This window comes from Corythoichthys intestinalis, chromosome 13 (assembly GCF_030265065.1).
Source record: "Corythoichthys intestinalis isolate RoL2023-P3 chromosome 13, ASM3026506v1, whole genome shotgun sequence".
In the NCBI taxonomy this organism is placed as follows: Eukaryota; Metazoa; Chordata; class Actinopteri; order Syngnathiformes; family Syngnathidae; genus Corythoichthys; species Corythoichthys intestinalis.
In genome coordinates, this window is record NC_080407.1 from 25370299 (window position 1) to 25425813 (window position 55515).

Here is a 55515-nt window from a genome sequence, read left to right on the forward strand (position 1 = left end):
TTATTTTTTGGTGGGCCACCTCAAGGTTTTAAGTGACCCCATTTGGCCACCCCTATATAGAATTTCTGGAGGCGCCACTGATTTGGAATTGGCAGTATAGCGCTACTCCAAAACCTTGTGGTCGTTTCATGATTTTCTTGCCTGTGAGTGAATGAGGGCAGGTGTGTTCAATTTACGTCTTTCGCTCCCCCTCCACCCACTTTCCCTCAGCCCTCCATGTGACGTCATAGCAAGTGCTCAGGGCAAGTGAGCGAGGGCAACTCAGACAGTGATTGGAATGCAGCCCTTATGTTCAGTTTATAGGTCACTGCCACTGACGGCCATAGACAGCCAATCTGTTTGAAGTGGGAGGGATGGCAGCGAATGAACAAAGACTGCTACCCTCCCACTTTAAACAGATCGGACGTCTACTTGTAATAGTCATTGAAATGTGGTTTGATTGTTGATTTTGGGGTATTTAAGAGTCACTTGCTACTGATGTTGGCTCACTTTCTGTACATTTAGGGTCATTTCATATTGATTTTGTCACTTTTTGTAAATTCACTGGATTTTCGGGTGACTTCCTATTGATTTCGGGAGCATATCAATAACCTTTTCTTTTGGGCTACAAAGTATAGTGATATATCATCTTTTCGATTTGTTGTCACCAGTGTTATTATAACGGTGTTACAATATAACGGCGTTACTAACGGCGTTATTTTTTTCAGTAGTGGGTAATCTAATTAATTACTTTGCTCATCTTGGCAACGCCGTTACCGTTACTGAGGACGGAAAGGCATGCTTTACCATATTGGTCAAAAGGTCTGAGGGATACGGACTCACCGAGACGACAGAGCAGAGCAGGAGTAGGGAGGATGCAAGAAAGTTGTGACGCCGAGCAAACGCGATGCTAGGTAGCTCCAATAATACATGTTGTAGCCGATAGCCTACGAACTACGCCCGCATGTTATGGTAGATATGGTAGACTTGGTAGCAGGGGTCGCGTTAACCGGATATTTTCCGTCGTTGACCGTTTTTTTAAAACGGTGACGGAAAAAACTGAAGTCCGTCCGTCATTTTGACAGGTTGCAATTCACACCCCAGACCACAGGGTGGCGAGTTAGCATATTAATTAGCTATTGTCTCTCTTAATGCATGACGTCGTTGGCTATTCTGTCAGAATATTGTAGCGTCACCGGGGTCTGGCGGCAGCACCGTGATTGACACATCAACGCGTGGTTCTTATTGGTGCACCCGGTGTGCCAGTGCGTGATCCAATTGGTGGACTAGATTGCCGCCTGTGTATAGACAAGTTTTCGAGGAACCGGTTTACTTCCTTATGTCTTCCTTCCCCTTCCGTTTCCGTCTGTTTACCATTGAAGTCAATGGCGGTGGAATCGAAGTTGGAAGGTCTTTATACAAGATCCAGGGAATGTTATTTTGATGTAGGCGGGTGGAGAACCAAGCCAAGGCCTCCATGCTTCGTACCATGTCGATTTCCAAACCATGGGTGCTCGTACTCGTCATACAGGAGCGAGGGAAGGAGATGTACAAAACTGACAGCTCCTGCAGTCATGCCCCCGCTGTTATGGAAGGTAATGTGCTCTAAAAATACGAAACCTAAATCTGGCGCATGAAGCAACTTGTTGCCTTTGCTATTGATATTACGATGATGATTGTAATTACGAAGTTTAATTGTTTTTACAACAACTAGCTTCTGCTACTGCTGCTATCCGCCTGTTGCTAATCGTGTTTGAATGCACCGCATAAATCCAAGTGTTACAAGTTTTTATTCGTTTGTTTACAGCTGGGAAACGCTGTTATACAAGGGAAGACAACTTGACTTGTACGTTGATGGACATATATCGAACATATATCGTTTGCGTTCCACAATGATGACAGCTCGACTCCTGGGAGAGGCCGAGAGAGAGGCAGGAATTGTGACTGTGGTTCGCCGAGATCGCCATGATCCAACTACGAACTTGTGAACGGCAGCATCTTTAAATATATGCTATTGGAGCTGGAATTACCGAGGACGGGAAAAAAACACATCTAAATGCCGCCGAGGGCCTCCGTGATGTCGCTATTTGTTCACGAGGCTCCGGAGCTCTGCGGTCTGATATCACATTCTCGTATGCTATTTCTGCAATACTTTTATAAATGTGATTTATTGACCTGTTTTGGAGTGCACCAATCGTTTTTAAAAAAAAAAAAAAAGAAATGGAATCATGTCTAAATGTTTTATTGCGATCAATGCCTGCAATAAAAAAAAAGAATGACATACTATTTGTATTAACATCATATGTACATAACCTTGTAGCATTTCCTTGTAACAAAACAATCCATGTCAGCCCTTCTGCAGTCGGCAAATGTAATATAACTTGTAATTTCACCACATTTTGGTCACTAATGGCCGTAGTATCAATCCATTCCTCACGTTAACACAGGCTGACCGTTGTTAATAATTTTGTCCACGAAAGATCAACGAAGTGACACGAACTGCTATCCAATCTCATCTACGTGTCATCTAGGTTGTGCTGAATCAATTTTTGAAGATTCCATGGGTTGCTCTGGCTTGATTTCGTAGTTTTATCGTCGTCAATACACTGCTAATACACTGCTACTCAACCGGACCGGAAGTGCGTAGCAGACATTTTCCAAGACGGCGGCGCCCATATTTCGCTCAGGAAACTTGTCTATAGACCCCAATCACATGACGTCACAACTCCGCCCCCTGACTGGAGCAGCCATATTCTGTCAGCTCTTTGTGTTTACACATTACCGATACGTACATGCCTCCTATTACAAAATTAAAAATGAATGAAAACTCAATACTATTGAATATGTCATCATTATCATTTTAAAAATTTCAGTGACTGGTAAAACTAGATTATGACCGGACTTTTATGACCCTGTCAGTCAAAATGACAGACAACGAAAATGTCTAGCGCAACCTCTGCTTGGTAGATATCACATATACTGTACATAGATATAACTAGATGCAAAATGACAGACATGGCACTAAATGAGTTAGTAGACAGCCGCCATCTTAAAGCAGTAGACTTTTTAAGACAGCTCTGTTGTAGAGAACCTTCCTAGCGAACCTAAGTAACTTTTTATCTAAAATACTTCTAAAACGGCAAAATCTTGACTTGAATCTATCGTTAAATGATGAAACAGTTTTAAAACTTTCATATGTCAAAAGTAGAGAGAAGGGAACTAATGCAATGTGGCCAATTTTTTTTTTTTTTTGGGAGGAAAAAAAAAAAGTAATTATCACCAATTACTTTGCCAAGTAACTAATTACTCTTACATTCAGGTAATTGAGTTACTAACGCAATCACTTTTTGGGAGAAGTAATTTGTAACTATAATTAATTACTTTTTTTCAGTAAGATTAACAACACTGGTTGTCACGCCCTAATGTAGATGTGTGTTTAAAAAAAACATTGTTCTTAACTGTCCATCAGTTGCAGCTCACATGGTACATTCCATTTCTATTCATAGCCCGTTTGCTAATATAAAAACATGCAGTTCGTGCAGCTAAGAGGCAAGAGTTGAGTATAGCGCCTCCCATGTTTTCATATCCCCAAGTACCTTCATTTGGCCAAAAGATAACAGCATTGTTTCATGTATTATTGCCAGACTGATGCTATGATTTGTTATGCTGTGCTGACGTCAGTGATTGCATACCAAACCACACAAAATCAAAATAATATTAAAACACTTCCCCCCTGTGGCACATACACTAACAAGAATGGGTATTGTTAGTATATTTTATATATAGTATATTTTTCCTGGTTGGATGTTGGAAAACTCCGGCTTCCCACCTTCCAGGAACGCAGCAAAAAGAGTGGCTGTTTTTTCCCCTTTGTTCTCTTTCGTCTCTGACCTCCTCTAGCTTAGTAACTTAACCAAAGTCACTTCTTTATTCTAGCCTAGCTGGCCGACCGATAACATCGACCCGCCGTCAAGCATTCAGAAACCAAGCGAGTAAAATTTCACCGGCTGCAGTAAAAGAGGAGCCCCCGTGTCACCAACACTCGACTGTGTGGAAAATAATGCACGCAAAGGTTGTTCTTCACAGACCAGAAGGTTGGTTGGTTCACTTTCGATGTTACGTATAGGCTACTGCATGTGCATGACAGACAAAAAGACGACAAATCCTAGTGATGAGAATTCATTTTTACTGTTAAAAGTAGTGGTGTCAAGACATTAACATTTTTATTCACACTTAATCGCATTTTTCATAGTTAATGGGCCGTGGGGTCAGGTCTACGCAGGGGAAAGAGGGGGCAGTGCTCCCTCAAATAAATGTCTTGCCCCCCTCAAATCAAAATTTTAGACGTTGAGAAAGCACATTTTTAATACTCACAAAATTAATATATTACAAATTGACAGATTCATCAGCACTCAATATACAATCACTCCATATACAAAATCACATGGCTCTTAATATGGTGTTCTATGCACGTAATAGACCCTACTCACATGACGTCACAACTCCGCCCCCCTGACTTGTGCTGGCATATTGTCCGTCAACTCATCGTTTCTACCTATTACTGCTACATACAGTACATTCCTCCAATTACTGCGTGTTTTTCTGCATGTCTAAGGAATCACTGCCTAGTAAACGAACCCAAAAACCTTCCAGACAATTGTTAACATTGATTCATCAAAATGGTGAAGGCATGTGTGGCGGTTGGTTGCAGTAACAGAGAAGATAAACTGTCATATTAGTAGTTACTGTGTGCCCATTGTTAAAAGGGCAAAACTGTCTCTAAAGCAGCACGGTTTGTTTATCTCGGTCCATGATGCGTTTGTGTCAACAGCCGTCAGCGGCGAAAACATCAATAGTCGGGATGCCAACACGATCGCAGACATCATCAGACGGAGACTACGAAGCTCGTCGCCACGGTCGCGCAGCAAGAAGGTGAGCGCAACAACAGGTGTTGTCCCCCCTGATGGTAGCGCCCACACGGAAACGACTTTCTTGTACCGTGAATATGTATTATTTTACTCTGCTTAAACTAATAAATCTTGTACTGTGTATATGTATTATTTTACTCTGCATGAACTAATAAATGTCATTCCTGTGTGATTGTCATTGGGATATGGTCGTGAAAACCTGTAGACTAATATATTTCTGTTCAAAGATGGTTATGTGGCCCAGTCCACGATTTGTTCCTAAAATAAAGTACTAATATTTTGTGTAATTTAATTATTTATTTAAAACTTATTTTACAGTCGTAAATCCATTACTGTAATGTGTCCGTGAAAACATTTGATGTTTTCACTTCAATAAAGCGTTCTAACTAAGCGCTCCCGTCAGGGCGGAAATCAAGTTTCATTTTACAATCGTGACAATGGTGACGCTCAGCTGCCCAAATGTCGGTTTATAATCGGGCCGGTGCCGATTTTGGGTACCCAACGCCTCATCGTGACATCAACTGTAGTATGACAGAAGGTTTTTGCACGGGACGGGACCAGAATTTGGGCATCAAATATGGATCTGGAGACTAGATCGACCGAAGCTTTATAATAATGGCTTAGCTAAATAATGGCTTTTATGCAACTCATTCAATGAGTTTACAGCGTCTGAAAGCACCCGGGCTTCCATAATTTGCAAGTGAATCCACCTTTAGAAACTACGATCATTGACAATACGGACACACAATGACGGACAATATGGCGGCACAAAACAGCGATCACGTGATTGTGTGACGTTGGTGATTAGGGTCGATATCACATAAAATCAGGATAAAATATCAAAAGTACATTTAAATATAGTGGACTGAATAAAAACAAGGTATAAATTATGAATAAAAATAAACAAGGGCGGTGAGGTGCAAGCACTTTGAAGTTCGAAGCAGAGATGAGATTTTCATCGGCGGGGACTGGTACAGGAGTGCTTGAAGCTGCGACTCTATTTTAGGTTTTCCCCATCCAAAAACATCCGTTTCCATCCAAATTTCTATGTCATTCCACACAAGGCGTGCACGATGGCCGTATAGACGCATGCCGGATAGTTTACGTACGAGGCTACTACAAAGTTCTATTTCAACTACTGTGCGTGTTGGAGCTCTGGTATTGGAAATAAAAGTGCAAATCCCCACAGCTAGACGGCGCAATGACACACAAACACATTTGAAAACTAAAAGGTCCAATAATCCTCGGTTTAACACCCCCTTTTTACAACACTAAAATAAATTTGAACACAGATAACCAACAGCGCTCTACACGGTGGAAGCTCAACAGCAACAACAAATAATATTAAAGCTAAAATAAAATCATCCTACTTATTTGAAGACGCCAAAGATAAATTTCCTTTCTGGACTCCGGCCTAAATCTGCAGCTAACTTTTGTCACTGGGCACTATTACAGAACTATCATCATAATCATCTTCATTTTCGACCTTCAATTGAATTTTAGAAAATGTCACTGTTTACGCCTCCTCTGTCAACAGTGAACTTTTCCATTTCAATAGCGCCTTATTCAAAGTGCCTCTTGTAGCAAGCAAGGTGTCAGGTGGTGACCATGTTATTAACAAACAAAAACATTTTCAACATGAATTTAGTCTCTAAGGTTAAATATACAAACTTGTGCGTTTATGTATTATGGTGATTATTCATTTTTTAACAAAAATGATACACCAAAACTTTTTTCTCCCGAACACCCTTTATGAGGCCCTCATACTCTTTTGTAACATGTCTCTGTCAATCACGAGTAGGAATGTAATAGAATTTTTAGAAATGAAATATACATTAATCCCATTGCAGAAATCTAATTTGTGAGCCAGTATTTCTTTTATTATTATTTTGCAACATTGAACAATATATCCTAATTTTCCATATTTATTTAATGATATTAATTACGTATGATTTTGAATTTTTGGAATTTGGGGTCTGTCGTTTCAAATAATAAATGAGAGACTTCAATCAGGTGAGGTTTTGGCAATAGGGTGGATGGACATCATACAACAATTGGACAAAGCAAGGTACCAAAAGTGCCAATCCCCAACAGGATTAAAGAAAGCTCAACGGAATACAATCGTCCGGCATGCAAAATCTCATTAAGCCAGCACGGATGACAGGCAAAACAGTCAATAGCAACTGCTTCCCACACCAATACACACGTGTCTCTTTATCCTATTCTTCCGCGCGAATCTTCGACCACAAACAGAGCAGGAAAAAGGTTTTTCACCAGTGTGGATTCTTCCGTGAGTTTTTAAGATTGTTTGATGTGCGAATCCTTGACCACAAATGGAGCAGGAAAAAGGTTTTTCGCCAGTGTGGGTTCTTGTGTGTTGTTGTAAGTAATCCTTCCGAGTGAATCGTTGATCACAAACTGAGCAGGAAAAAGGTTTTTCGCCAGTGTGGGTTCTTGTGTGTTGTTGTAAGTAATCCTTCCGAGTGAATCGTTGATCACAAACTGAGCAGGGATAAGGTTTTTCTCCAGTGTGGATTCTTGTGTGTTGTTTTAAGCATCGCTTCCGAGCAAATCTTTGACCACAAACTGAGCAGGGAAAAGGTTTTTCTCCAGTGTGGATTCTTGTGTGTTGTATTAAGCATTGCTTCTGAGCAAATCTTTGATCACAAACTGAGCAGGAAAAAGGTTTTTCGCCAGTGTGGGTTCTTGTGTGTTGTTTTAAGTGTAGCTTCCGTGCAAATCTTTGATCACAAACTAAGCAGGTAAAAGGTTTTTCGCCAGTGTGGATTCTTGTGTGTTGTTTTAAGCATTGCTTCGAGGCAAATCTTTGATCACAAACTGAGCAGGAAAAGGGTTTTTCTCCAGTGTGGGTTCTTGTGTGAATTATTAGTTTTCTTTTTGAAGAGAATCCTTTTCCACAAACTGAGCAGGAAAAAGTTTTTTCGCCAGCGTGGGTTCTTGTGTGTTGTTTTAAGAGTGCCTTCCGAGCAAATCTTTGATCACTAACTGAGTAGGAAAAAGGTTTTTCGCCAGTGTGGGTTCTTATGTGAATTATTAGTTCTCTCTTTGAAGAGAATCCTTTTCCACAAACTGAGCAGGAAAAAGGTTTTTCGCCAGTGTGGATTCTTTCATGAGTTTGTAAGGTTGTTTTATGTGCGAATCCTTGACCACAAACGGAGCAGGAAAAAGGTTTTTCGCCAGTGTGGATCCTCATATGCCTACGACAACTTTGCTTAGTAGCAAAGGTTTTCCCACACTGAGAGCATTTGCAGGGTTTGTCGTCACCGTGAGATGTCTTATAACCATCATCATTGTAAGGTAAGTGTGACTTGGCGCCATCTCTGTCTGATGGAGCAATGTCTGCTTGCAATCCTTCTGTTGAACTGCTGCTACTCTCCTCGCTTGGAGGCTCCGCCCCTCTGCTGGCCTCACTCGGACCATCTTCACTCTTCAAGGGCTCACCAGTCAACCTGGTGATATGCACCTCGTTTACCTCCTCTTTACCATATGGCAGCTCCTCCTCCTCCTTTTTGATTGGAAGGTGCTCTTCTCTCTCCATCTGTTGACAGGGCTCAGGCTCCTCCTCCTCTTTGATTTGGGGGAGCTCCACATCCTCTTTAATGCCAGTAGATTCTGGCTCAGCATCAAGATATTTTCTGAATCCTGAAAGACACAAAAAAAACACCGATATATTTATTGACCACCACCGTGTCATCGGCCAGTCTTTTTTTTGTGCAAAACTTGGAGAAAATGAGTACAGTGACCGAAAATTCGGCGCCGAAAACTATCGGCTAAAAATGGCTAAAGGTGCAATTACGGTTGAAATGTTTTGAAGACCAAAAGTTTACCATTGAATCGTGTGAAGAACCTTAGTCCTATTGTGATGATATCATCAAAAAACAGCGAGAAGCAACATGCTAACTGACGCCATCTTGCAAAAAGGGCTGGCTCATAGCCAGCATGTCCGCAGTTTGGAAGTACTTTCAGGTATCAAAGTGTTGTTTTCGTCAACGATGAGGACAACAAACATTTTTTTCACAACGATGACATCACGATGACGAGCTGAAAACGTCTTTGATGACTTTAACGTGACGAAAAGATCACAAATTTACATCTGACGAGACGACAACATGAAACTGTGCCATCGTACCCGTCATATGTTCACAATGCGTGACATTTGATAGTTGTGCACGTTGTTTTTTGTTGTTGTTGTTTTTTAAATCACGCAGCACGCCCTTTAACCTGTATTTGGATTGTCTAATAATGCATAGTGTAAAGACGTGTTGCTGTTCCCCATAGGTTTGAAAATAACAGCAAATCTTAATTGACCTACTGTATTGAAGGTTGTACTTTGGATTATCATAACAGTCTGTAACGGAGCCCATTTTTTTCCATTGATTGACAGTTAACTCGTTCACTTGCATTGACGGTAAGAGACGTCCAAACGTTTGACTCTTTTCATCCTTCTGCTGTGAAGTTGTCAGTTTGTAGGTTGGCAGCGGATATTAACATTCTTTGCCAGCTCTCCCACATTTAATGAATTTGATGTCTAGCTCCATCAATGGCAGCCAATGAGTTTATATAAAACACTCAACAGGCCAGTTACAGACTCTTTACATTATTTTCGTTAAATTCTGCTTTTTTCACTCTTCATAAAGCACAGAATTTAGTTTCTTGAACTCATTTGAGTCAACGTTTATTGCTAACTCGGCAACTTGGACCATAACAAACTTTACACAACACAAACTTCCTGTGTCTGTCAACTATATCTGTCCCTTGGGAAACTCAAACCCAAATAACAATAGTTCCTTCCTCTTGTTACAGTCCACAGCTCTCTCCGTTTTCCGACTTCAGTCCCCACTTTTATTTTACGGTATGAATCCATGGAAGAAATATTTATTCATCATGATGAAACGAGCAAGTTATACAGCAGCCTTTAAAAGAAAAGTCACATCTGTTTTGTTTTCTCCTGGATTCTGGTAAGTTGGAGAAGTTACCATCATTACCATACATATTGTCAGTTTACGGTCATGTTTTGAACTACCAATGTGCTATTCTTGTGCTGTGTTTCACCAGTCAGTAAAATGACATTTTTTATATCTGTCCACGAGCTCTGTTTTCTTGTATTCTTCTATTTATTGGTGCTAAAATTAGGGTGCGCGTTATAAACGGGTACAATAATTTCCCCTAGATTTTACAAGTAAATTAGGGTGCACGTTGTAAACGGGTACAATAATTTTCCCTAGATTTTACAAGTAAATTTGGGGCGCGCGTTATACACGGGTGCGCCTTATGTTCGGTAAATTACGGTAATACTGAATGTTTCAATTGGAATTGTAAATGCATCCCTCTCCTCCCATCCAGATCCCTGAGGTCAAAATGCCTAAAGACAACAAGAAGAACAACAGGATACAGTCCTCTAATATTGCCACAGTGTCCAAATACAAGCCAGACTCGTTGGAGAGAGAGACAGAAGCATAAACACCGACAAGAACTACATTGAACGCCTGCACTAAATATAAATTTGTTGGTGCTATCGTTAGCTAGTTGTATTTCCGGTTGACACCATGTTGGGGGCATGATGACCAAGGCTAGGGCTGGAGGCGGTGGCTCGCCTCGAAACGGACCGTCAGCTCAATCCCCACATCCACTATGAGCTTTTTAACCGCAGCAACTTTAAGATATGCTATTGGAGCTAGAATTACCGAGAACAGTGGAATAAAGTCCGTCTGGATGCTGCCAAAGGTCTCCGTGATGTCGGGTGAAAGTTTAGAATATATGTTATGTTTTGTTTTGTTATGTTATATGTTAGTTTTGTGTTGTTTTAATGTTGTAATGTAATGACATTTACTGACTATTATTGTTGCTGTTCTTGTAGAATTGTTGTGTATATATTGAGAATTATTACTGATGAGCCAACTCTGTTGTTCTAGTTGGTTGTCTATTGGTTTAGTTGTTTTTGTCTTCTTGTTTTTCTTTCCTTTCTCTTCATTGTGTGGACTTAAATGTCAAAGGGCAGGAATATCCCACAAAATAAGACTGCTGGACGATGAGATCAGGGGTAGGATTCAATTAGTTTTTCTTCTTCCCGCTCCCATTTGAGCGCAAAGAATTATTCTGAGTTACATTGTATTTCTGTTTCTTTGTGCATGCTTGAAATACAAAGCTTCAGCATCATCATCAAAAGGATATTTCGATTCTTGATGAGAGCATATCGATAACCTTTTGGGCTACATAGTATCCCAATATATCGGCTTTTTGTTGTATTTTCACTAGAAGTGGGGTTCTTTGGGCTTTTTACTAACGCCAACGAGTCTGTCATTTCGCATCTAGTTCTCTATACATGTGCTAATGCCGCCGGGTCTGTCATTTCACATCTAGTTCTATAAACATGTGATATCTACTGTAGCATTATGTGGGCGTAGTTTGTAGCAACGTGGGTGAAGTGTGTGGCAACTGGGCGCTGTTTGTAGCAGCTGTCGACGTTTTTTTATCTAGCAGCTTGAGTTGTGGTGGATGTTAACTCTCGTTCCATTCCTTGTTGCGTCCCGAAGACCGTGCTGACTATGTTTTAGTTCCGTTTTACTTAGCATATTTAAATAATCGGAATACGGATGTTTGTAAATCGTTCTCGAATCTTCAGCGGCAGAATCGTGTACATATATTTTAAGAATCAGAAATTTCACACACCTTTGTCACACCCCTATGAGTAAATGTTCCACTTGATTTGGTGTGGTTGGGGTGACCAGATGTTTGCCGTCAGTGTGACTGACACAGCGTTACGCACTTGTTTGTGCAACTCAGTGTGTCTGTTGTACACTTGTAATTGCGCGTAATAAATATAACTCATGTAATTACTTCAAACAAAGCAAATTTGTTAACATAGAAAGAAATCTTTCAACCTGCAAACAATAGTCAAATCGATGCCGTAGCTCAAATCTTACGTCGGTTCACTAGTCCATTGCACAGCTACTAAGAAAGAAAATTCACTATATTAGACTGAAAGACACTTTTGTACTGATGAGAAGGTATCATATTTGATTTCTACCTCATCTAAAGAAAAAAATAATACTTGGGATGACCTTTAATGTGAACGGACTCGTCCTCCTTGATGCATGGCGACTCTTCCTCCTCCCCCTTGACGCATCCAGACTCCTGGTGCTCAAGGCGATGGGCATGGCTGACATATAGATCTGAAAGACCACAAACAAATCTTATTTCTTCATTTGCAAACTTGTTCAAACTTGATGAACTCAAACCTCGTCAATTGAGTTTGATGAGCCAATGACAGATAGTTATTTTATGCAGTTACAAGGGGAACGAGAGTGCAAGAATGAAATAAATGTTAAAATAAATGAAAAAATATTGAAATGCAAATTGAAATGAATGAATAAATGTTAAAACAAATGACTAATCTGATTAGTGATTTGTGTATGTCATCCTCTAGTGGTTGGCCGCCATTACAGGGGTGTTTGCAGACCTAAACCACTCGGACGTCAGTTAATGAAGTCACCGTCACGTCTTGCAGATGAGATGGTTGTTTTTTCTAGATTCAGAAGATACATTCTAATTAATCATTTCTAATTTGTATAATTGAACATGACGTCTATCTGAACATATTTAGCTCATTATTTATGCACTATTTGCCGGAAGTTGTCCGAAATAGCACATGAAATACAAATACCCTTTTCCTGCTCAGTTTATAGCGTGTCTTTAACCCGAATCTTCGCGTGCTAGCAAAGCATTTGTTCGTTGCTGACGTCACTGGTTATAATTTCAGACGAGTATTTTGGGAGGATAAAAGTTGTCAACGTATGAGGGTCCATTGACTCATTCACTCCCAGCAGTTTTCACCAGAGCAAGGCCGTTCGCTCCCAGCCATTTTACTGAATTTTGACTGATTTTGCAAGGCCCACAGAAAATTCTGTTCTATTGCGATATAAACATGGAACCCACCAACAGAAAGATTACTCTCTTCTTTCAGCAGAAAAAAGTAAGTTCATATCTTTTTCCATTCTTTAGAAATCAGCGTTAGAAAATGGCTTAGTTTGAGCAATTTTCCAATTTCTGATGAAAAAACTGAGAAAATTAGCTTTTTGTAAACGCATTAGAGATGTCCCGATCCGATATTTGGATCGGATCGGACGCCGATATGGGCAAAAAATGCGCATTGGTATCGGATCGGCGGACAGGGAAAAATTCCGATCCAGACTTCCGATGCAGTTTTTTTTTTTTTTAAAGTCCGGTCTGCGTTTTCCAATGCACCGACTTCCATAATCCATTCCAGTTTTTGCTTCAGTTTCCCTAAAATCCGGTCCGCATTTTACGGCACACCTTCAACACACTACATTACCGTCTTCCAATTTACCGAGAGACTTTATCGGTAAAAATGTCAGCTGTGTGGGATCATTTCACCTTAACGGACGACAAAGAGGCAGAGTGCAACACATGCCACAATAGCGTCAAGCGTGGTGGTAAAGCTGTAAGAAGTTTTAATACAACCAATCTAATCAAGCATTTAGCGAAATACCACCACAAACAATATAAGGAGTATGTTAAGAAAACCAAAGACAAAAAGAAAGGTCCTACGCAACTAACACTGGCAGAAACTTGCTATGCGTGACAAACTGGCACTTGACAGTCCCAAAGCCCAGGGAATAACGAGTCATTGCCGAAGAATTCATTCTGGATGACGAGCCATTATCTCTCGTGAGCAAAGACGCACCATCCAACACTTAGAACCACGGTACAACATGCCCAGCAGTCATTACATTCTTGAGCGATTCGGCAGTGGAAGATTCGAGAACGATTCACAAACATCCAAATTCCAATTATTGAAATATGTCAAGTAAAGCGGAACTAATACACAGCGCGGTCTTCGGGACGCAACGAGAAATGGACCGCATTGCGTCCCAAGAGTAAACATCATGCTTGTCACATAGACCCGGGTAATGCCAATGCTCAACTCACGGCTTTAGCTCAACTCATGCCGCTGGATAAAAAACACAAGAATACCTGACTGCTGCTGACATCCGCTACAAACTATGTCAACATCGTTTTACTGTAGATAATAGATATCATATGTATATAGAACTCGATGCAAAACGACAGATTCGACTGCGTTAGCAACATTGAAGTATGGAAAACTAGATGCGTTATAAACGGCCGCCATCTTAAAGCAGGGGACTTCCCTTGTAGGCTGTTGTGAACCTTTGAAGCAAACCAAATTAACTTTTTATCTAAAATACTCCTAAATCGGCAAAATCTTGACTTGAATCTATCTTCAAAACACTTTTAAAACTTTCACATGTCGAAAGTAGACAGAAGGGAAATTATGGAATAACGGGAGCAATTTTAACAACTTTAACAGTTGATTCGCAAAATTAAATGAATGTAGTTTAAAGCTGCTGATACAGAATGGGGACTTGAGTATTTTATTTACAGTTTTAAAATGTTAACTTGATACTGAAATAGTCGTTTATTAAACCTGAGGGGCTTTAATACAATTTTTGTAACGAATGGATGAAACATTAAAACATCTAATTTCTTGGGGGGGGGTTTGTGGGATTTTCCACTGAGGTTGTTTGTGTGTTTTGCTTTTTTAAGACAGTTGACAATATTATTTGCACATTTTACTCACTGACTATGCCAATTCTCTTTGTTATTTATAATGTTTTGTGTGTGTCACTGAATAAACAGTTCATTGTCTTGTTCCCAACTGTTGTGTGTTATTCAAACTGACCTAATTCAGCTGGCTAGTTGTTATCAAGAGTACTAAAACTCTTTTCAACATGAGTCTGACAACTAAGTGAGGAGGCTAAATAACTTTAAACTTTAACAAATGCTCAGATAGGCCGGTATCGGTATCGGCCAGTATCGATATCGGACCGGAATTGCAAAACAATATCGGTATCGGATCGGAAGTACAAAAACCTGGATCGGGACATCCCTAAAATGCGTACATTTCAAACATAACTTTGACTTTAACACAGCTATTTTTTGCATTAGTTACATCCCAAACATCTGAATAATGTTTTCCTTTTAAAACATATCATAAAGAAAGAGACAAATAGAGCTTTTGATATCAAAGCAACAACTTGTTTACCCATTACTACTGAGCGATTACGCTGGTGTCGTTGTCGCCGCGTCAGCCGTGTAAACTTTTCCCTCATCTTTGTCTCACAAAGACAGATCATTTTTGAGTCTCTGCGGGGTCTGCTTGACGAGCCCGCTGCACAGTGGTCCCAGTTTTTTTGCTCGGTCGTCCAGCGCCTCACATTCCAGGCGTCCTCGCGGTTGTTTTGTTTTGCTCGGTCGTCCACCGCCTGGCATCATGCCACCAGCGCTTCGACCGTGCTGTCCGGCCTTTCATTGCTGTTGAATCGGGTTGCGGGTCCTACAAAATGCGCTACTGCCCTCCAGTGGCCAATTTTATTGCGTTAAAATGGGTTTGGAGCTTTGTTTTTTGTTTCTCAGATAAAGCGGAAGCTATAGAGGCTTCTTGTAAAAAAAAAAAAAAGGCAAAAGACATAAATACGTTTTTGGGACAATGAAGCATTTAAAAATAGAACGTATTTATACGTTTTTGGGAGCAAATGAGTTCACAGAAGGACTATTATTGTTGTGGTGATATAGTACGACAAGAGTATTAGGGCCAAATAGAAAAAAAAAAAAAAAAAAAAAGAACGACTAGATTGCAGTCGTAGTATTTCTACCATCAAAAAAAGTCGTGTTATTATGTAAGGGTAATGTAGCTGTAAGCCGCTACTCACTTAGCAGAGAGCTATGACGAAGCATTAGTATAAATCCGTCTTGATTATAATTTGATTTAGATGAGGCAAAATATTAGAGATTTCCTTATTTGTAAAACTGATTCTAAACTACAAGATACTTTCGACTTTTATTCCCCTACGATTAATTCGACATTTTTTATGGTTCTTATTGGGAAAAAAATTAATGTTGTAAATTAAAAAAAATTATAATTTGTCATGAAATGAAACAATTTTGCCGCGGCACAACCTGGTGGGGCTGTCCGCCTCCGATGCAGCCCACCACTACCACCACAGCTTCAAAAAGTCTTAGGGGAAACACTGCAATGTAAACGGTAACGTTAGCTGCTCTTGAATGTGTGCTGCTGGCGGCGACGTCTTTGGACAGCTTTTTTACGAGAGCCAGAAGAGGAGCCTACAAGAGAGTCCATTCTGCATAGTATGTGGCTAAAAGCTAGCAAACGAGGCAACAAAATTGAATGCATTGAGAGCATGATACCTCATGGCATCATGCCTGTGACCAAGTCAAGTTTTAGAAAAGGCCGCTGCGTTTAAAAAAAAAAAAAAAAAAAAAAAAAAAAAAAAAGGTTGATTCTGCGCATGTAGAGCTACATTTTCCCTGAACTTACTGTTCGTTTTCAGCCCCTTCGTGTTTATTTTAAATTTACCGTCATTTTCTGCCACGCTTTGCCGGTGTTGTACCGAAATCTGTAATCCGTCAGAAACTGTGATGAAGGAGAGCGACGTTTCCAACAGCAAGGCCGACAGCAACGACGAAGAGGAATCGAAGAGGACCACTTACGCTAACGGCGTGAACTGTCATTTGCTACGTAAACGAGGCTCGCTACAAGTTACTGAGGCTTGTTTTCCCTTTCACGGACCACGGTATAAACGTCATGACATTGGATCATGACCTCGTTATTAAGAAAATGTCTGCTTTAAAAAATTTGGATGTTTCATGTGAATTTTTGACATTGTGAAATAGTTCGCTGTAATAAATTGCTATTATTCTTTGATGAGGTTACTGTGTCCCATTAAATGAATTACATTTAATATCGACGTGAAAATGTGCGCTTTTCTAAATTAGGTACTGTATTGTATTTGTGATATTATGGAATTATCTGACTTACACTTTTATTCTTTTAACTTATGACTCTTCCTTACACACACATCCATTCACAATTTTAAATGTATAAGAGCATTGACATAAATGTATATGCCGTGGTCAGTGATTGATCTCACTGTATTTTCCTTATGTTCTTGCCCAAGTCACCGCTAAGGCTCTTTGCTGATTTTCTGACCCCACCCCATACTACATCTCCTCTCAATTAGACCCCCTGAAATTTGGGTTAATCGGTGTTCGCAAGGGTCAATGTTACGGCGCCACCTACAGTTGGGGATGATCACCATTTCTGACAACCACATCTGCACCTATCGGAATATGTGATGATGAAATGTACAGACTCTGAGGGTCCAGCGAGAGCACACAGTTTCACAACGTCAAAAGTCATACAATAAATATAATTCATTGAATGGGATATTTACACAATTACTTCGTCAGAAAGAATAACAATAATAATAGCAATTTATTGGAGCTCACTATTTCACAATACCAAAAGTAACTAATCAAGCAGAAATTTTCAAAATGTCAAAAATTCATAATTTATATGATTTTTTGAAGCAGACATTTTCTTAATGACAACGTCATGATAGTTTATTCCGTGAAAGGGAAAATAAGCCTCGGCAACTTGTAGAGAGCGTATAGCCTCATTTACGTAGCGAATGGCAGTTTACGCCGTTAGCGTAAGTGGCCTTCTTCAGTTCCTCGTCGTTGCTGTCGGCAGCATCGCCCTCCTTCGTCACAGATTCTGACGGATCGCAGATTTGAGATGAGTCTGGCTGCAGCCCGCCTCGTTCAGTACCCTGCGCCGCTCGTCTCAGTGCCGATCCCGCAGACAGGAAATGACGCAATACTTCAGCTCTCAGGCACCTCAGACCGGAAATGTAGTCACCCTTGCGACGAAAACAACTTACGTCATTTCAACGCTCGCGAAGAAAACACGGTAAGTGCCCGCACTGAAAAAAAGTTTTAAAAGCGTGCTAATGCATTTTCAAAAATATTAAATAAACTAAATAACACTTGCAAAGGAAACATTAAGTGTTGATCCAGAAGATAAATTGAAAAAAACTGTACTAATATACAACTTTGTTCGACTTTTATTATTGTGTACCTACTGATACATCAGGCAGCGAATTGGCGAATGCTGCTTGTTTTTTTTTTTTTTTTTTTTTTTACATTTTATTGACAATGAACAGTCTCCCTTGTGTAGTTTTCATTGTATTGCCGTCTTATTTTTCATTATGTACTTTTTTGCTATTCCCAGTAGGAGTGGGAACCTCAGGGCATCTCACGATACGATACGATTCACGATACAAGGCTCACGATAACGTTATCTCACGATATCACGATACAGCAATTATCGATGTATTGGTCAGAAATTGGATACATGATATTCTACGATACAACTGTTGAAACGAAAAATTAAAAAAAAAAAATTCAGAATAGAAAAAATACTGTTTAAGTCATTTATTAAACAGTGACACCTTTTTCTGTGCAACATTGCTGTAACATATAAACCTACTGCAAATTGTGCACATGCAAATATAGAGGAAACAAACCACAACCACGGATATCTCTTGGAGAGATCATGATGAATGGCTCCCTTAATAGCTTTAAAGTTTTAAATCTTTAAAAAAATAAAAAATAACAGTGCTATAGGTGTCAGTCAGCAGTTGAGCTTAGAGTGGGGCAATGATAAAATTGGTGGGTCTTTTCTTCCTATATGACCTTTGTTGCCGAAATCGTTGGTTTGAGGACTTCCACTATCTGCTTCAGCATTTGAGATGTCAGACTTGGTCAGTCACAGTCTTCCTCACCTTAAAAAAAACAAAATAAAACATAAAATATTAGCTACTTCATAGCTTTTAAGTTGAAATCCTGATTTTTTTTTGTGTTAGAAGTATTGACGTAAAAAAATATGAATTGAATGTACAGAATTTAAAAATGCAATAATTACCTATTTTTAATATGTAAGCTACATAAATTATCATGCACATCACTTTACATATCTTGGAACCTATTCAAACCATTTTTATAGCTTATTGTATCAAAATGGCAGTAATAACAGTTTGTGTAGTAAACTAGATGGAAAGTGGTTCTCAAATATTATCAAATAAATCGGTAAATTCATGTGGGCTTGTTCGATATTCATTTTCATCCAGTTTAGGGTCCTGGTTAATTTTATATCATTCAACACCAAATGTCATCAAAAAAATACATGTAAATTAAAAATCAATTACATTGCAAAACTTTACCTCAAGTGATGAAAGCAAAGCAGTGAAGAAAACGGTGTTCACTTCGTCACCAGCTCCCAGTGAAACTTATTTTTGTTAGACAATTCTTGCATACAGCAAAGTCCTTCTTCACCTTATTTCCTTTCTTGTTGGTGTAAATTCTAAAGTGTGTCCCCATGTGTGATTTGTAGCAATATTTTTCTAATTTTTTCCTCCACGAAGCTTTTTTGTTTTTTCAACCCACTTGGGGCTTCCTCTCTTCTTCTCTAGACGACTTGTGCGCACTTTACCTTCACCGCCACTCCCGAGCGCCCCTAGTGGACCGCCAAGGAATTGCTCAACAAACATTGAGCAGTTTACAGCATCCATAGTCCATTGTATGGCCAATATGTTAAATAAAAGTATCGATACTTGGCGGGAGCATATCGATAACCGATCGGGTTGCAAAATATCGCGATATATCGCTGTATCGAGATATTGTCACACTCTTAATTCCCAGTTTGCGGTTTTTATTGTTTCATGGTGTTGTTTTGGCGTCATTTGTTTTGTCTGGTCTCGTCTTTCATATGTTTGCAAATGAAGAAAATCAATTTTTTTAAAAAGTAAAAAATGAAATTAAAAATAAACTGAAATAGCTAGAAAAGCTTTTTCTGTAAATCTGTCATTTTATTATTATTATTTTTGCATTATGTAGATGCATCTTTCAATTCTTGCAAGAGGTGAACAAATAGCAGCTGACCAGCAAAAACTGCTGTTCACTCTACCACTGCCCGCTGTGTCCTTCATTAAAGGCAACTAAATTGAGCAAGCTTAAGAAACACTTGGAAGTACACATCCAAAATTCCATTTCGTTTGAAGGTGAGTTTGTATGTTGTTTTTAAGCCTCCTGGCGTGTATGTTGCATGGTTTACCTACATAATCATTTTACCCATTTGATTTATTCTCAGATAAAACGATATGCAGATGCAATCTGGAATGCAGGAAGTCAGGACATTTCCATTGCCCTTTCTGTCCGAAGACTGTACTAAAAAAAGTGACATGGCCAAACACTTGGTGGCTTGTCAAGAGAGAAGTCTGAATACATCTGCCTTGGCTCCTGGGACCATGATGAATCCACTCCCATCTACCCTAGTTGCACTGACATCCTCACCCCTAAAGACGGTATCCCCCTTTCCAGTCATCAGCAAGAGCCCTTCCCATAGTGATGACCACACATACTGTGCAATGTCAACAATTGCCCTGGAGGATAAGCATATGCTGCTGGACAATAAGAAAGTCAAATGTCCCCACTGCAGCCTTGTCGGCTTCAAGAAGAACATTCAAAAACACATCCAAAGAAAACACGAAAAAGAATCGAAGGATATTACATTCCAGGATCATTTGAATAGTGCCTGTGTGGACCCAGACAACGCAATTTTTGTTGTGCAAAAGTCGAGGCATGGTTTCTCTGTACCGGTTCATGTACAAAATAAGACCTTCGGACATCAACACAAAGTGGAGTGTGAGTTGGAAGAGTGCAGACAATATCACTTCTTGGCAGTAAGAAGTGGGCTACCATTTAAACACTGAGCACATCCGCTCGTTACAGTACTGTACTCAGACAGTGAAGGAAGAAAGACTTTTGGCAAATGTTTTGGAGGAAATGGTGGCACTTCAATTTTTTGGGGCGGCAAAAAAGCCTCATGCCTTAAAAGACAACATGTTGCACAGATGAGTCATATACCTCTCTGTGCACAAGTAGATTTTAAGCTGACAACAAAGCATTTGTGCTTCTCCATATATGAGCCAGTTCTGAGTCATTACACCCGTCTTGGAAGGTTAATCATTACATACAATGTGTCTGAGAATACATGGCATTTCCCTTGTGCCAAACCAAGGCGTTCGTGTTTACACAAAAATATCAGCAAATGGCATTTATTCCAAACAAATCGTGACCTGTTTATAACCCAGCCTCCTAGTCCAACCACACTCCATCAGAAGCATGACAGTACTTATCCACCGTTGAATGAAAACTTAATTACATTTACACTCACAAAAAGGTTCCAGATGACCTACCTGGTGAGCGCTTTTGCAGCCAAAGGCCACTACTGACTACATGGCAGAATTGCATCCAGCAGAGACAATTTGCACTGTCTGTCCAGACGCTGTTCAGCTTAGAGGTTAGATTTTGTGCCCGAACCCGACCCGACCCGAATCGGGTCGGGCCCACATTTTAAGCATTCACGTTCGGGTCAGTTCGGGTCGGGCCGCCATGCCGGACTAATAAATTATAAAAAAAAAAAAAAAAAAAAATGGAGAGCAGGCTCTCTGTATTGCGCTTCTGCTTGTGCGTGTGCACGAACGCCGTGGCGCCGGCCGCTTTTTATTCTTGTCCTCCCGCTCTACCGTTTGCGCACGGCCGATGCGCCGCCCTCATTTTCATTTCCTTGTCAGAGAGGCGCGTCCATGTGAGAACAATATCCCACACACTCAGAAATATGTTTAACAAACTTTCCCAGCGTTATTTCGTTGTGTGAATGCTTTGATAATTCTCAAAAAAATATGTAGATTATTTAAACATTAAGAAAACTTGCGTTTTTTTCTGCCAACTCGAAGAAATGAAAATAAATTGCTGCTGCTGCATTTTTTCCGCGTCACTCAAAAAAAAAAAAAAAAAAAAAAAAATGGAGAGCAGGCTCTCTGTATAGACCCTACTCACCTACGTCACAAAATGGGCGTGTCGCTGTTTCCGGCCGCCATACTGTATCTCTTTTTCAGACCTATTCTCATTGTTTTCAATTAGTCGAGCAAGTTATAGAGCAATTCATGGAAGCCCAGGTGTTATCTGACGCTGTAAACTCATTGGATCCGTTGCATAAAAGGCGTTACGTGGAAAAGCTTCAGTTTATCCATTCGCCAGATCCGTATTTGATGCCTAAATCGATGTTTTTCGACCCGCTGGCTTCGCCTGACATCTGATACCCACACAAAATCAGCCTATTCTCACGAAAGTTTGAAAAACTTTAAGAGCTTGGAGGCTTATAAATGCTACGTTGCTGGTTAGGTGAAACACGTCCTCGTACACGAAAATTCGGCAGGAATCTTGTGCTCGGAAGGTGAGTTACGAAATTTTCAATTCAAAATCTTTTGTTCTTGCTAACATCCACTGTCAAGTCTAATATATTTCATGTCATTTGTCAATGGAGCTAGGGCTTTTAATGTTTATATGGTTTAGCGATAGCACTAACTACATACATACGTGTATGTTGTCGGCGATTAGCCTAGCAATGATCTTAATTGTGGTTGTCAGCCCAAAACCCTCTAAATATATATTAAATGCATCTTACCAGATATAAAATGACTACTACATAATCTTTGGTAGTCGTTTGGAGCCCAGTTTTCTCGTCGAATTGCAGCAGTCAATCGCGGCCTCCTCTTCGGATCTCTCGGAATACGGTAAAAATTCAAGTCTCTCCGTCTATCTTCTCTGTTTTTGCAACCGACCGCCACACACGACTTCACCATTTTGAGTATTAATGTTGACGAGCAGTAAAACATGCAATAATAGGAAGAATTTACGAAGCGCTAATGCATTTCTATGGCGAGTATGCGGACATCATGGCGCGGGGGCGTGGCTGTGACGTCACGTGAGTAGGGTCTATTGCGCTTTTGCTCGTGCGTGTGCACGAACGCCGTGGCACCGGCCGCTTTTTATTCTTGTCCTCTCGCTCTACCGTTTGCGCACGGCCGAGGCGCCGCCCTCATTTTCTTTTCATTTCCTTGTCAGAGAGGCGCGTCCATGTGAGAACAATATCCCACACACCCAGAAATATGTTTAACAAACTTTCCCAGCGTTATTTCGTTGTGTGAATGCTTTGATAATTCTCAAAAAAATATGTAGATTATTTAAACATTAAGAAAACTTGCGGTTTTTTCTGCCAACTCGAAGAAATGAAAATAAATTGCTGCTGCTGCGTTTTTTCCGTGTCACTCAAAAAAAAAAAAAAAAAAAAAAAAAAATATCGGGTTTTTCGGGCTCGGGCCTGCAAATCTAGTTAAGTGATCGAGCTCGGGCCGGGTCGGGCCTCAATACCAGTGGGCCGTGTCGGGTTGGGCTGGATTTTTTAGGCCCGAACTAGGCTCTAGTTCAGCTACATAAATCCACAAGAATTACTGGAAAAGCTAAGACAGTCACCATGAATGGTGTGATTGGAAGTAAGTTATTATTTCATTTTTAAAAAGTATTTCGGATAGATTCCTCCATTTAATTTTTTCTTCTTCTCTGTACTAGATGTTTCGACCTATTTCAGGAGATGTCCACAGTGCCAAATGGTTTACAGATATCAAGAATGGAAGGATGGTCTACACAATTTTAATGATCATCTGGTACTGTGCCTTGAACTTTGTGTGTACCTAAGACACAACCTGCAGGTATTCAGTGATTTATTTATTTATTTATTTTGGTGTTAGGGGGGAAAAGATTTTTTGTTGTTGATGTTTTTGCAATGTATTAATATTGTATTTTTTCCCCCTGTAGTATCAAAGGTGATACATTCACTGGAAAGTCTTAGGAAAGAAAAATTTCCTGCCCCAGACACCATCTGCCATGCTTACTCCCACTTTGAGGCACTGACAAACCACGATTATTCTTTTTTGTGTGTCTGCTGTGGATACTACCCACCAGCAGTGGTAATGGACCTCCACAAAAAGGGAGTTTTTAATTTACCCGGTACTAAGCACTGATTGCGTATTTTTAAGTGGAGATGCATGTCAACAACAGTATGCAATAAACAATCTGTGTATTTATTTAAATAAGTGAGTGACATCAAGGAAGCTTCTGAAGACTTTACTGGTGAAGTCGACATTGAACATTTCTGGGATAATGTTCAACTGGAAATGATTTCTCACAGATTTTCCCCAAGTATTTGAATTTCTTTTAATTCATATTTCACATGACCCCTTTTAGTAAACTCATTTTTTCATTCTAATAAACTCTAAATACTTTATTTGGTTTGTTTTCAGCTCATGCAAAAAAAAAACCTTTGGTGTTAAACCAAATTTTGAGTATTGGGCCCCATGGATTGGAAAGAATACGTGAAAGTCAGAGGTTGTGCTTAACACGGAGTAAGAAAAACTGTCAGCTTTGAAATTCTCAGCAGAAACTGAAGTCAGCATGGTGTCAGAGGATCGTCTTGGTGATGAGCTAATGAAACAGAAGGTAAATTTACATGCATTTTTGTTGAATTTGTGTTTTCTCTTTTTCTGGAGAAAAATGTGAATACAGTGCCTGTGTTGACAAAGGCTGTTGCTGAATTTATTTCTATTTGTGAAAGGTTTCAACTGTGCGCAAACTTTGCAAGGCCTGCAATCTAGATTGTAGGGGATCACGGATGGATCTTATCATTAGGCTACGAGAAGAAATGAAGACAAGACATTCATATGATAAAATATTCCAAAATATATGAGGTGTATCTGGTAAGGATTGTACATAAAGACAGTAACACATTGAGCCTAAGTATGCACATGTTCTAATTGTTGTTTTATTTTTTTTTCAAGGTGGATGGTCAGTGATCCTCTGTCCTAATGCTGTGGTTTACAGCCTTACATTTAACTTGAGGACAGAGTCTCAGAGGGATTTTGCAGACCTCCTTTTATCTTCGAAACATCTTCCAAACGTCTCCGTCTATGATTTTGCACGAGGCTTGACAACGCATGCCAACCTCTATTTGCCAAACACCGAAGGCAGACTGGCTGCATCACTTAGTGACACCATCAGTAAAGCACAGCAAAAAAAACTCAATCTCTCTACCATGTTTGACAGAAAAGTCCCAAACTCCCCCAAAACATGGACATCCTCTGACTGGCTCCTCAGACCACTATGTGTTATATGACAAATTTCATGAGACCAATACAAAAGATCCACAGGAAATCCCAAGAAGGATCGAACTGGTTCCTGAACTTCAGAGTTCATTGAATAGCCAAGTGGGTGAGCAGCTTTTTGCAAGCATGCAAACAATTATTTTCTCAACAACATGGCACAGTCGACACACATTTTTTAATGAGAAACATTATTCATCACCGAAATAAGACTACAAATGCCAGACTTTTGGAAAAACAATTACAGAGAGGACTTTACTCCCATCATCTGAGTGATATTACCCTGAATGATTTTGGACAAGCTGTGTTTGGTAAAATAAAATCTTCGTTCTATCTTTTTTTACATCCTTTCTCCTTCTTCCTTTGATCATGTTTTTTTTTTACCAATATTATTGAAATGAAGTGCTATTGTTTTTCATGTATTTATATTTCATTTTATTTTTTACAAGCTCCAAGACCTCAATCACATTCAGAAGAACTTAAATCACAACCCCCAAATGATAGTCGTCCCCTACAGATACAGGGGTGCAACACAGATACCAGTGGAAGTAAGAAGTATAATCAGTACTTTCAATTTTTGACTGTGCTGAACACTTTTTTTTTTTATAGACAATGAACAATGTGGAACCCACTGTGCGGTCATTACAAATTTTGAGAGCATAAGACCATGCCGAGCTTCATGGGCAGTTAAAACTCATCCTGCTCAAGAACGGCTGGTATGTTTTTTTGTCTGAGACAAGTGTTGTGCTCACTAGAAATTTGGATTGGCTCATAAATGTTTATTTTGTCTTGCTTTCATTAACAATCAATATTGTTGTCAGCTTGCGTACATCTTGGACATTGAGAGGCCAGAAATGGAGTTGATAGTCCAAACAAAAAAAGCCCGTCTGACACGTTCTGACTAGGGATGTCCTGATCCAGGTTTTTGCACTTCCGATCCGATACCGATATTGTTTTGCACTTCCGATCCGATACCGATACTGGCCAATACCGATTCCGGCCTCTTTGAGCATGTATTAAAGTTTAAAGTTATTTATCCTCCTTACTTAGTTGTCAGACTTATGATGAAAAGGGTTTTAGTAGTCTTGATAACAACTTGCCAGCTGAATTAGGTGAGTTTGAATAACACAATGGTTGGTAACAAGAAACTGACCTGTTTATTAAATGATAAACACAAAACATTATGAATAACAAACAGAAATGACATTTTCAGATAGTAAAACATGCAAATAATATTGTAAACCGTCTTAAAAAGCAAAACACACAAACAACTTCAAACTATTAACTATTACACACTCCCTTTGATTTGCTTGCCCAGCCCGAAAAAACCCGAAATTGTATGTTTTATTTGTAGGCACGAGCCCGAAAAAAAAAAAAAAAAAAAAATGTTTTATTTGTGAGGACTCAGGAGCGATGCGTGATTACGTTTTGTGTGATCACGTTTGGTGACGCCGGTGCGTATATGCATAATGATAACAAATTATGGCCTGTCTTTTGTAACAAATTCTCCCAGTTAAACAAGACTGTAAGATGGATATTCAATAAACATTTATTTTATGTTTGCATGTGTGTTCTAACAGGTGGATAGTGGATTTGACATTTCTTTTAATCTCCTCGAGTTGGCAGTTGGCAAAAACCAAGTTATCGCAATGCTTAAATACTTAATACTAAATACTTATGATTATAAATGCATTTATTCAGCGAAATAACGCTGGAAACGTTTGTTAAATACATTTCTCGCATGAGACCAAAGCGCCACATTCGTTTACATTCAGTGAAGCCGACACAGGTTTCCGTATCTTCAACAATCAATTAGAATCCTTTCCATATCCCACTCCCAACGCAGTTGTTTGCTTTTCAATTCTTCTGTCTTTAGTTTTTCACTCCTATAGTTGCCTCATATCGAAAAAGAAATACCAGGATGCTCGCGGAGGGGAAGATTAAAAAGAGAATGGGGCCACTGCGTTCCCGTGCGCAGGCATGCACAGTGCCTTCTGTTTTATCCAAATCATTTTATTTAACATCCATACATCGTTTTAGTATAAATATATGAATATATATTTTTTGAAAAAAGTCTGCCCGATGCGTCTAAATCCCACTTTACTCATGAGAGAAATTTGTTCGTCATCCAGAATGATTCCTTCGGCAGTGACCTGTTATTCCCTGGGTTTTGGGACTGTCAATGGCAGTTTGTCACGCATAGCAAAAGTTTCTGCCAGTGTTCGTTGCATAGGACCTTTCTTTTTGTCTTCAGTTTTCTTCTTTTCACTTGCACTCTGCCTCTTCGTCTTTGTCGTCCTTTAAAGTGAAATAATCCCACACAGCTGACATTTTTACCGATGAAGTCTCTCGGTAATGACGGTAATGTAGTGTGTTGAAGGTGTGCCGTAAAATGCGGACCGGATTTTAGGGAAACCGAAGCAAAAACTGGAATGGATTATGTAAGTCGGTGCGCTGGAAAACCCGGACCGGACTTTCAAAAATAACTGGATCGGAATTTTTCCGTGTCGGCCGATCCGATACCGATACGCATTTTTTTGCCCATATCGGCGTCCGATCCGATCCAGATATCGGATCAGGACTTCTCTGGTTCTGACTTTTGGCCCCTTGGATTGAAAAATGGAAAAATGGGAAATGGAATCAACTGAGTTTTTTTTTCTTTTTTTTTTTCTTTAAAGAACATCATCTCACCGCTACAATTAAGTGAAAGCTAACTTTTTAGGTTTTTTCTTTTTTTTTTTTCTCTTTTTTTTTTTTTTGCAAATAGGAAATGCATGTTTGGAACTTGTCCAACAAATAGCTCATTCAAAGGTACGATAAAGTATTTTTGGAGTCGAAAGGCATTATTTTAACTGTACAGCATGTGTGTATGCATGTAAGGGCGCAGAGAGGTGTGTGCGTATGTTTGTATGTATATATCGTATGTCAGTGTGTAATATATTATGTATTTCTCAGGGAAAGGACATATTTGTGGCTGACCTCTATGTTGTCGCGACATGGCGTAAGCCTATAGAATGTGACCCACTCATGCATTTGCCTGTAAGGATGAGTAGTAACAACTACAACTTGGGGCTTTGGTTCATTTTCTAAGTACAGTCAAGTCATAACAAATTAAATAATCCAAATTCCTATTATTTGTGACAAACATTGGTGTGGGGGGAAAAAAAGATCCAATATATAAAACAGTATCAGAAGATGAAAGTGCTTTCTCACTCGGCTCTGTCAGTATTTCATTGTGATAGGTTTCCATGGTTTCTTTTAATATTTCCTTCCAATAGATTGACGCAAAAACAGAGATGCTGTCATTGTTCCCATTTGGCAACCTGGACACTTCATGTTATCTGTAAGTAAGCATGATCATCTGTAAGCATCACAACTATTTACATAAATTGACAAGGCTAATCCATTTACTTTTGGGAACGGTTAGACCATCACTGTCTTCTTGCCCATTTCCCAACAAACGCCTCTTTTTGTTACTTACATTCTGCATCTGCATTTTGACGGCTGTCTTTAAAAATCCTGCTTCCTATTATAGTTTTTTTTTTAAGTAGTGTCATGCATGATAATTCTGCTTTCTTAGATTGTGCTTACTTTTATTTGAAACTTGATGTGAAAATGCTTTGTTGTGTCTTGTCTTTTCACACTGTTTTAATGTCCTCCACATGAACTATATAGGTTTTGAAGCCATTACAGAGAGACATAGTCTTTCTCGACTCCAAATGTACATACACAAAATTAGGATTTGGTGATCACGAGATGAGGGAGCTTTTGAGGTCACTGAGAAAATTCAATATCCGTTCTTATCTGCATGGCATTTCCATGACATTCCGGAAAAGCTTGGTTTGGTTTTTCTTAGAGGGTATTCCTGTGTTTCAGTCTTTTTGTGGTGTCCCTTCATTTAAAACAGAATTGCGTTCCAAATGATTCCTACAGTAATGTGAAGCAGAATTTATAAAACGGCACTATAAAAAGCCTACTGAAATGGAGAATGTTTGGTTTGCATGAGTCATTTGACTGTTTGGTTTGCTGTGTTTGCATGAAAAATGTTTAATTGTTTAACTACTGTATTTAATATGGAGCTTTATTTTCAAATGCAGAAACCTTTGCCAGTCTATTAACGCAGGGACGTGGACAGAGATAACTGGAACAGATATAGACCCTACTCACCTACGTCACAAAATGGGCGTGTCGCTGTTTCCGGCCGCCATACTGTACCTCTTTTTCAGACCTATTCTCATTGTTTTCAATTAGTCGAGCAAGTTATAGAGCAATTCATGGAAGCCCCGGTGTTATCTGACGCTGTAAACTTATTGGATCCGTTGCATAAAAGGCGTTACGTGGAAAAGCTTCAGTTTATCCATTCGCCAGATCCGTATTTGATGCCTAAATCGATGTTTTTCGACCCGCTGGCTTCGCCTGACATCTGATACCCACACAAAATCAGCCTATTCTCACGAAAGTTTGAAAAACTTTTAAGAGCTTGGAGGCTTATAAATGCTACGTTGCTGGTTAGGTGAAACAGGTCCTCGTACACGAAAATTCGGCAGGAATCTTGTGCTCGGAAGGTGAGTTACGAAATTTTCAATTCAAAATCTTTTGTTCTTGCTAACATCCACTGTCAAGTCTAATGTATTTCATGTCATTTGTCAATGGAGCTAGGGCTTTTAATGTTTATACGGTTTAGCGATAGCACTAACTACATACATACGTGTATGTTGTCGGCGATTAGCCTAGCAATGATCTTAATTGTGGTTGTCAGCCCAAAACCCTCTAAATATATATTAAATGCATCTTACCAGATATAAAATGACTACAACATAATCTTTGGTAGTCGTTTGGAGCCCCGTTTTCTCGTCGAATTGCAGCAGTCAATCGCGGCCTCCTCTTTGTGTCTCTCGGAATACGGTAAAAATTCAAGTCTCTCCGTCTATCTTCTCTGTTTTTGCAACCGACCGCCACACACGACTTCACCATTTTGAGTATTAATGTTGACGAGCAGTAAAACGTGCAATAATAGGAAGAATTTACGAAGCGCTAATGCATTTCTATGGCGAGTATGCGGACATCATGGCGCGGGGGCGTGGCTGTGACGTCACGTGAGTAGGGTCTATACAGGTATTTGTAAAAGTTTCCTTATTTATTGTATCAAAACTTCAAGGAGGTGACTCAGCTAAATTCTTTCGTTAGGGTTTTCCGGAACAGCCATATGGGAATGACTGTGGCATCTTCATGTTGATGGAAGGTGAGTTTAATTGCCTAATTAATGTCTTGTGTGATATTTATTCATTTATCCTTTTGTAGTATGCTTTGTACGGTGTTCTGGACGCTCCCTTTGATTTTAACATCGTAAGTGAAGTTCACCGAATCATTATCTGGTCTTTGCCTTTTTGGCAAAGCCAGATAATGTTATTACAATTGTGCTACACAATCTCTTTGTGGTTATTCTGTATTAACACGTTTTTCATTTTTGTAAGACTGATATGCCAACTCTGAGGAAGTGGTGGTGGATATTGTTGGTGGAAAATTTTGAATTTGGGTGGTAAGTCTTTGAAACTGAAATTGAATTGAAATGACATTAACACAGCACCTTCTTTGTTGGAAATTTTGGAATACTGTACTTAATTCTGTTGTTTTTTTTCACGTATGTGAGCCACGGGAAAGTGTTTGCCCATTGGACAAATGAGGCAAAAGCCCTCCTGCAGGGTGAAGTGCCACCAGTCTTCAGGTTGAAGAAAAGGAAATATGATACCATCGCTGAGGGGGTACAAGACAAAGAGATGTGGACCAGAGAAACGATCTGATATATCTTCAATAAGACAATGAAAAAATAAAAGTATAGCACATTACAACAATGTTGTCATTTCTGATGATGAATGAATGAATGTTTGAAATAAAGCACCATTACTTGGAGCAGTTGAAGTAGTTGCACACTCATTAATGGTTTGAAATGGCAAAAGGTAAAACAAGAAAAGATTTTTTTTTTTTTTTGCTAGATGAAATTGTTGTTATTAAGCTATATTAACGTGTCCCTTTTTTAAAATGCAAATACTTTACATATAACATCAATTCCTAATATTTATTCACTATCGAAGTAAATTTGACGATTGACTAACTACAGCACACACTGTGCGGGATCACCCTCTCGGATTACGGGCGATTTTTCAGTACGAATAAACCTTGATTGCATTAAAGTGTATTTTAATTTTGATGTGCCTGTGTGCTTGACAGTGATTGCGCACGCCTAAAGAGTTAATCTCACGTTTTTCACTAAATCAATTGATGGAGTACGTAAATAAAATATTATTTCAATCATAATTAATGAGTGATGCCAGTTAAAAAAAAAACGTGTGAAAAGTAAAGTAGCCATTACGTTTAAATGGACACAAGTGGCTGTTCCGGTCTTGCGGACCCCGAGTGCGGCTTTATGATGTCATTTCCGGTCTGAGAGCTGCGATATTGCATCATTTCCTGTCTGCAGGTTCGGCACTGAGATGAGCGGTGTAGGTTCACTATCCTAATCCCCTCACTATCCACTCGCGGGGGCCTGCGCTTGTCAGTGACGTTCCTTAATTCTCGCTATATGAAAGTACAAAATACAGTGGTACCTCTACATACGAATTTAATTCGTTCCAGGACCTTGTTTGTAAGTCGAAATGGTCGTATGTCGAGCAGGATTTTCCCATAGGAATACATTATAATTCCATTAATTCGTTCCAAAGCCTAAAAACATACACTAAATTCTTAATAGATACTGCTGGCACTGTTACAAATGGCAATTAAACATAGAAAAACAAATAAGTTATAAATAAATAATTCAGAATAATATAATAATAAGAAGAATAATTAATAATTATTCCTGTAAATAATGTAACGAATCGGATTCTAATATGGCGGACACTTTTTACTGTCCCTGAACACACCGCGAAGCTGACGTCTCAGTGAGATAGGTCGGTGCGGTAGAGATAATACTTTCGTTTTCTTGAGAGCAGTCAACTGCTTAAGACAATGGGCGTTTTGTGTTGGATAAGTTCTTAAATAAATGATAAAAACGTGACGAAGCTGGCGATTTCCTTGGCAATGTTACCACAATAATAATTGTCACCTTAACTTATAAATAGTGGTGAACGGTGGTCGGAAGAGGACCATGGAGCTGTATTGTTGAGCCAGTTCAGAGACGCGCACCCCAAGCTCATATTTTTCTATAACTTGCATCTTCATTTCAATGGTAAGCATCACTTTTTTCCTTGTTTCTCCAACTGTATCAACTTATTTTGAAAACTGTGTTGATTTCTCACACAAGAAAATCCACCGTGCATTCGTTTGCAGTGCTGTCATGTCGTCGTATTTCGAGCAACTCGTCGGATGTAGAAACAAATGGCGGCTCAAATTTTACGTCGGATGTCGAAAAGATTGTGTGTCGAAGTGATCGTATGTAGAGGTACCACTGTATACAACTTTAGCATTTGTTAATAATACGCTCTGTGTGTAGTATCATCCATCGATTTTCCTTTTTAAATGAGCACTTTTAAACGAACGCAACAAGTAACAACGGGAACATTTTTAAACAGGCATTTCACGGGAGAGCCTTTCGACTCTTCGGCCAATCACGGGAGAGCATCTCAACTCTTCGGCCAATCATATAGCGAGAGCGAGTGGATAGTGAGGGGAATAGGATAGTGAACGTACAGGCGCAGGGTAGTGAGAGAAGCCGGTGTTGTGCCGAAAAAAAAGCCGCCCCGCGTAAAATGTCCCCCCTGACGGAAGCGCCCACACGTCACTCGTACAAATAGCTTTTTCTTACCAATCGATGGACACTGAAACGACTTTCTTTTACCGTGAATATGTATTATTTTACTCTGCTTGAACTAATAAATATTGTATTGTGAATATGTATTATTTTACTCTGCTTGAACTATGTCATACCTGTGTGATAGTCATCGGGATATGGTCGTGAAAACCTGTAGACTAATACATTTCTGGTCAAAGATGGTTATGTGGCCCAATCCGCGATTTGATACCAAAATACATTACTAGTATTTTGTGTAATTTATTTATCTAAAACTGATTTTACAGTCGTAAATCCATTACTGTAATGCGTCCATGAAAACATTTGACGTTTTCACCTCAATAAAGCCTCATAAATAAGCGCTCCCGTCAGGGGGGGACATTTTACGCGGGGGACCATTTTTCGGCACAACACCGGCAGCAGCCAGACTCTCTTGATTTCGGTACAACACTGGGGTGACATTATTTTGCGTTTTTTTTTTTTTTTTTTTTACCATTAACAGCGATAAGTGATGTCATGGGAAAGCGGGGATCAATATACATCCTGCTATATTTCATATATGTGTGTATATATACACAAGCGCGCGCGAACAACCACACACACGGAAAAGTTAACCAGCAGTTAACTATGTAAAATGCGATTAAAAATTCGAATGCCTTGACAGCACTACTTTTAACATGAAAAATGAATTCTCAACACAGGGATCGGTCTTCCGTCATGTACAATATACAATACGTATTATCGAACGTGAACCAACCTTCTAGTCTGTGAAGAACAACCTTTGCGTGCATTATTTTGCACACAGTCGAGGGTTGCTGACGTGGGGGCTCCTCTTTTACTCCACAAAGTTCCTCCAGGAATTTTACTGCAGCCGGTGTCGTTTTCGCTGACATTTTCCTGACTTGATTTCTGAACGATTGATAACGTGCCTTGCAGCTTTGTTAGCCGTTGGTCAGCTAGGCTAGGCTAGGCTAAAGTAGATCGCAAAACTTCAACGAGTGGTAAGACTCGAAAACTGATGTTTGACTCCGAAATGTGGCTAATGCTGGACACGTCGTCGAGGCTTCGGTTCAGTTAAGTGACTGAAATCGAGGAAAAACCAGCCACAGACGAAGAAAAATATGTTCCACCTTGGCCAGTCTTCTCTCCTATCTTTAACATTTCTGACCAAGATTGCATGATGGGAAAGACGATCTCCAGCCCTATCACGCCGTAAAGCCCGCCTAGTTCGAAAATAAAAAAACAAAAACAGCCCAAATTACAACTTTCCTTTCCAGATAAAAATGTTTCTCTTATACAAGTCAGTCTATATTTTGACATTATTCGGGGGGGAATCAACAGTGGGATTGTAGCGTTATCATTTCGCCTATAAGGATCCTGGGAAGTGTAGTTCTTCAAAGAAATCCTTTAGTGCGGTCTGCACCGCCCTCTGGCGGTCAGCAGGGATGAAATCGAATGATTGTATTATTTTCATTAGCATTTAACGGTCTATTTATTAATGATTAAACATCATTACATGTTGGTCAACACAAAACACTGTAGAAGAACAACTTAGGCAGTACTTTACAATAACGGTCCCTTAATTAACATTAGCTAATGCATTTTTTGAGAGTAATGTTTAAGTAACATCATAATAATTATGAGCCCTTATGATCCCTTATCTAACATGAGTTAATATTGTAGCGGATGATGTTGTTGAGTCTGTTGCTCGGTGAGTTTGTATGCCGCTCCTGTCTCGTTCTTCTGCCGGAAATTCGCGCGACAAGTTCCCGACAAGAGTCACCCCCTCAGCGGCTGCAAGTGCTGGAGCGATGTCAGATTCAGAAGTGGCCAGAGACGCAAGCACGGGTTTGACGTCGTTGAGTCAGCGTGTCGCAACCTAATGTGAGTACCGACAGGGTGTGAGTTGCGCGTGCGCAGTAGCGGAGCTACTCACGGAGCGAGTCACGTCGACAACAAACACAGCAAAGACAACAAACACAGCAACAAATTGCTTTTTGTGCGAAGTTAACCCACAAAGTTCGCGACGCAGGAGGTCCAGAACTACTTGACTGGAACCAATTCGAAGGATTTGGTCCGTCCATTTTCAAATGGTTTTTGTGTGCGTTGAAGGTTTGAATAGGGTGACAATATTTCGATTTCCAAAAAAGAGGACACTCAGCCCGGCCTAAAGATACTTGAAATTTACTCGAAGTTCGCGCAAAGATGCCTATATCACTTTAATATATATAAAGTGTGCCCCCTCACTCTGGATGGAAAAATGCAGTTTGGGAAAAAATGTATGTATGTATGTATGTGTAGCGGACCGTGTGGGTTGCTGTGGGCACACTCTTCGTGGTAGACAAAAACTCATAAGACTTGTGCTCTTTTGGGCGAAGCCGTCCCGACTCTTTATTTAACCGCCAACAACTCAACAACAAAACACTTTCTCCCTCTCTTTTCGCACTCGTCTCCCGCGCCTGCGCACGTCATCAACATGAGACACATTTGAACGTTACAGGAGTCTCCCCTTACAAAAAGAAATGTCCTCATTTCTATAAACACTTTTTTTTCCCACTTTGAAAACAAATACAATAAAACATTTGTACATAAACAATAACAAATCACACACCAAAGAACATGTGAACACGATTTTTTTTTTTGGTCTATAGGAGGGTTTCACGTGACGTCACAGCGCTGCCTTGTGAGAGCGCCAAAATCAGATGGAGGGCAGGAAGTGAAGTACCGCTATTTAGAAACAGGATTTGTCGTCTGGAAAAATGCCAATGTTCTGTGTTGTTTACGGTTGCTCCAATCGTTCTAACCGAGAAAAAGAAAAGAAGTTTTTTAGAGTGACAAAGATTGTCGTCCACAACGGTGAGAGATGTAAAAAAAACTCACAAAACAACGCCGTAAAAAGTGGATTTCAAACTTACGTCTACTCTCACTCTCGGGGGGAGCTGAGTCTGCTAATGCCCGAGTCTGCTCCGACCACTTCGTCAGAGGTATGTTAGCCAGCCGACTTATTTTTTGTGGTTGTGCTTATAAGACATTAGGTTGTTGTTAGTAGTTATCTGTTAATTACCGGTGGTGTAATATAGACTTATTTGGGACTTTTTAGGCTGCCGCAGCGCTTTGGGTGAGGTTGACTCGCTAGACTGGGCTCCGGCGGTCAACCTCGGTTACCAAAAAACTAAGTCCAAATCAGAGGCATCCCTGAAACAAGAACATAGGATGAAACTCAAGGAAGACCAACAGCGACGGTGGGAATGTGCAGAGGCTATGTTGGATCTACAACAGACAGCTAAGAGCCGGAGTATGAGCCCGGACCTGAGGCAGACAGCTGCGAACTCAAAACCGATGCAGCTAGCTGACAACTCACAATCAGAGGACATCAGTGGGAATGGGACATTAAATAATCTAGGTAAATTATTGCAGTCCTACTAAGGTGTGTAAACAGCATTAAAAGCAAATATTACAAATGTGATTGACAGCAGATTAAGACTGTCAAAGTTGCATATTCATGAATTAACTAATATGGTCCCCACTGCTGTGTGTGTGTGTGTGTGTGTGTGTGGTGGGGGGTGGGGGGGGTGTTAATCAGTCCCGCACCTGAGCTGTCACTCATGGTCCAACTGTATTAATATGTTATTTGTAGTTAAATGGATTCCAATTTATTATTGCACACTGTTATTGTAGCTGATATATTGCACACTATGTTATTGTAGCTGATATAACAATTGTTGAAAAATCTTATCTTGTAAATAAACCACCATGTATTACTGTCTCAATGGCATTTAATCTTTTCAATAAACATCTTCAGTGCTATTCAATATACAACCCAATTACAGTGCTCTCACAAAATGTGAACCAATTCTGACAAGTAATGTGAATTTAATTTTCAAGGAACATTATACAACAGCCAGAACTATATTCAAAACGTCATCTTGTCTCATAAAACAGTATTGATTTAATAATATATTGCCCACTTTCAAGAGTGTGTGGATGTACATATTTACAATTGAATTACACATCTAAGTTTGTAACTCGCTGTCCCAGTATTTCTGGAAGTAAACTTTTTCTAAAAAAAAAAAAAAAAAAAACTCAGCTTTGGGAATCACATTATCCCAAAATGCAGGATCAGGCAAAATCCTTTGAAAAAAAATATCATGGCGGTTCCACACAACAAAGTCACAGTACTCAGCATCTACAATGTGAAGCTGTGCCTGAACTTGGTAATAGTAGTCATGACTCCGGTTCAGTATGACATTTTCCCCATCGTTGATGAGGCAGAAGCCCTTTCCTCCAGCACACAAGCGCAGATTGGCCTCATCTTGGTGAGAGTGTGGGCACTAAAATCACAGTGAGAAAAATGTGAATACATTAGCAGATATTTTGTGCCTTTTTGCTCTGTTGTATGGAAAGAGGTAACACTAATAGTGTTAACTATGGCCCGACCTCGTCTCCACAACGACTGTCAGACTCACGTCTATGATCGTTAAGATGTAATGCATGTTTGTTAACATTACAGCAGGTACTGCTAGCATCTTAACACGTCAAACAATAAATGAGTAAATACTCACCCTGGCAAAGACCAATCGATGATTATCGCGGAGCCGTTTAGTACCGAGGTGATTTACCCACCCGCTGACAAAAAAATTATATGCCTCCAGACTTTTGTAGGCTTTCATCTGCTGTCTGGTGTAGTATGAGGTCTGTAGAACCAGATAGTTCGTAATAGAACACCGGTAAATCTCGAAGTTCTGTCGAAAACTCGCTCATTTTCATAACATAAGGGTCGCTTCCAACATATTTGCTAATTAATTTTGTATATCTTTGTTTTGAAATTGGGTCTAAATCCTTACAATACCGACTCTCCGCAACAGTTTCCACCATAGACGCATTCTCCATTTTAACTTCCTGCCCTCCGTCTGAATTCGCGCGTCATGACAGTGACGTAACTGAAACCCTCCTATTAGGCTCGAGCGTTTACGTCACAGCAGCACGGGATCATGCGAGATTTGCGACAACGCAACCATTGCGGAAGCATCACGGGACATTTAAACTTAGCGGCAACCAAAGATGGAAAAAAGTAAGGAATACTTGCCAGTTCGATACAGAGACAAACTTGTTACCACGGCGAAGGACAGATATGTGAGCAATTTTAAGGATGTGAACAATGTTGACCCTCACGAGCAAGCCGAACACAAATGGAATAAAGATGTCGACAAGCTTCCACCACTACGCGAAATGGACATCATGCTGTATTTAGTGTTTGGTATATGTTACTACACTCATCAGCAATTCCGAAACTACAAATCGCTACAAAGCTACGAACAGTTTTGCTGCGGATGGGTGCAGGATCTTCACTTTATGACCATAGCAAACGGCAACACATCTTTCTAGCAAAGGTAGGCAATGTGTGTTTACATTAGTCTGTGACCACGGATGTACAAATCTTTTGCTGCATAAAATGTAGCCTGTGTACAAATTCTTTGCCACTCTCTCACGTCAAAATATTACAGCTTTTTCATTTAGCAACGACATGAATTATGTCTTATGAAGACAATGCACATGTATGCATGCTAGTTGTTTAGCTTTAGCAATAGCTAACAACAGGCCGACTTAGGGCGTAAAGTTACTGAAATTTGCGTAAACAAACGAAATTAACTTACCGGAGTGGAAGTGCATAGAGCAAACTCAGTGTGTAACTGGAGAATCAAACGTTATGCCCTTCCTTCTGATCGAGGCCACCCATGCCATTCTTCGACGTTTGGTAAGTTCAGATATGAGCTTTCCCTCGCCTTTTCTCCATGTAGGGATCCGGAAGAAACTCAATGGTGTTCCGTCGAGCTGTACATTCTCCTTTCTATTCGATCGGTTGTTGCAATTCTTTACCGCACAATAATTTCCAACCATTTTTAAAGAGCGACCTGTGTTGAAATGCCTCATTGCTTATGTTTCTCGCTTCCACAATGGCGATAGCGGCGGAAACCTCGCGAGTGCCACGTCATACGCTCGAGCCTAATCTTACAGTCATACCAGGGAAGCATATCACCGCATTACCAACAAAAGACCCCGGAAATGCAGAAAAACAGTACCAATTATCCCCACACATAATCCATCGACCGGACAGGCGTGTCTGTCAAGGCCGGAGACACATCGGAGCACAGTTTGAAAACGCCGCATGAGTCCCCACCAGAGAGACTCTCACCAGTAGGACGTCCTGGTGCCGCAGTACCCCCTGGTGGCACTTCGCATGGAGAAGGGGAGAGACACACTGCCTCCGAAATTCACGCGGGGAAGCCCACTGGCAGACTGTAACGCCGCAACCGGTCATAATGAATTGTTTGCAAGGAATTGTTCACCCCGAATGGACAGCCAATAACATAAGTGACCCCACCCTCATCATCCTTATCCATACGTCGCTTAACCACGAAAGGTCCCTTCCAATGGGGACCCCGCTTACGACGGAGCTCTGGAGGGTCATTTAACCAAACAAGATCCCCAACCTCATAAGGTTCATGTTTTAATTTAGTGTCGTACAGGGTTCTTTTCTTTTCACACGCAACAATATTGTTACTTTTAGCTTTGCAAAAAGCAGTAGCTAATTGCTGGTCAGCCTGTGAGGTTCGTTCAGGGTCATGATGTTTGGGACTTGGCGACTTACTTCTCTGACAGTCCTAACACTGTTCACCCCAGGTTTTGATATCCTTAGACATGGTGGGCCAATACCAAACACTCCTGGCGCAGGACACGACACGTTCATAGGCAAGATGAGCAGTTAACGGGGTGCCATGTAAATATTTGAGGACCTCGGGAACTAACACAGTGGGGACAACCACCTGAGAAGTCTGACCCCCCTCAGACAGCCACACGCACCTGAACAAAAGCCCGTCGATGGAAGCCAAACGGTGGAATTCACGCCACAGTCTCCTCAAAGACTGCGAGGCTGCCTTCATCTTCCACCGAGGGGGTCTCCGGCCTTCTGCCAGCTACCTCAAAACATGTCTAATGTCAGCGTCACCTTGTTGGAGCTCCTTGATATTGGAGCCATTCTGGGACAGAGTGTAAATTGGAGACTGATCCCCAAAAATCGGGGAGGTTGAATTTGGTGGACAAAGACTCGAACAGGGATTGGCAACAGGGGCAGCGGCAGGAGACACCACACTGCACACCAGCCTAGGGGGTTTTTCAATCCCTGTCTGAGTAGCCGTATTAACAAGGATATTGGACGCAACTTGTATCGTCTGTAATCGATTCTGAATTGAGGATGGGTCTGGATGAAGTACATTCAGCATTTGTATGTTGAGCGCCCATTTTGTGCACGATTACATTAGATCCAGACTCAATTCGCACAATCACGTCAACTTTTTTGACCAGTCCTTTGACATAAACAGTAGGCTCAGACACACCCACCAAACGATGGGGCGTAGCCGCAGTCATTTCGCTTTGACCCTGTGACGATAATGCTGGCATCTGGGTCTCGATACCAGCTACTGGAAGTTTCCCTGTCCATGTCCATGTGGGGAAGGGGAGCGACGAGAGGGTGACACAAACCTGACACCGCGCCTTTCACGTTGCTCCTCCGTAGTGCCCGAAAAGCACCCGCTGGCGTGCTGGTATACAGGAGAACCCGAATTGGCATTATGGGTCCTCTGGACATGTGGAGACCATCGCTCGTCCAATCCACGATGAAATCCGCGTTCTGGAGACCGTCCACGACCGTCGTCCTCTGCACGGAATCCCTTGAAAGTGGAACTGCAGCCAACTCTGTCACAATCACAGCGACAGGCACGACGTTGGTCACGACGCTCTCCTGGGCTCTGTAGACGGACCTCCAGAAAAGGGGAACGCCGACCACCATGCCCCATCTCGCGTGACCGCGTCCTCAGCTCTCTCACCTCCAACTGCAAGTCATCCATCCTTGATTTGAGCAGCCCCAGCATCTGAACCAGCTTCTCCGTCGAATCCACCTTGTAGTCCTCAACCCTCTTAGAAGATAAATCGAGGGTTGCCACAACAGCAGGTTGCTGGATGGAGTTCGTAAAAGGAGTCGTGCTCGACTTGAGAGCCAGCCTCGCACGTTCACAACGGCCACCAATTATCAAGGCCTCATCAATGTCAGTGGCCCCCTGCTCGTGGCACTTGGCCTGCAGTGCAGGATCGAGACCGGCAAGAAAGCGCCTAAAAATTTCACAATTTCTGGCAACTTTGTCATAGTCCAGGAACGCTTCGGCCACCAGCCTGGAGATATCAGCCGCATAGACGTCCAAACTCTCATTAGGCTGACGAGGCCGCGCAGCGATGCAAGTTTGGAAATGCAAAAGGAATTGCTGTCGGCTGAAAGCCCCCTTCAATTTATCCTTCACTCGCCCATAGTCACATTGAATGTACGGTCCCAAGCTGTCCCACAGCAGAAAAGCCGCGCCATCCAGCCGCGTGGGAAGAAGACTCACCAGAGCAGCACCGTAACTCCCGGGCCTCGCCTGCGCGCGCACGGCGGCCTCAAACTGCTTCGCCCACGTAGCAAAAGGCTTCGCGCCATCCCCGCGAAAAGGCGCTGGGAGTTCGACTCTCATGCCACTCGAGGCATCAGTCCACGAAGCCGAATAATCCACGTCGAAGTCGTAATCCATGCGTTCGCGTTCGAACGCGCCGAACTTTCCGCCACAAAAAAATATGCGCACAGGTAGCCAGCCAGCAGCCGACTAGAAAAGTCCAGTAAATGCCCGAAGAGGCAAAAAGTACCCACTAACAGGAAACACACAAAAACACCGCTGCCACCAATGTAGCGGACCGTGTGGGTTGCTGTGGGCACACTCTTCGTGGTAGACAAAAACTCATAAGACTTGTGCTCTTTTGGGCGAAGCCGTCCCGGCTCTTTATTTAACCGCCAACAACTCAACAACAAAACACTTTCTCCCTCTCTTTTTGCACTCGTCTCCCGCGCTTGCGCACGTCATCAACATGAGACACATTTGAACGTTACATATGTATAATGCAGACCCATAGAAATGTAGTCCAGTCAATACACATACACACAGTAGGCTATGTGCCAACTAAACATTTTTATAAATTACTATCACGACAATTGTCCTTGACCAATTGTTATTCCCATTCAATTGATATTCTCATTCAATCTTCTAGATTGCACACAAACAAAAACCGAAATAAACTGACAAACTATTCAACCAGCATGTTTCCAAACGTAGCAGTTAAAAACTATGTTTCCCATAATACCTAGCGCGGTTTAGCTTACTGCTTGCTAGCTGAGGCAAAAATCAAACTTTGCTATAAAAGTTTACAATCATCGGCAGCGCAACGATGCGACACCAAACGGGATTTTACAGTCAAAGCTCCGACAGAAGTCAACAGTTGCCATTATATACGTATTTATCGTAAAAAACTTCAGGCGATGTGGCCAAATCGACAACCCAGTAGATGGCGGTAATGTGTCATGATAGGGGTAAACTGGCAACAAAAACGAGAAGAGTTACTCCTTCCATCCCTACTACAAGGAGCCATGTCATCGCAGGCAGGCGCTGCCACCCAGCGGCCGGAGGGATTCTCTTCAAATTGGTCCCGTGAAAAATAATAAAAACCGGACATTTTTATGAATTTATAAAACCGCCCAGACCACGAGGATACTACGTGAAAGTAGGACTTATCCGGGCAAAAGAGGACGTTTGGTCACCCTAGGTTTGAAGCTTCGCAGCCTCTTTAGCTTAGCATAGCTTCCGAACAAAGAACAACGTGAACATCAAGTTGGAGCCTCCTAAAGTGTACAAAAATGCGTGCAAGAAGGACGCCAGCCGCAGAGTTGGAGGCGGAACTTTGTGGCGCAAAACCTCAGCGACGACATCAACTCTCCACTGCTTGCAAGATGCAAGTAAAAGTTGTTCTTTGTAGACTAGCAGGTTGGTTCACCGATTCGGGAAATACTTTTCATTTTTTCCCGTCCCCATGGTGATGATGTTGAATTGAAAGATAAGCATTAAAGGCCAGGCCTCCCTGTTTAATGTGGACGTGTATCGTTTTGAATCATAGAGATTGATCCCAGTGGCGTGGGAAGCCCATCTAAAATATTCTTAAGCCAACCTAAATAATTTGGTGTTGTTTTCTTAAAAAAAACATAACGTTACGATAAATGCAAACATATTCACTCTGAAGATGCCAGAATATGAATTTAAATCAATAATCATATACCCTGTCATTATTAACTTAAATATGATCATATGTAGGGATGTCCCGATCCAGGTTTTTGCACTTCCGATCCGGTACCGATACTGGCCGATACCGACCTATCTGAGCATGTGTTAAAGTTTAAAGTTATTTAGCCTCCTTACTTAGTTGTCAGACTCATGTTGAAAAAGGTTTTAGGACTCTTGATAACAACTAGCCACCTGAATTAGGTGAGTTTGAATAACACACAACGGTTGGTGACAAGAAACTGAACTGTTTATTCAGTGACAAACACAAAACATTATAAATAACAAACAGAAATGGCATAGTCAGCCAGTAAAACGTGCAAATAATATTGTAAACTGTCTTAAAAAAGCAAAACACACCAACAACCTTAGTGGAAAATCCCCCAAATCCCCCAAGCTATTAGATCCTTTTAATGTTTCGTGCATTAGTTACAAAAATTGTTCAAAAAGCCTCTCTGGTTTAAATAAACGACTATTTCAGTATCAAGTTAACATTTTAAAACAGTAAATAAAATACTCAAGTCCCCATTCTGTATCAGCAGCTATAAACTACATTCAATTCATTTAATTTTGCGAATCAACTGTTAAAGTTGTTAAAATTGCTCCCGTTATTCCATAATTTCCCTTCTGTCTACTTTCGACATGTGAAAGTTTTACAACTGTTTTGAAGATAGATTCAAGTCAAGATTTTGCCGATTTAGGAGTATTTTAGAAAAAAAAGTTAATTAGGTTCGCTTGGAAGGTTCACAACAGCCTACTAGGGAAGTCTTCTGCTTTAAGATGGCGGCTGTTTACTAACGCATCTGGTTTTCAATACTTCAATGTTGTTAACGCTGTCGAGTCTGTCGTTTAGCATCTAGTTCTATATACATATGATATCTATTATCTCCAGTAAAACGACGTTGGCGTAGTTTGTAGCGGCTGTCAGCAGCAGCAGTCAGGTATTCTTGTGTTTTTTTATCCATCGGCATGAGTTGAGCTAAAGCCGTGAGTTGAGCATTGGCATTACCCGAGTCTATGACAAGCATTATGTTTACTTTCGGGACGCAATGCGGTCACTTTCTCATTGCGTCTGCGCGAAGACCGCGCTGTGTATTAGTTCCGCTTTTACGTGACATATTTCAATAATCGGAATTTGAATGTTTGTAATTCGTTCTCGAATCTTCCACGGCCGAATCGCTCAAGGATGTAATGACGGCTGGGCATGTTGTACCGTGATTCTAAGTGTTGGATGGTGCGTCTTTACTCACGAGAGATAATGGCTCGTCATCCAGAATGAATTCTTCGGCAATGACTCTTGTTATTCCCTGGGCTTTGGGACTGTCGAGTGCCAGTTTGTCGCACATAGCAAAAGTTTCTGCCAGTGTTAGGTGCGTAGGACCTTTCTTTTTGTCTTCGGTTTTCTTAACATACTCCTCATATTGTTTGTTGTGGTATTTCGCTAAATGCTTGATTAGGTTGGTTGTATTAAAACATCTTACAGCTTTACCACCACGCTTGACTTTATTGTGGCATATGTTGCACTCTAGCTCTTCGTTTTTGTCGTCCTTTAAGGTGAAATGATCCCACACAGCTGACATTTTTACCGATAAAGTCTCTCGGTAAATTGGAAGACGGTAATGTAAATGTAGTGTGTTGAAGGTGTGCCGTAAAATGCAAACCGGATTTTAGGGAAACCGAAGCAAAAACTGGAATGGATTATGTAAATCGGTGGGCTGGAAAACCCGGACCGTTTTAAAAAAAAAAAAAAAAAAAAACTGGATCGTAAGTCTGGATCGGTATTTTTCCGTGTTCCGATCCGATACCGATGCACATTTTTTTGCCCATATCGGCGTCCGATCGAATCCAAATATCGGATCGGGACATCTCTAATCATAAGTACTTCATAGAATAAAGTAGGGAGCCCCTTCAGTGCGTCGTTATCCAATTCATTCCACTTGTTTATATAGAGAAGGCCCACATCGCTGAAAACTCAATCCGTGTTTTCCCTGTGATTTAGCTAGCAGTCATGAGGTGGGAATCTTTGGGCATTCAGTTACAATTCAGAGGCTACGATTGGATTTTAAATAAATTGTTGATGACCCCCCCCCCCCCCCCCCCACCCTATTAGCTGCTTTTAATGTTTCGTACATTAGTTACAAAAATTGTACAAAAAGCCTCTGAGGCTTAATAAAAATGACTATTTCAGTATCAAGTTAATAGTTCAAAACAGTCAATAAAATACTCAAGTCCCTATTCTGTATCAGCAGCTTTAAAGTGCATGTGACACAAAAAAGCATGTTTATTTCATAATACACGCAGTATTTTATGCTCCTGAATGATATGGACCGCTTGGATGTGTGTGGAAGCGATCGCTATATTTATTTAATTTTTTTAATCCCATGCCATGAAAATGAGTGGTCTTGCATTGAGGAGGAGGGCTCTGTGACGTGTACAGTAGAAGGCGTCCTCTTCACTATACAGCGTACTGTTGTGTAGGAGGACGAAGGATTCAGCTGATTTTGCGGATTAATACGTTTATTTTTTAGAGGTGTGCATCGGCACTGCCCTCACGATTCGATTCGATTACGATTCCGAGGGCCACGATTCGATTCGATTCAGAGGGTCACGATTCGGTTCGATTCGGCAAGGCATCGCGATGCATTAAAGCCTGGGATGCATTAAAATTCTAAAGCAAAGCATATTTTTCGTGAATCATGAAGCAACACAAGCGGTCAGACATTAAACAACTTTTTATTGACGCTTGTGTCACTCCTGGTTGAAGTCAAATGAAAATAGTATACTTTCAGATATATATTAAAAAAAAAAAAAAAACAGATCACAGCATTTAATTAGTGCTTTGAATGAGACCAGAGCTTTCTCTTTTTTTTTTACACACAGTAGCAGCCTTTCACACAGTGCAACATCTGAACTCTTGTGCAAAATCAGTAATAAGAGTCACTGTATTTTAGTCACAACGACCCATCAATAAAAATATTCAAGTAAATATTAAAGAAAACGACAAAGAAAATATTGTAGTGCAGCAGCATCTTTATCGCAAAATGTCAATCATTTACGTGCGGGTCGGGTCGGGTCAGGCCGGACTTCTCTCTCGCTAACTTTTTTAAATAAATATATATTTGCAGACTAAAACGATGTATGGAAGTTAAACTAAGGAATACTTGTTATAAAATAAATAAATTGAGAAAAAAAAAAAAAAAACAGAGAAGGCGCTTTGGTAATCCCAACCATGAGCCACAGCTGAGCCAGTGCATTGGTTGCGCACATGAACGCCATGGCCCGCCCTCCTTTTAATCTTCCCCTCGCGCTCTAGTGCTCTCCGCGAGTCTGCAACTCTGCATCCTGGTATTTCCTTTTCGGATTTCGATATAGACCCTACTCACGTGACGTCACAGCCACGCCCCCGTGCCATGTTGTCCGGATACTAGTCATGTTAATGCATTAGCGCTTCGTAAATTCCTCCTATTATGGCGTGTTTTTCTGCTCGTTAACATTAATAATCAAAATGGTGAAGTCGTGTGTGGCGGTCGGTTGCAAAAACAGAGAAGATAGACGGAGAGACTTGAATTTTTACCGTATTCCGAGAGACCCGAAGAGGAGACCGCGATTGACTGCTGCAATTCGACGAGAAAACTGGGCTCCAAACGACTACCACAGATTATGTAGTAGTCATTTTATATCTGGTAAGATGCATTTAATATATATTTAGAGGGTTTTGGGCTGACAACCACAATTAAGATCATTGCTAGGCTAATCGCCGACAACATACACGTATGTTACATACATACGGTACATACGGTATGTATGTAGTGAGTGCTATCGCTAAACCATATAAACATTAAAAGCCCTAGCTCCTTTGAAAAATGACATGAAATACATTAGACTTGACAGTGGATGTTAGCAAGAACAAAAGATTTTGAATTGAAAATTTCGTAACTCACCTTCCGAGCACAAGATTCCTGCTGAATTTTCGTGTACGAGGACCTGTTTCACCCAACCAGCAACGTAGCATTTATAAGCCTCCAAGCTCTTAAAGTTTTTCAAACTTTCGTGAGAATAGGCTGATTTTGTGTGGACAAGATAGTTGTAAATATCAGGATATCAGATGACAGGCGAAGCCAGCGGGTCGAAAAACATCGATTTAGGCATCAAATACGGATCTGGCGAATGGATAAACTGAAGCTTTTCCACGTAACGCCTTTTATGCAATGGATCCAATGAGTTTACAGCGTCAGATAACACCGGGGCTTCCATGAATTGCTCTATAACTTGCTCGACTAATTGAAAACAATGAGAATAGGTCTGAAAAAGAGGTACAATATGGCGGCCGGAAACAGCGACACGCCCATTTTGTGACATAGGTGAGTAGGGTCTATAGAGCACCAAAAGGCGAAAAGCAAACTAAAGACGGGGGTATTGAAAAGGCAAGAATCCACGAGTGGTGTGTGGAAAGGATTTAAATTGATAGTGGAAGATGCATACAGAAAAATGTGTCAGCCTGGCCGAATGCAACAAATGTGGCGCACGCTTTGCTCTCGTACGAGAGCAGAAAGACTGGCACCTTCACGCTGAGCAGGCATTTTAAAAACAGTACTGGCCTAAAAGATGATATTAGTCACACATCGTTATTATCATTTGTTTCGAGGGCTGCGCCTCTTCGTGCTAAGCAGGACATCGTGGAGTTCGTGCATGGTGTTCCTTAAAATGTTATTATTTATTTTGTTTCAGTGCTCCTTGAGGCAGTTTGTTCTTTTGTGTGTTCTGATGTGAGTCATTAAAATAAAGAATGTTATTTAAAAGTTTAGTTTATTTTTGCATATGCAGCTGTTCCTCTCCTTGTGAGAGAGGCGCGTCCATGCATGTGAGCACAATATCCGAAACAGAAATATATTTAACATACATTTGCAGCGTTATTTCGTTGTGTACGCTCATTTATAATGATAATAAAAATATGTAGACTTTTTAAACATTAAGAAAACTTACGTTTTTTTCTGCCAACTCGAATAAATTAAAATAAATATCTGTTGCCACATTATGCCAAGTAAATGACCATAAACTATCCACCTGATAGAACAGACACACAAATATAAATGATATAAATGTTTATTGAATATGCATCTTACAGTCTTGTTTATCTGGGAAAATTTGTGACAAAAGACAGGTTTTAATTTATCATTATGCACATAGGCATCGTCACAATTGTGATCACACAAAACGCAACCACGCATTGCATCCCCGCATTTGCTCCTCCTGCTGAAACGGGCTCGGGCCTACAAATAAAACATAACATTTCGGGCTCTCGGCCTTTAATACACGCGGGCCGGGTCGAGTCGGGCTGGATTTTTTTAGGCCCGAACTAAGCTCTAATCGAGAGAGCAGAGAGATAGGACATAACATAACAATGGCTGAAGCGGAGAAAGAGGGAGCGAGAAAGATTATTGATGCACCTAACACATTGAAAGCAGACGTCTGGAGACCATTTGGCTTCTACGAGGTTGGTGGGAAACTTGACCAGAGTTAGGTGGTGTGTAAAAAATGAAACATGAGAATAATAATAAAAATGGGGAAACCAAATCCGTTGCATCACCGGAATTGCGCAGGGAAGATTTTTGAACGTACTTACATATTTTAAAATGCGCTGAATCGATTCGGCTTGTCGCCCGCATTGAATCGAATCGTACATGCCCCGCATCGGGATGCATCGCCGCATCGATTATTGTTGACACCCTTATTATTTTTCGCATCACGCCAGCCAAACGGCTGCAGAAAAGATGAGGGAGAGGCGTATGCGCCTTTTTTGGAGTTTCAAAAGGTTCCCATTCACCATGGATATTGGCCAAAACAAGCCCGGCTACTGTGGGACCATTGGACTTATGAGGAAGTGAGTAAACATCTTGTTTAGTATTATGTCAAATATTAATACAGCCATTACAAAGTAAACACTACAAACTTTCTTTAAATAAAGGACTACTTACGTTTGATCATTGATAAGCATGTAAAACATTCTCCTCATGCACATTAGCAGCACGTTAGCTGCACAACAACTGCAGCCACCCTCCTCCGGGGAACGAATTGTAAATTGCTCTCCGCCGGGCGGTTTGCCGATCCGCGAAGACAATCGACAACCCACTCGTCATGTCAAACAATCCAGGCTAGTTATGTGTGATTTTCCGCTTCGAAGACTTTGAAACATCACTCGGTTTGGGTTAGCATGTCGGCTAGCTGTCACGCCTATTGGTTTGTTTATATTCTCCGAATCCGGGGAAGGGAAATGACAAATGTCCGATTTAGGTGTCATAAAATATCGTTCGGTAGGTTCGACAGTAAAGGTGAAGTCGACAGTTTTGACCATTATGGAGTAATTTTGCCATGTCGTCCTGAATAAATGCATTTTTATTATTTCATTTTCCATTTAGCACAAGACTGTTATTTGTCATGACCATGCCATTTATTTAGCAATTGGGGAAAATACTTGGATAAAAAGAATATCCTGTAAAAATATTGGAGTAGAGAGACTGAAACAATGACATTTTACGGCTCTCTTCGTCGCGTTTTCCTTGTTCTGAATAATTCCCCCTCAATGGGCTGAATAATAAAACCGATGAGCCCAGTCTACTGCTGACGTCATCCACCTGTTGGGGACGCTAAAGCCCTATAATGGTAGGCGTGGCTAACCGGCAGATTAAAAGACTAATTTCTCGTCATCTGCGCTTTGCTAAATTATTGTATATAGTCGAATCGTCTCAAAATATGATTTTAATTCACATAATAATGCCATTTTAGACTTTTTTTCTCCTGTCATATGCTCTTTAAACTACATTCAATTAATTTTGAATTGTGAATCAACCGTTAAAGTTGTTAAAATTCCGTTATTCATAATTTCCCTTCTGTCTACTTTTGACATGTGAAAGTTTTAAAACGGTTTCATCATTTAAAGATAGATTCAAGTCAAGATTTTGCTGATTTAGGAGTACAGTGGTACCTCATCTCATCATACGATCGCTTCGACACACGATATAAAATTTGACTCGCCATTTGTTTCTACATCCGACGACATGCTCGAAATACGACGATTTTTGACAGCGCCGCAGTTACTTAGTTTTGCCAGAAGACGGACGCACGGCTGATTTTCTAGTGAGAGAAATCAGCTGGATCATCTGGATCCAAAAAGGTTAGTGCAGGTGGAGAAAAAAGAAAAGGTGACTCTTCCCATTGAAATGAAGATGTGAATAATAGCAAAATATAAGCATGGCATGTGCATCCATGAACGGTCGACAATAGGGCCGTAGAACGTCGATCTCGGCCGGCGGTCCTCCTCCATTCGCCAGTCTTTATGAGTTTGGGGACAACTTTTATTGTGGTAACATCACCAAAGAAATTGCCTGCTTCGTCAGGTTTCTAATCATATATTCCATCAACTCGCCTCGAATCCATTGCTGCTAACGCCAGGATCAAAAAAGTAAAGTCAGGTACAGCAAAAAAAGTCCGCCACATTAGAACCCGATTCGTTACATTATTACAGGTATTATTATTATTATTATTGCTATTATTATATAATTGCTATTCTGATTTTAACTCGTAATTTATTTGTGAAGTTTTGATGTAGAGGTTGAAGGAAGAAAAGAGGCAAAGACTGACTGAGTCAGAGCCAGAAAGTGTTGATGACAGTGTTGATTTTTATTCACTATTGCCCCCTCCCAATTAAAGTATGTCACAGCCAATGTTAATGTAAAGCTGGTTGTAATTGAAATTATATTGCTGTAAGGTGTAGGGATGTCCCGAACCAGGTTTTTGTACTTCCGATTCGATACCGATATTGTTTTGCACTTCCGATCCGATACCGATACTGGCCGATACCGATACCGGCCTATCTGAGCATGTATTAAAGTTTAAAGTTATTTAGCCTCCTTACTAGTTGTCAGACTCATGTTGAAAAGGGTTTTAGTACTCTTGATAACAACTAGCCAGCTGAATTAGGTGAGTTTGAATAACAAACAATGGTTGGTGACAAGAAACTGACCTGTTTATTCAGTGACAAACACAAAACATTCTAAATTACAAACATAAATGGCATAGTCAGTCAGTAAAACGTGCAAATAATATTGTAAACTGTCAGTGGAAAATCCCACAAACTTCCCAAGCTATTAGATGCTTTTAATGTTTCGTGCATTAGTTACAAAATTTATATAAAAAGCCTCTCAGGTTTAAATAAACGACTATTTCAGTATCAAGTTAACATTTTAAAACAGTAAATAAAATACTCAAGTCCTTATTCTGTATCAGCAGCTTGAAACTACATTCAATTACCGTATTGGCCCGAACATAAGACGGTGTTTTTTGCATTAAAGTAAGAATGAAAACCTGGGGGACGTCTTATAACTGCGGCCTAAAAAAAAAAAAAAAAAAAAAAAAAAAACAACTGCGGCCTAGACATATACCCATTCACGACGCTGGATGGCGCCAGTCATCAATGAATCGAATGCTGAACTTCAGTTACAGTTAGACTTCACTTTGATAATTAATGCAGTTATTGCAATTTTGTTTTATCACAACATTTTTTTCTTGTTTATATTTCAAAAACCAGAAGCCATTCATTTATGAATTTGATTGCACTTTAGTTTACATATTTAAATGTTAAATGTTCAGATATTAAGTTATGAATGCGAAATTAAATGCCTTTTCTCTCAAATATATTGTTATAATCATTTGTTTCAGATGTATTGTAATTATTTTCTGTATAAAAATTAATTTGGTGTTCAAAAAGTCTTTTTTCAAACTTGAGTCTTGAAAAAGAGGGGGTCGTCTTATAATCGGGGTCGTCTTATATTCGGGCCAATACGGTAATTTAATTTTGCGAATCAACTGTTAAAGTTGTTAAAATTGCTCCCGTTATTCCATCATTTCCCTTCTGTCTACTTTTGACATGTGAAAGTTTTTAAACTGTTTTGAAGATAGATTCAAGTCAAGATTTTGCCGATTCAGGAGTATTTTAGATAAAAAGTTAATTAGGTTCGCTTGGAAGGTTCACTACAACAGCCTACAAGGGAAGTCTCCTGCTTTAAGATGGCGGCTGTTTACTAACGCACATAGTTTTCAATGCAGGTGTTGCTAACGGCGTCGAGTCTGTCATTTTGCATCTAGTTCTATATACATATGATATCTATTAGACAAGCATGATGTTTATGCTGCATTCCAGAGAAGTGGGAAGTCGGATTTCTCCCACTCGGATGGTACCAGTTCCGACCTCAAAGCGTTCCAAGCAAATGTAAACAACAATGATGGCTGATCGCGACGAGGTCTTTTTTTATTTTGGCCATCCAAAGACATTTTGATCTCCAGCGAACCTACCTTCCCATAAGCGATCAAATAGTAGAGGAAAAACGGCGGCTGCATTATAGCCCACACGGTAAACTGCCTTTTTTAAGTTACATCCTTTGCTGATCGTCAGTATAAAAACATAGCACAACAAAGATGATGTCGGACTTTTCCGGCCTCCGACTTGGAAAATATCATTGGAACGCCACTCGAACTGGTAGGTCCAAGTCGCGAAGTCGGAGAAAAAATAACTACCCCGACTTCCAAGTTGTTTCAATCTGAGGTCACTGGACAAAATGGCGCTTAAGAAAACGTATTGAATGATAATACAATAATGAAGTAAATCAAGTTTATTTGAGACGCCATGTATTTTTTTCTCATACAGTGAATTATCTTTGTTGTGCTATGTTTTTATATTGACGATCAGCAAAGGATGGAACTAAAAAAAAAAGGCAGTTTACAGTGTGGGCAATAACGCAACCGTCGTTTTTCCTCTACTATTTGATCGCTTATCGGAAGGCAGGTTCGCTGGAGGTCAAAATGTCTTTGGATGGCCAAAAAAAAAAACACCTCGTCGCGATCAGCCATCTTTGTTGTTTATATTTGCTTGGAACGCTTTGAGGTCGGAACTGGTACCATCCGAGTGGGATAAATCCGACTTCCCACTTCTCTGGAATGCAGCATAAAAGTGTTGGATGGTGCGTCTTTACTCAAGACAGATAATGGCTCATCATCCAGAATGAATTCTTCGGCAATGACTCTTGTTATTCCCTGGGCTTTGGGACTGTCGAGTGCCAGTTTGTCACGCATAGCAAAAGTTTCTGCCAGTGTTAGTTGCGTGGGACCTTTCTTTTTGTCTTCGGTTTTCTTAACATACTTCTTATATTGTTTGTCGCTAAATGCTTGATTAGGTTGTTTGTATTAAAACTTCTTACAGCTTTACCACCACGCTTGACTTTATTGTGGCATATGTTGCACTCTGCCTCTTCGTCTTTGTCGTCCTGTAAGCTTTAAGGTGAAATGATCCCACACAGCTGACATTTTTACCGATAAAGTCTCTTGGTAAACTGGGAGACGTTAATGTAGTGTGTTGAAGGAGTGCCGTAAAATGCGGACCGGATTTTAGGGAAAGCTACGCAAAAACTGGAATGGATTATGTATATCTGTGCGCTGGAAAACCCGGAAAGGATTTTCAAAAAAAAAACTGGATCGGAAGTCTGGATCGGAATTTTTCCGTGTCGGCCGATCCGATACCGATGCACATTTTTATGCCCATATCGGCATCCGATCTGATCCAAATATCGGATCAGGGACATCTTTAGTAAGGTGTATGTTCATGTGCCCCTTTTGATCAATGAGCACCTGCCCCTCCACCGGTCTCTACACGGTCCTGCTGAAACACAGTGTGGGTCGACAGAGCTCAATATTTTCTTGGGTTGTACAGTGTACCGGAACACATTTCCTCCACAACTTCTCATCTTTTTAACCCCTGACCCATTTTCATGCCAGATTTATACTTCATTTGGGGACATTCTTGAGTCACTTCCCATTCAACAGGGAGGGTAGAATGGGAAAAAAAATGACTTAAGTAAGAGTAGCGTTACTTTAAAATAATATTACTCGAGTAAAAGTAATCACCCCCCCCAACAATTTACTCAAGTACAAGTTAAAAAGTATTTTTAATCAATAAATAATAATAAAATAATAAAATAAAATTGACACTGCTTGCGCCTGAAGGATGAGGGCGTGTCAATGCTGGACGACTAACAGCCAATCGGTGCATCGTTGTCATGGGAATGACAGCCCAGAATGCATACTGTACACGCATGCACTCTCTCTCTCGCGCGCGCTCTCAGCCAGTCTAACCTCTCGGCCTAGTAGCTGGAAAGACAGTCCATAAGATATATCATTTGTCTTCTTGTGTCTTGCAGGTTTCAGCAAATATCTTGGTCCTGACACTCAGCAGCTTAAGAGAAGTACAACTTCCAACCAAAAAGGAGGAGGTAGAGCTGCCTTTCGTTAAAGAGAAGGACGATATCACCATGTTGACTGGTGAGCCCTTGAAATGCGAGGATGGTCCTACTGAAGCCAGCAGAGGGGCGGAGCCTCCAGGCGGCAGCAGCTCAACGGAAGGATCGCAAAAAGACGTTTTCATCGCACCATCAGATAGAAATGGCGTCACATCACACTCACCTTACAAAGATGATGGTCAGAAGAAATCTCACCTTAACGACAAACTACAAATGCTCTAAGTGTGGGAAAACTTTTGTTAATAACTATAGTTTTCGTACGCATATGATTAGCCACACTGGTGAAAATCCTCTTCTCTGCTCAATTTGTGGTAAAAAATTCACTCAGAAGAGCAACTTAAATCGACACACAAAAACCCACGATGGTAAAAAACCTTTTTCCTGCTCAGTTTGTGGTAAAAAAAAATTCTCAGAAGAGTAACTTAAATCAACACACAAGAAGTCATACTGGTGAAAAACCTTTTTCCTGCTCGGTTGTGGAAAAAGATTCACTCAGAAGAGGGCCTTAAACAAACACACAAGAACTCACACTGGTGAAAAACCTTTTTCCTGCTCAGTTTGTGGAAAAAGATTCACTCAGAAGAGCGCACTAAACAAACACACAAGAACCCACACTGGTGAAAAACCTTTTTCCTGCTTAGTTTGTGGTCATGGATTTAGTCATAAGGGTGCCTTAGACAGACACACAAAAACCCACACTGGTGAAAAACATTTTTCCTGCTCAGTTTGTGGTCAAGGATTCAGTCATAAGAGTACCTTAAAAGTACACATAAGAACCCACACTGGCGAAAACCCTTTTTCCTGCTCAATTTGTGGTAAAAAATTCACTCAGAAGAGGAACTTAGACAGACACACAAGAACCCACACTGGTGAAAAACCTTTTTCCTGCTCAGTTTGTGGTCAAAAATTCGCTCGCAAGGATCGGATTAAGAGACACGTGTGTATTGTGGTGAGAAGCAGTGGCCAATGACTGTTTTGCCTGTCATCCACACTGCCTTCATCAGATTGTGCACGCAGGTCAATTGTAGTCCTTAAAGTTTCCTCAAATCCTATGTATGTATGATTGTATGATGTGGATCCTCACTATTGGCAAAAGTATTGGCTCACCTGATTTAACTCTCAAGTTGAGTGGCATTATTTATACAATACTCTCCCTCTTTCAAACTACACTTTTCACAGCTAATATTTGAAACTGTAGACCCCAAATTACAAAAATTCTAAATCCTTCATCAATGATATAATTACATAAATATGGAAAATTATTATTGGCTCACAAATATTAGTTTTTTTCGGGGGAGGGTGATTATA

General features: G+C 40.5%; 1 protein-coding gene across 2 annotated transcripts; it reads right to left on the bottom strand.

Moving 5' to 3' along the window:
- Positions 1-4142: 4142 nt before the first annotated feature.
- LOC130928538 (gastrula zinc finger protein XlCGF26.1-like) lies at positions 4143-33984 on the bottom strand. Of its 2 annotated transcripts, XM_057855225.1 has the most exons (3): positions 33430-33984; positions 11990-12100; positions 4143-8570 (listed from the first exon to the last, which is right to left on the bottom strand). In XM_057855225.1, exons 1-3 carry the CDS (start codon positions 33563-33565, stop codon positions 7081-7083), a joined length of 1737 nt encoding a protein of 578 aa, XP_057711208.1. In that variant the 5' UTR covers positions 33566-33984; the 3' UTR covers positions 4143-7080. The 2 variants fall into 2 exon arrangements, with proteins under 2 accessions (XP_057711208.1, XP_057711209.1); XM_057855226.1 differs by lacking the exon at positions 11990-12100.
- Between the last annotated feature and the right edge of the window lie 21531 nt (positions 33985-55515).

Coding starts and splice junctions, on each gene's coding strand:
- LOC130928538 (XM_057855225.1), bottom strand. CDS start 33,565: ATGTCAGCGAAAACGACACCGGCTGCAGTAAAATTCCTGGAGGAACTT. Junction 12,101..33,429: donor TGTTCTTCACAGACTAGAAG/GTTGGTTCACGT, acceptor GTGGTCTTTCAG/ATCTATATGTCAGCCATGCC. Junction 8,571..11,989: donor CGAGTCCGTTCACATTAAAG/GTCATCCCAAGT, acceptor TGTGTCTTTCAG/GATTCAGAAAATATCTTGAT.